The 71503-nt window shown below is 47.0% G+C and overlaps 2 protein-coding genes across 2 annotated transcripts; both read right to left on the reverse strand.

Moving 5' to 3' along the window:
• Positions 1-393: 393 nt before the first annotated feature.
• Positions 394-39579, reverse strand: TYRO3 (TYRO3 protein tyrosine kinase). The gene is made up of 19 exons (XM_072338986.1): positions 39277-39579; positions 36317-36500; positions 33682-33782; positions 29534-29704; positions 26859-26945; positions 23087-23202; positions 20417-20594; positions 19816-19958; positions 18442-18586; positions 13869-13998; positions 13582-13682; positions 12563-12658; positions 10224-10304; positions 8493-8585; positions 8248-8369; positions 7850-7959; positions 6281-6440; positions 5284-5420; positions 394-2841 (listed from the first exon to the last, which is right to left on the reverse strand). Exons 1-19 carry the CDS (start codon positions 39362-39364, stop codon positions 2463-2465), a joined length of 2622 nt encoding a protein of 873 aa, XP_072195087.1. The 5' UTR covers positions 39365-39579; the 3' UTR covers positions 394-2462.
• A 2419-nt stretch (positions 39580-41998) lies between these two features.
• Positions 41999-62185, reverse strand: LOC140253425 (transmembrane protein 151B-like). The gene is made up of 2 exons (XM_072338987.1): positions 61969-62185; positions 41999-45200 (listed from the first exon to the last, which is right to left on the reverse strand). The coding sequence occupies exons 1-2, from the start codon at positions 62056-62058 to the stop codon at positions 43770-43772; spliced, it is 1521 nt and encodes a 506-aa protein (XP_072195088.1). The 5' UTR covers positions 62059-62185; the 3' UTR covers positions 41999-43769.
• Positions 62186-71503: the final 9318 nt, after the last annotated feature.

Below are 71503 nucleotides of genomic sequence, written 5' to 3' on the forward strand. Positions count from 1 at the left end.
TACAGGCAGAGGCCGTGCACTGTGCTGCTGGCTGATGAATAATAAACATGTGATGTGCGTCTCTTCTTGGTGAGCCGGGAACCCAAGGACTCTTCTACGTTGCACTGAGAACATTTGACTCAGCAGCAGAGTTCCAACCGCCGCCTCCAAGGCTGTTCTCCCCAGGGAGTGCTGTCAGTGGGGGGAAGTAGGAAGGAAGGGGTGCAGAGGCTGCAGGCACCTAGGTGGGACGTGGCACTGCAGCACGCTCCCCGCCTCCAAGGAGGTTGCTGAAGGCTTTTGGCTGGGGCTGAGGCTCTCTGGGAGACGAGCCCACATTACCGATGCACCCACCCAGCAAGGAAGACCTGTTGAGAACATCCTCACAAACGGCTGAAGATAACAGGCTGGGACTCAGACACAGTACATGTTTTATTATTTAAAAAAATGCATAAAAACTATGACATGCTTCCCAAAGTTAGAGTCTCTATGTACATCTGCGCTTCCCAGGCACTTGCAGGGAGCATAGCCTTCTGCCCTCACTGCCAATGTGTGCACTGCACAGGCTTCTGCTAACCTTTGTTAGCTGTTATTTTCTCACCTGCATTGACAGCGATCCAGCTAAATGATGAAATAAGCCCGCACTGCCTGGGGTGTAAGGTTATGCAGTTTGTGACCAAGAAACCGTACTGGGCTTCCAGCTGTAGGGCAGCGTTGGGTAGTAGGAAACCTTAGAGAAAGGACCCGTGCCCGAGCCGCAGGCTGAACCTTCCCTTCCCTAGGAAGGCGCTCTCAGCAAGGGATGAAACTGGACCCAGGTTTTGTAGTTAGCTCCGCACCTGGCAACAGCCAAGAATGGGGCATCGAATGATAGGGCGTCCTGATACCAAGCCTGCAGTCTAACTTGGCTCATTGGTCCCAACCTCGCCAACCTGGCCAGCGACGACATTGGTGGTATTTGTGTCTGAGGAAAAGCAGTGTGGAATCCTACGTCCTGTGATACTGCTGAGTTTTCAGCACACTGAAAGTAAAACAAAAGAAGATCTAGCAAATATTTAGGATAACTAGAGTAAGATGCAGCTGCACTTCCTTGCTGGGAAACACTGCACAAAACAAATGCTGATTTTACATTAAAATATTAAATTATTAAAAACCACAAAAGCGCTTGCAGTTACAGTGAGTCAGACATGCTGATTGGAAAACAAAACCCAAAGAGCAAAACCATCTGTTTTGCCCCGTGTGGAAGGCTGCAGTGATACGGGTCTATGATCTGATGTGGCTTTTACAGTGTGCCAGAAGACCTCCTAAATAAGACAGCCAGTGGTTCTCAAGCTTCTCTGTGATAAGGACTCTCTCTTTAGAAAGAGATTTCCCTGTTGGCTCCTTCCCCCATCTCACACAGACCTTTTCCAAACTGACTTCAGACCTTCACCACAGCAGCTACAGCACTGGATTGTTTGAAAAAGTCAGAGGATGGTTAAAAAGAGAAAGATTAAAGGAATCCTATTCAAGCAAATACTGAATCCTGCTCCTGCTGAAAGTGATGCGTGTCTGCCATTCTCTACCCAAGCAGCCTCCTTCCTCTCCTGGAGGGCAGCACTTTGCATTAACTAGCACTGCTTCCCATGCTGCCGGCAAGTCCTCTCTACAGAGTTTCCTCTCAGTTCCTTTGAAGTTAGATTCTGTCCTCACCCATGCCAGCTGCTCTCCCTCCCTTTCCATTTGAAGGCCAGCTGCAAGGCTGGTCAGGCCTGACCTGGCACCAAACAGAAAAAAAACCCACAGAAAAGAGGTATGCGGGGTGGTGAGGGATGCTCCATTTTCTCTTCTTTTTTTCTCATTTCATCACTCACTGCAAGTCTGAGTACCTTAAAAGAGCCCTGGGCAGAGTGAGCAGTGAGTGTTACTGCATGAAATGTGCCAGATGTTCGGTGTTGGGTGAATGCAGATCTGCAGATCGCAGTTTGAGAACCACTGAGGTAGGCAAGATGTCTAGGCAGCACTGCTGAGTGAACACCAGGGGAACTTCCCCCGGTGTCCTGATGACGGTGTAAAAACCCACTAGTGTTTTCAGAGGTACCAGTCCCGAGGTCACGCAGCCAGGATCAAAGACAACATCTACACGAGAGCGAGCACTGACTGAACAGAAGGTGCATTCAGCTCTGCTCCAGCTGCCAGTGAGAAAGACCAGAGCAGAGGCTCTGACTGCCCACCTTGGCTTTGACCTTATTTCTGCGGGATGTGAACAGCCTGTCACTCTACCTCCTCCCTCCCCAAATCCAAAGGCATGTCAGGGCTGTGGTCCATCCAAGCTGTCCGCAACTGCAGCCCATACAGAAATGAAAGCTGCCAAAGCTGCCCAAGAGCTCCGGCCTGTGCTGTTTAAAGCCACTCCAGATCCGGCATCAGAGACTCAGGAGACTCAGCTCTGCGGCTGCACACATCCCATCCCAGGGAAGCAGAGTGTCACTGCTATGTACAGACTAACAACTTTTCTCTCCTTCCGCCTCCAGCTCATACAGAAGGCTTTTGTTCTCCCCTTCCTGCCCATCTGGATGCCTTTCACCCTCAACATCATCTCCAAGGCACAAGGGGCTCATGATGTAGCGATAGTCACTTGTGACAGCAGCAGCTGCTGCCCCAGCAATGGTCTCGTCACCGTCCGTGTTTCCAAAAGAGGTGTGCACGGCAGGGTCACTGACAGATGACTCTTTGTCCTTCCCAATGTTGACATAGAGAGGGTCTTGGCTTAAAGAGAGTGTGGACATCCTCCCCCGAATCATTTCCAGCTGGGACCGGAGCACTCCAAAGCTTGGGCGTAGCTTGGGCTCAGGATGCCAACATCTGCACATGAGATCGTAGCTGCAATACAGAAGAAGAGCACTGAGACACCACTCAGCCAGCCCTGCACAACCCAGCAGCAACTCTAGAGTGCGGCACAGGCTTCAAATGAAGGGACCCTTGCAGAAGCGAGCAGAGCCAGCTCTTCATGGGCTGTCAGAAGGCTCCATCTCAGCCCTGTAACACTGGAGCTTGGGCAGTCCTTCACCACTTCAACGGTGCCTTGGAAAAGAACTGCTACCTTAAGGCCCCCAAAATCCCTTAATGTAGGACATGGGTGAGTAGGTTCTGACCTCCATCAGAGCATTGGCTTCACTAAGCAGAGAAAACAGAGGATGGCAAGAATTCTAGCTTTGGTGTGTGATTATTAGCATAAAATTTGCACAACGAATGAGATGGGGTATGTCCCTGGAGCACTGCAAACATTTAGAGAGGCATTTACTTTTGCAGTCGCAATTAACAGACATGGAAACTTTTCTAAAGTTCATTGGTTTTGGCCCTGCATAGCTGACGGCACATGGGCAGGTTTTATGGATTTAAAATCCTTGTTTCTCCCTGTTTTCAAAAGCACTTTAATCAAAATAATTAGAGAGTACCAAAAAAAACCCCAAACCCTGAACTTCAAGGCCTGCCTAGTGCTGTCACTGGCCACAGGCCCCATCCTGCCACGCAGGCAGTGTTTATCCTGTGGTCAAACACCAGCTGAGAGTGCTGGTTGCCTGAGGGCCGATGGAAGGAGCTGTCATTGGCACCAGCGTCCACACAGAAACATGGGGTGATGCCTCCAGCATGGCTGGAGAATGGCCAGAGCCATCATTCTCCTTCCTGCACATCACCCACCAAAGCCACATCTGTGCTCCTGTTTCTTCATTGTCACCAGTTCTGTGGGACGCAGGGACAAAACAGTGCTGGCACTAGAAAACACCGCAGACAAATGACCTCAGTTAAACTTGTAAGTGGAAAAAATCTGAAGACGATCCTCGCTGGGAAATGAAGCATTTCATGATGGCCTTTACTATCAGCTTTATAAGCCTCTTGGATTTCACACTAGTTTTTATAGAAAGCTTCAGTGCCTCTGTTATCTCAATCCTGAATCGCGCCCCTTGCAAGTGGTTGAAATAACTATAAATGCTCCATATAAAATAGAAACTCCCTACTCTGCAGCAACAAATTAAATACATTCTTTTACCTGCCCTGTGAACAACAGAAATTCATGTGGAACTAAGGGAAAGAGCTACCAGCTGTACTGGATCAGCCCAACAGCCCACCAGGACCTCACTGCTGCCAGCAGCCATCAGCACGAGCCCAGGGATAGCGCACAAGCCGAGAGGTGAGCATGTAGGGAAGTGTTTGGAGCACATCCCCATGGGTCTCCATCAGGAGAGGCTCAATGGCTTCTCCAAATGAGGTTGTATACTTTTTGGTAGCTTCTTTATGCATTTTTCTTCAGTGTCTCGCAGCTCATTGCATCTCTTCTGTATTTTTGGCCTTTATAGCATCTTAAAAGTTCCACAGCTGGGAACCAAAGCTACTCACAGGTGTCAAGAGGCAGAGATACAATGAATTTAAGAAGTAGCATAACTGTGTTTTCATTTAAGCTTGGGAACGGTAAGAATGAATTGCTGAGCAGACACAGCTTCAGTAACAAGACACAGATTATTCTCTTACACACACACACAAAAAAAAGCAAAAAAAAAGCTGGGGAAAAGGAAGGCACATGAAATATATTCCATCATCATAGCAGGAAGGAAGGGGGTAGAAAGGGGACTTCTTGTTGTCCCTTTCACACAAGACGTACAGCTTTAAAAGACCACCAAAGCCAGTGTTTGTAGATAAGCCACAGGAATAAGGCAGGAGCACGGGCTGCAACACACCAGCAAACTACCTGAGTGCTTCCTTTAAGTCTGGAAATGCCTGAAACCAATATCCACAAGACTATTCTGGTTTTGTTTCCACCTGCAATTTAAGGTGGGATTCTGCTCTACAGAATGTTATATGTGTTCCTGTCTCCTATGTCTCTGTCATCCTACTATTTCTATGCAATTTTGATAACTGGACCCAGGTTTGAAAGGCTCACACAGCTTCTGCAATCTAGTTTCCTTACAATCTTGCATCAGGCTGTACCACGAAACTCATCTCTTTTCTTAGATGCTGGTCTGAAAAGACAAGGAGCAGTGAGCTTCTGGAAACACAGTTATAGTTTCCACACAGCCAGGAGCTTCTAGCATTTACACTGTTCAAACTCTTGAGCCAAGCTAGCTGCTTGCGGAGCTACCACAGGTTCCAGGGAGTTCTGCCAGCAGAGAGAATTTGAGAGCTAACCCAGAGACTTTATAGTAAATGCTTTTGTGTGATGGAAAGTGGATGGATTCAGGTTGCAGGGTCAGCCAGCTGCCCCCGTTTCCTTCCTGTAAGCCAAACTTCCCAAGGAACCATGTGTCTGCAGGGAGAGGAAGTACTCACACATCTTCCAGGCACTCCGGCGGCTGCTTCAGCCTGTTCCCACTGATGAGGTAGTTGTAGATTTCTGCATTCTCAATGCCAGCATAAGGGGTTTGCCCTCGAGTCACAATCTCCCACATGGTCACCCCGAACGCCCACTGAAAGGGAAGAGCACAGAGAACCAATGAACAGAGTTCCCTGCCTGTTGGGGTCACATCACGTGAGCAGCAGTGATGCTGGCCCAACTCTAACTAGAAAAAGAAATAAAATCAGATGCAGACGATGCCAACATGTCATCTCTTGAGCAGTACCACCCTGCAGTGGAGCAGAAGGCTCCTGGAGCTATTGCTGTCTCCCACCTACAAACTTCTCCCAGGCACCTCCTACGCAGCAAAGAAGAGTGGAGAAGGTATCAGAGCAGAAAAAAATAACAACCAAACATATAATAAATAAAAACAGGGGAAAAAAGACTCCCACCAGAAACTACCCCATGCCAAAGAAAAGGAAAGCAAAAATCTCAGATGAATGGGAGAAGTTATGGGGAGGATTGTTTAAGCACCGATACATTCATTCCATAGCTCCACCAATGCCTGCTGTGTGATGGAGTGCCATTGCTGCATACGTACACGAGTGTGTGCAACTGAGATTTAGATCACCTTCAGATTGTAATGCAGAAGAACAAAGAAAAAGAGTAAAAGTCTGTCCAAAGAGTAGAAAATGAGAAGGATAGGGAGACAAGAAAAGGAGAGGATAGGGGTAGGAAGTGAAAAATGAAGCATCGAAGGACAAGAGCAAAATGAGAAAAGGGTTCATCACTTCTGCCGTAAATCACTCATATTTTACATCTTGGGTTCTGAGAGCACTCAAGGCAGGTGTGTGACAGCCCCCAGATACAAACTACCAGGCAATCTCCCTTTCCCACCACCAGGGCCTTTCCCCATCCTCCACAATTACAGAAGGACTCCTCCACTGCTACAGAAATACAAGCGGTCCCCAAATGCATCAGAGCAAAACTCACCACATCACTGTGTGTTGTGTACAGATTATCTGCCAGACTTTCCAGAGCAAGCCACTTCACTGGCAGCTTGGAAGCACAGCCCTGACGGTAGTAGTCTCCACTGTAGATCTTCTTAGAAAGCCCAAAGTCTGCAACACTCACATTCATGTTCTCATCCAGCCTATGGGAAAGTTTTAATCACTAAGAAAAGCATTCATTGGCCACTTCAGGCAATAAAAGTGGTATGCCCAGGACTACTTGAGCAGGGAAGTCATCATGTATTACCCAGAAGGATAATGACTTAATCTACTTGACAACCGATGTGAAATAATTCAGTGGTCTCAAATCAGTTCCTTGGGACTAACAGAGAGATAATTAGGGATAAGAAAATAAACGAATGGCCATGTTCAGATGGCCTGCACTGTCATCCAAAGTGAACTCAGCTATTTTATAGAGGTTCAAAGATCAACAGTGTTTACCTGCATTGCTCACTGCTATCACTAAGGCCCATGCCCTGTATAAGCAATCAAAAAACACAAGGTACTTGCCTTGATGCATATTACAGCTGCCTAACCTATGTCTGCAAGCCATTCTCTTCAGGCCAAGTTAACGGTCTGAACTGCTGTCACACGCTTACCTAAACTTACACACTTCAGTAGGTAGTACGAGCAAAGCATATAAAGACATCATGCCTCCAGGCTGCATAAAGGAAGATGTGACTACACAAGCACTCAGCTTCCTATAAAGGAAGACTATTTTTTTTTAAATAAATATTATAAAATTGGAAAACAGTAGGAGTTTCTCAGCAGTGTCAATGCAGGCTAATTCATCATTGTTCTTTATGACTATCAGCCTCCTGTCTGTACAGCTGGACATTTAGATGCCTTTGGAAATCTGTGTCTTACTGCAGATTTCACTGGTTGTTGTCATTTTGTTCAGAGTTCTGCCTGCCAGAATGGGTTGTTCCTTTCCATTCCCAGGGAAGAAGCAGAGAGGAAAGAACAAAAAGGGACTTTTTCTTCACTTTGAAGCAGGCAAGGCAGTCTAGGGACATAAGTGTTCACCATGTAATTATTTTTAAAGGCATTCTCCACATTAGCCATTCTTCACCTGCTTCCCAGGAAATTCTCCATTTCTTATACTTCAATAATCAAGTCTTCAAAAGAGATACAAGGAATAGAGATTTCAGACTATATTTAAAGCTTCTTTCTTTCTGACCCAGATGAACCCTTTCTCTTCTGCTGGTTATGTTATAAAGTGGAACAAATAGCCCACGCTGACACACAGCGTTGCAATCAACCCTCTGATAATATATATATGTCCAAACCAATGATGGAGTAGTTTCTTCTAAATATGGTCGGTTTGAAGCTCAACTGAAGGCTAACAGTTGCCCCCCACAGTACCACCACCACCACATACATGTACACTCGCGGACAAGACTCTCCTATGCCTGCCGTCACCTAGATGCAAGGGCCAGCATCCCCCAAGAAGATCCCTCCCCACTTCTGTTGTGCAAAGGGCTTCTCATCCCTCTCTCATCCATTCTGGCCTTTCTTTTCTCTAGAAGTTGATGGTCTGTGGTTCACTTACATGCAGTTCCGAGCTGCAAGGTCTCTGTGTATGAAATTTTTTGAGCTCAAGTACTCCATCCCACTGGCAATGTCGATCATGAACTTAAGGAGTGTCTGAACAGGCAAGTTCTGAAAGAAATAACTGAGTTATTTCAACTTTCAACTTCTTACATCAATCTTGCAACATTTTCTACTAGTATACAGAACAGGGACAGGAGGTTACAGGGAAAGCAGGAGTTGGTTCTCGGTGTGCACGGGATTAAATACTTCAACATCTGATCCCAATCAGAGCTTCCTCTGGTGTCAAAATCTGATCATCTGCCAGTTCCTCTGTGAGACTGAACCCAAAATGATCTGAGCACATTCTCTGAAAATCCATGCCCTCCCTAAAGGAACTTTACAATAACAAAGACTTACAAAAGGGTTTTCCCCGATCCTTGACATCAGCAGAAAAGCATGAAGGTCTCCATGCTTCATGAAGGGCAGGATCACCATGGGAATTGGGAGACGGCCCTTGGGACGGCTCCGCAGACTGACTCCTAGTGAATGCACACACAGCAAGGGGGATTTAGCAAACAGAGCAGGCCCAGGGGGAATCATGTGCTGGTGGGCACATGAGGCTGGGGGGGATGGTGCAGGAGTGAGCGGCACTGCAGGCTTACCAATCAGCTTAGTGACGTGTGGGTGGTCAAACTCCTTCATACATGCAGCCTCCCGCAGGAACTCCTCGATGTCAGTGGAGGTGAAGATGTCCGCTGGAAGAAAAGGTCACTGTAAATTTTCCTCTTTGGTCCTCCGGTGAATGGCTCCAAAAGACATTACAGATAATGACCTTCAGAAGCTTGTTCTTTGTGGAGGTTTTGCACATCCTCCCAAACCTACATCTAGATGAGGCAGAGCCTGACACTTTCTTCTGGGACGGTAGGCAGTAAGCATGCATCACAGACATCTGGCAAATTGCTTCTTGGCATAGGAAAGACCTGCCAATTAGCAGCTCTTTTCTCAGCAACAACTTTCCTTGGAAGCCATAGAAATCATGTGTGCACTAGAGATGTAAGAATAAATTAGCTGAAAGGGCCTAGACTACAGTTTCAGGGAGAGGAGATGGCATACAGAATTAAAGAAAATGTTATGACTGAGGAGATGGCTGGAGACCCCAGCAGGGGTTGCAGAGCTCAGTTCATCTCTGATGAGGACAGCATGAGAGATCCATACTTCTCCACCTCTTAGCACAACTGAGTCTTGCTAGAGCTCAGACTTCTTAAATGACCTCAGTACTGGAGAGATTGGACCAAATTTATTAGTGACGTGTGTCAATATAAATGTGGAGAAAACAACTTGTCGCTATTACTCCAGACTTACAGAAGTATAACGATATAATCGAGAATTAGCCCAGCAGACTACTTCCCCCACTGGTGCTGCTGAATGTAGTCGGAGCCCTCCAGTTCTGCTATGAGATCAGACTCAGACTTGCAGGGGAATATTTGCGTTCTTTGCTTTAGGGAAGTCATTTAATATGATGCAGAAGACAGAAGTACACTATTTCATTTCTACAGCCAGAGGAGAAATAAAGGTCCCTCTAGAGGGTAACAGAGTTCCCAAGTCAGATGCTTGAAGGCAGACAGTTTGACTATCCAGTAAACTTCTTGCAAACTGATTAGAATGATTGCAGAGACTGGAGAAAATGTTTTAATTCACACTGCTGTGGTATCAGCATACTCAGCACAAACTGGCACTCTGTGGCAGCCAGTTTTAACTTCAAAGGTATACAAGTATGATTCTGATTTCAATCAGTCACAGTTAATTTCTGCCTTACAGGCAACAGGGCTAAAATAACATAGGTTAACACATGTATATGTATATGCACATACTTGCTTTCACTTACACCTATGAATTGCTTTTTGTGTCACACATCTCCACCCGATGAACATTAGCTGCCCTTGCTCTGTACACTCTTCCAGCGACTGATTGGAAGGAAGTTAGACTACTTTGCCACCTACTGCTGACTACATCATTAGCACAAAACAGACCTGCCTGAGCTGCCTGTGCCAGGTGATATTGTGCTGTTGTTGAATCAAGAAATTGAATGAGATCCTCTGCACACAAAACCTTCAGCTAACTGCAGCTATGACATGCTTTTGGTTGCAATCACCACGTGCTGCATGCTGTACAACCAGTTGAGGTAGTGTAGGTCCTTCCTTCAAGAGCTTCCACTGCAAAAGGACTTAATAAAGGAGAGGGAGAGAATGTTGGTAGAAGGGCTGAGTGGGAAGCTCAGAAAGGAAAAAGGAAGAATGTCAGTAGATGTCTGATGGAGAATAGGACAGACAGCATTTAATCTTTCCAAGCTCTCTTCTCTCTTAAGTACTCCAGGTAGCCCCGCTCCCACTTACCTTTCAGCATCTTCACTGCCACTTTCTGGAAAGAGCCATCATCTAGCTTCAGTAGTGCCTCTCGAACTGATCCGAACTCTCCTGTGAAATAACCAGAGCAGGCAGTGAAGGAACAGCTTTTAGTGAGGAAAGTATGATTTACAGCAGGGTCACACTGGGGGTCGCTGACAGGGAAGCTGAGTAAGCATAAGAAACACAGCTACCAGCTTCATTTTTCATTCTGCAACTCGAGTCAGCAGCTTTCAGCATACTTGGGCCTAGTAGCCCTGGTAGCACAATCAGCAGACAGAGGCCACTGTGCCAGCAGTCCAGAAAGGAAAACAAGAGGGAAAGTAAGCAATCCTCTACCAAGTGGACAATGCAACCACAGTATGGGCTGGGACCTTAGGCAGACATTTCTGGAGAAATCACATCACGAGGAATGCAGCCAAGTGCAATTCTGATCAGAGAAGGGGCTGTGAGCAGTAAGTGGATGGACTGGATGAGGAAGTTCCCGGTGCAGACCATTCTTGGAGGTGACAGCTGTCAGAGATGACAGCCCAGTAGTGGTGCCAGCACTCAATCACTTGAGACGCAATCAGGTCTTATCTCTCAAAATTCAGGGAACGACTTGCATGAATCATTGCTGGCTAGACAAAATATACAACACTTTCTTCTGTGTGTGTGACACGTCAGTTCATATAAGGAAGAGTTTACCCTTGTGTTTTCTCTAAGGGAGATGAGAGGAAATGCAAACAGTCAAATCTTCTTCAAATTATTTTATCCTGAAGTGGCTTTACACCCACAGCATAAGAGACTCTTAGCATTAGTTCTGGGTCTAGAATTGCTCTCCCAAATTTTGTAACTGATTACCCCATCCAAAATCCGTTTCTATGAAAGTCTCTGGTACTGGAGAAGAGGAAGTAAAACATGATACTCAAGACGCATACCCCAGAACATTATCTTTCCACTGGCTTTTCAGTGTCCTTCACTGCTGTGTGGCATGAGCTTATTTCACAATAATAGTATGCAGCGGATATCAGACCAAAGAAGAAGAGAAAAAGAAGGATCTGAGCAATTTTGTATTGCTTCTGCATTGTGGAGCTTTTCTCAGCTGCAGAGTCAGCAGAACCCCAGATAACACAGCCATGCCCTCTCTTAACCCACATGCTGAAAAGAGGTTGGGTGAGTGGGGCTGACAAAGTAGAACAGATCCTGCCAGCCAGCATCCTTCCACCAAGGACCCAACGGCAGCCAATTTCTACTTTGTTACTTGTTGAGGGGTCAGCCCAGAAATGTTTGAAGGATCCCAGAAACCGGCCAAAAGCTGACACTGTTGAATTACTTAGTATTGTTCAGCCCTCTGGCCTTCGGCACTAAGGTCATCTTCCTGACTTAAAGAGCCTTCAGGAACACATCTGTTCTGGAAGGGTTGGAACAGAATACAGCTCCCAGTGGGACAGGGTCAAGAGAATGCAATAACACTAGTCTCGTTAAGAAAAAGGAAGCCAAACACTTCAGCTCTCTTTTGTATGTGACTCCTGACTCATGATCCTCTCTTAGTTACTTGTGTTATTGTTACGCACTTTCACTTGAGAAGAAGGAAAGTCAGATTTGACAGTTAGGACACTAGTCTGCAGTTTGGGAAATCTAAACTCAAAAGGCTCTTTTGCAGAGTTTCTGGGCCATTTTTTTTAGCTAAAGTTAGGTGAAAAGCATCCCAACTTTATTTTGCCCGTTCCTCATGACCAGAAAAGCTGAGAGAAAAGGTAGGTAAGAAGCAAGAACTCCAAAAGGTCCTGAATATGGACAAATGCCAGCAAAATTCAGTACTTGTTCCAGATATGCCTGTTTAAGAGCTCAAACTAACATTGGAGCCAAACCACTTGACATGTTGCAAATATCTGAAATCGAATCAGTGTGTGTTTTGAGGCATTGGAGTGTCTGTAGTAGATCATCTGCCTCTGTATTGTTGCAGCATATTTGAATGTGTAAACTGCAGGAATTCTATAGCACCGCTTTTTAAATAGAACAGAGCAGGAGAAGTTTTAAGTGAATACTCCTTTGTTTAAACCTCTGAAAAACAATCACACCCCAGAGAATCAACAGCTCAGGAAAGCTGAACATACACTGCAGTTCAGGACTCTGTAGAGCCACACTGGCTTAGCCAATATCCCCTTAGTTATGCTAAACCTTTGAAATGTCTTACCCTAGAGGAAAGCGCCATTTAAATGCAATCTACAAACAGAAGGACAGAAAACAAGCTACTTATAATTGCTTCTCCCTACTCAGCAGTAACGGTAACTCCAGCAGACTTTAATGCATAGTCTGCACAGTCTTGTTCAGCTTTTGGTTCTTACCCTTGCCTAACATTCGTCCCAAGGTGAACTGCTGCTCCTGGATAAGGACATCTTTGAGTTTTGTCTTCAGCTCATCACTGATCCCTACGCTTTCCACTGGAGGGAAAAAAACCAAAAAAACAAAGAGTAAAAATCAGGGATACTTCAATGTTCTGTCACAACATCAAGAGTCACCTGACCTGATTCCAGCTCCTGTCTGATTTCCATAAAGCAGGATGAAAAAGGAAGAGTTCCTTCCCACATCTTCCAGTCTCACCACAGACAAGACCAGTAACTTTGAGCCACAAGAAAACATCTTTTTCATTACCAAAAGCACTGAAAGGGAGAGGCTGTGATAGCACTGCCCTTAATCACACCAAGAGCAACTGGAACACAGAACTATTGTGAATAACTGAGAAGACAGAATGCAAAGAGAAGGGACACCTGATGGATTCTGGCTCATATGGACTCATTTGAGTTGATGGAGCTGCACCAGCTTTCAGTAGTCTGACCAGCTGGCCTTCACACTATTTTAAGTATGCTACAGTTCTCACAGTACCTGTCTGAATGTTCAAGCCTGTAGCAAACTGTGCTTAGAGCACGCTGCTAGCATTGTTAAGCCTCACTCATCTGACTATTACATTCTAGTCCAGTCAGAACAGTGTGAAACAGGGACAGGGAAGTGGCGAATTTATACTTCGCACTAAAATATAAAATGACTGTAACTGTAATTGGCAAGGAAATGTTGTTATGTACTAAGATGGTAACAGCAACTCACAGAATTGTAGGGATTGGAAGGGACCTCTAGAGATCATCAAGTCCAACCCCCCTGCCAAAGCAGGTTCCCTACACCACAATGCACAGGTAGGCGTCCAGGCGTCCTGCCTTTCGCTTTTGTCATCACCCACAGATTGCCTAAATCTCGTTGGAAATTATCCCATAGTCTTGATCCAAAACCACCAGTTTCAGGGAAAACAGAGAGGACAGTGCATGCATGAACACAGTTTCCCAAGTAGAATCACTGAGGTAACTGGACTTACATGTTGCTTCAATGAGCTCTGGGCCCTCCCTGTTGAAAGACCTGGCAGCTCTGAAATGGACAGCTGGATCCCCTCTGCCAACCACACTGCCAAAGGCATGGCTAGAAAGCAGAAAAGACATGCAGAGCCTTGATGGCAAAGGCCATTCAATTCTGAAGGGTGTGACAGACAGTTTGCGTGACTATACTTAAGCCGCAACATATTTTTTGTAAAATAATCAGTCAGAAAACCACACTGGGGGAGAAACAAAGATGTCTCTTAAGCAGCACTAGGAGAAACTCCCTTACCCAAATCGAGTCTCCTTTCTTCTTTTTCGAAGGAGAATAAGAGCCAGGGCAACAGCTGTGACCAGAGCTGTGAGAATGCCCAGTGCCACAGGAACCCAGGACGTCCCATAAGGAGGCTGTCTCTGACCACCTAGATGATGCAGAAAGCACTAGTCAGCAAATACAAGAATGCAAATGGTAAACAGCCCACATCAGGATACATAAATATTTTGCTTTTAAATGGAAAAGCCATCTTTCTGATTTTCATCAAATCATCGTGCACTGAACTTGGCATAAACAGCTACCCAGTCCATCTAGCTGCTGAACGCAGCGATGACAGAGCAGATACATGCAGCTATCAGAGCCTATTCTTAATTTTGACCACCCAGAAAGTAAAAGGCACTGCTCCAGATTAAACTACTTTACGTGACTTCATGATCTGCAGTTTCAAGACAAAAAGACTATTTAAAAAGGGGATTTTGCATACAATTGGAGGCAGCCAGCAGAGCCTTGACCAGGCTACAGAGTACTGCCCAAATGCCAACCAGATAACATTTTGAGAGACAAAAGCTCTTCCTAGCAATCTGATAGAGACTGTTTACACTCCCCCTCCCACAAAGAGAGCCTGGCTATTGGCTCTTAACCTCTCAGTGTTGTTTGCTTCTTTTTTATTTTGTAATAACCCTCTGCCAAAGAGAAGCAAGTTTTTCAAAGCGCCCCACAAGTCAAGAAAGAAGTCAAGCAGCATTCAGGTTACAAGTCTTGTCTAATATTTGCCTTCAGATTAGATATATTTTTGACTACAAACCTCTCCTCTTCACAAGGAAATGGACACGTTGCCAATCTGAGTAAGCAACAAGGGAAGGAAGATACTGCAGCAATATGGCTATGAAGAGAAGAATATGATCTATGCTAGGCAAACAACAGATAAATTAATCCAATTCCCTGAGAGATTCCTTCTCCAAATAAAATTGCTGATGACTAAATGCTAATTTGAATAGGTTTATTAAAATCTAATGTAACCCTTGTATCTCCGATTTGTTTAAAGAACAAACAAGTTGCAGGTAAGAGATCTCTAAGCATTTTTCATCTTCATGCTCCCTTGCTCACCTTCAGTTGTCAACTATGCTTTACCAGAAGCTAAGGATGAGTCATTTCTGATGGTATAAATAATCCTATTGTGGTGCATATCATAAGAGTATAAGTAAACCTGTCCTTAAAAGAGGTGTTAGGATAATGGGCTGAGATTTGGATTAACCTCTGCACAGATGAGCAGAAAGGAGTAAGATATTCCAACAGGCGGAGTCTTGGCAGGCAAAGGGCTTCTGCAGCTTGTTTACTGATTGCACTGTCAAGCCTTACCATCCACGTTTTCAAGGAAGCATTGTTAGTCTATTAAACAGGCAGGGCTTAAGGAAACAGAGCTCTGGAGAATTCTCCACTTACAAAAAATGATCAGAGCTAGCACCTATCCATCAGCATCTTATCTTCAGTGATTCTGATTCTCTTTCCACACAGAGAGTTTTATAGGCTCCTGGTTTTACTACGCCCTTTTTTGCTCAACCTTTTGACCTGGCCTTCAAGGCTGCTAATGAGGAGGGAAGGGGATCTGAAACAGAAGTGTAAAAATCCTCAAGCCAATCAGTTGGGGCGTTCCCATCAAACAATCAGGGGAGAAACAGGGAACAACACTGATGTAAAAGATCCTTTCTGATAGCTAACAATAAGGTTTCCCTGGCCCCACAGTGAGACAAGCCTCTCTCAGTCTATTTATCTACTCTGTCTGCTCTGGCCTGGTAGAGAGCAGGGATTTAGGTCACTTCAAGGGAGGGGTTTCTCCAAAACGAGGACAGATGAAAACAAAACAAATCCAAGTGATTCTCCTTGTTTCTAAACTGCTAGGAGTCAAGAGCCCATCCCAGTTTATAGCAAACATGTCAGAAACAGAAATGAATGTTGAAATTCACTGCTTCTCCTGCTCTGCCCCAGATCTTGGTTTCCCTCTCCTCCCACTGAGCTAAGGAGGATGGCTGGAGCCCAAGAAGGAGTTGCCTCTCCCTCCCCACCTCTGCTTCTTTCCCATCTCTTGCTCTCCTCTCTCCTGACCAGCACATGCCTTAAGACTGCACAAGGCAGATGGAAAGACAGTGTTACCGGATAAGCGTAAATGAGGATTTACGGGCCTTTTGATGATGAAAGAAGCCTTTTTATTTCTGTAGGAAGCCTTCTATTGCAAAGGTGTGCAAAAACAACCCAAGAAACCTCTCCTGCCTGTAATCATGAAGATTACAGATAGAAAAAAAATACGCTATTAGGCTATTCCTTTCCTCTCTCTGCAGTGAAAAAGAGAGGTTTACACTGGGAATGCTTCTGAACATACTAAAATGCTCTTTGTTAATGGTGCACAAGATCTCTGCATAGCCAGGGTGGAGCTCTACTAGCTTGCTGTGATGACAAATATGCCTTAAAGTTTATACAAGCTTAGTCATCCCTGCTGCCGCACTGGGAGCTGGTCAGAAACCACCCCTGGCATTTCTCACTGAAAGCAACCAGTGCCAACCTGCTATTTTAGGAAGGGAAGCAACTTATATTTTCTACCAGGCCTGCAACAAAACTGCGGTATTTCTGCAGTTCTGCTGTTTAAGGCCAATCAGCTTTTCCACAGTGAACCTTTATTTCCAGACCATTACTACTGTGAACTGAAGCCGAGAAAACTGACAAAGGATTCATAACAAATATACACGCTTTCAGATAGCACTTGGCCAAAGTATGTGCTGCTCCCTGATGCCTTTTTGAAGTGGTTTGTAAATAAAAACAAGCAAACATTTTGTGTTTCTAGGATTATCCTATTCTAGCTCCCTGTAATATGCAAATCCTATACATTCCCTGGGGCTTCTTGCCAGTGCTGGACATTTTCCAAAGGGATTTTCTAGTCCTTTCAGGTGCTTTGTGGCACATTTGGGTGCCACAAAAAAGACCAACAGGAGAAACACATTGACGGAGCAGATGATCATCCTCTACTAGAGACAGCTCTGATACTCCACCCTTCCATTTCAGCTCCATGGACAAGGACTTGGGGGTTCTGGAGGATAAAAAGCTTGATGCAAGTCACATATGCCAGCAGTGCATGCTTGTAGCCCAGAAGGCCAACTGTCATCCTGGGCTGTATCAAAAGAAGGGAGACCATCAGGGAGAGGGAGGTGAGTGTTCCCTCTACTCTGCCCTTCTAAGACACCATCTGGAGTATTATGTCCAGACCCAGGGCCTCTAGTACAGAAAGGGTATAGAGGCATTGGAATGGGTTCAGAGGAGGGTCACAGAGATGATCAAAGGGGTGGAGAACCTCCCCTATGGAGAAAGGCTAAAGACATTGGCCCTGTTTAGCTTGGAGAAGACTCTGGGGAGACTTCACTGAGACCTTCCAGTGCTTGAAGGGAGCTTACAAGCAAGAGGGAGACTGACTTTTTACATGGTCTGATAGTGACAGGACAAGAGGGAAAGGCTTTAAACTGAAAGCTTGAAGATTTATATTAGATGTTAGGAGGAAAATTTTTACTGAGGTAGTGAGTCACTGGCACAGGCTGCCCAGAGAGTCTGTGGATGCCCCATCCCTGGTGGTGTCCGAGATGAGGTTGGATGGGGCCTGATCTGGTGCCTGATATAGTGCGTGGCAGTCCTGCTATAGCAGGAGTTTGGAACTGAATGATCTTTAATGTCTCTTTCAACCCAAGTCTATGCGTTCTTCTTTAAATATTTGGGGACTTTGATTCTACAGTGAGTGTGCTCACACAAACCATCAGTACAGCCCTCATCACAGGAACTGGGTTGCCAAAGGCCTTTCTGAGACACCTGCATGTTAAAGCCAGCATAAGTACACTGCTGCATACAGCCCTCCCCTTGCTGCTCTGTCCTGTTTCTCCAGCTCTGAGAGGCCCCCTCTAGGCTCCCATCATTTCTAAGCCCAGAAGAATCCATGTTAATGTGACTGACCAAAAGAGGTATGTGGCTTGGGAAGAAAGGAGTGACAAGTGGGGCAACACCAGAGATGACAGATTTCAGTCTTGTTCTGTTTCTAGCTCCTGTTGCAGGACAAAATCCATCTCCTCATACACCACCCAGAACTTATCCATACCCCAGCTTCTACTTCCTATTTACTGTGAAATGCAAGTGGCAAGCAAACCAGCACGGATGAGCCAACCTGACGTTTTCCTCTAGGGACATGCTCTGTGCACGCATGCTCTTTGCCCCCAGCGCACAGTTCCACAGAGTCCAATCTGTAAAGCACAGCTGCTGTACCATGACCTTCCCTCCTACCAGTAGCTCAGCCTCTCCATGGAGAGTGCTACGCTCCCTTCATATAAACACGTTCAGTAAAACCATCACAAAAAACTATGCAGATATGCTTCAAATCAGGCTCCATTTTCACAAGTCAGGAATGGCCCTAAAATAAATCTACAAGAACCTACATTAGAGAAGTTCTCTCACATTTACTCTGGTAAATGCAAGCCTAAATGAAAGATTTCAAAGCTCTAAACACAGCTTTTCTAACGCTGACTTCTCTCCCCCATGTGAAGGAGTGGCAGTGGACACTCACCCATGACCTCCTGGGCTTCCAGCAGGAAGAGGTCACTCCATGGTCCGCACCCAGCTGAGTTCAGCACACACACCCTGATGATCAGGTCTTTGAGAGGGTTCCACGTTGTGAGATTTGCTTTTGTATCCTGCACAATCATCTCCCCCTGAGAGCAAATGGCAACAAGCTGTGAGATGGCTGAAAAGGGAGCTAAAATGTCTAAATCAAACCATTACTGTGTACTCCCTTGGTGCTACATGGGCCAGAAGCTGTGACTCCTGCTCTAGTCTCAGATTCACCACTAACTTGAGGTGTCACCTTGAGTTTCTCTTCTCAAAAATCACTAACAGCTTTCCAGGATGTAGGGAAGATAGAAAGTTTAATGACTTCCTTCTTTAAGATCCTTCTACAAAAGTTCCCATATATATATATATTTTTCTCATTGAAAGACACAATTGCTTCATCTGTTTTAGACAAAAAGATGCACTAACATGCTGCGAGGTATCTGACAATTTTAATCCAAAGGAGGAATCTTGTCTGCTTTAACTTATTGACCAAATCCCAAATTGCTTTTGGCCAATTTCCACTTAGGAAGATGAAACCAACATATTTGCAGCAATTCTGGGGACCTTCTTACACATCATTTTCAGTAAAGCCACATGAAGTTTCCACTGCTGACATGATGTAAACTCAATGGGAATTTGCAATATTATCATTCAGAAAGTCATTGATGCTGGCCTAGTACAAAATGGGTCACGAAAGAAAGGAAATAAGTCTCTCTTGCTGTCTGTTATTACAAGCTTGTTCATCATTAATAGGTACTGCTGAAATGTATATTAAGGAGAGAGAAACCATAAGAAATGGTGTGAACTTCAAAGGCAGATACCTGGGAAAGGTCAACACTGAGAAACAAATGAAAGGCCTTCTACCTGACAGGGTCCTTTCAACTCCCCACATACTGTAAATTAATTTGCAACCTCCTTTTTGTCATTTACTACGTAACTCATCCACTTGTTAAGTACACTCCACTGCTAGGATTTGAAAACTAAGTCCCACCACAGGAGAGAGATCCTGTGCTGAGCTGCTTTTGGGACAGAATCGGATAGGGGCAGGGATCAACCAAATCCCTCTCTGTTGTCCTTGTTGCACAAGGAACATCAGGGAACTGGTCTATCTACATATGAGCATTCGCACAAAGGAATTTTGCATCAACTGGGTCAAAATATTGAGGCAGCATCATCAATTGCTGCAAATCAGAACAGATCTATTTCCACAAGAGCAATGTCAGCAATCTATCCCCTGGTCTGGATAAGAGATGAGGGACCCTCATGCTCAGAAATGTAATCTGACCGATCTCCAACACTGTGCACGACTCAGCTCCCCTGGATCTGTTACCTGAGTCATGTTATCCTGAATCCACTCCAGCCTGTATCCCAGGACATTTTCTTTCAGCACATCTGGAGCCACACCTTCCCACTCCAAAACCAAACCAGGATCTCTTTGGATCACATGGATATTTTGTGGGGTGCTGCTTGGAGCTGAAGGCAGAGGACAGAACACAATCACTGTGCAGGAAAATCAGGTTCTATTTACACTGGGAGTCACTGAAAAGACAGACCGATCTCCTTTCCCGAGATCAGGCAGAAGAGAGAGTGTGAGGGGAGAAACCAATCCTGCAAGCCACCAACCACTATGTTGGTTTCAAGTGGAGAAGATATGATCAGTCAATGTCCCTTGCTTTTCTCTGAAACCCAAGGACCTCAGGGAGCATGCAGGAGAGCTGTGACAGGATCAGTTTGTTTCTCACGCATCATAGCTGTTACCCACACTGGATTTATGTATTAACATTTTATGTTAGGAGATCCTCAGAGCAGACAAACTATCTGACAGCATAACCTCTCTTGTGCTTAGGAACAAGAAAGGAGAGCAAAACAGTTTATTCCTGTCTCTTTTTCAGCTTCAGAACCACCTTGAAAACTCACTGCTCTTTGCTTACCAAGCTCCAGAGTCTGAAAGTAAACCCTCTCTGTGAAAGGGGAGCTGCCCATCTCATTGCTGCACTGCACACGAACGCTGTAGTTGGTGGAGTGCTTCAGGCCCTGCACGCCGTAGGCAAAGGGGGGCACTGGGGAGACTTCAGTGGAGACCTCCTGGCCATCTGGGGACTCAGCAACCTGTGCCAAGCATGAAACAGAGCAGTCTATGTGAGAAACAGGTCCATAGAGGTATAAAGTATCAGCAGTGTGAAAAAGGAGTTGTACAATAAGAACCATGAGCAATGCTTTATTTGCTTAAGTGACATCACACCCTTATCTTTGGCAACACAGTGACTTTCCATCAGTTGAAAATTTGGTTCAACATACTTACAAACACGTCCTTACCTATGTTAAAAATTCTACACTTGGTTATCATTTCCTCTAAAGAAAATGGAGCGTGCCTGTTGCTTGGACTGCTTCTTGCTTCTGAGGCTTGTCTAAGTTTGGGCAGTGAGCATGGTTAGACCAACTTCCCTTTCCCTGTATCCTCACACCACCCCTAAGTCAGCTTCTTTTTCAGAAGCTCACGGTCTTTCCGTCTGGCAGCGGATTAGAGGCTTGGCAGACACCAATGGCTTGATTCAGCTGAACTGTTTCAAACCAAATTGAAAATAAACTTTTTATCATTCCTGCAACTCTCCTCTTCCCCGCCTTCTCCCTCGAGATCTCAACTCCTACGCAACAGGGATGTTAATTCCAATCTGACAGCCCTGCGTGCTTTTAATGCACAGGCAGCTTCAATGTTCCCACTTGTTTTGTACTGACAATAGCAGAAATCTCTGCGTAGCACCCAGGCTCAGCCCATCTATCTTCTTGAGTGCATACGAAGTAGCAGAGCTAGGAGTAAAGGCAAGCTGTATGACAAAAGTGAGACACTTGTGGGACTCTGCATTCCCTAAGACTATAGCAATCTTCCACCCCGCTCATTCCCACACACACTTTTGTCCCACTGATTTATCTGGCTGAGAAAAAGAACGGTTCTCGATTTTCCTTAATAAAAAAGCACATTGTTGTCATTATCAGTGTCCTCCAAAGCAGGGAATAAACAATCAGACCTTTGTGTGAAATCCCGTCATGCTGATGGTGCATCTCTGTCCATCACTCTGAAGAGCAGAGGGTCTCACACCTGCCCCCTTTATTCCCTGGAGCACGGCTCATGCTAACAGTGTGTGAACATGGTGATTTCCTGCCCCGTCTCTGGCAGAAGCAATCTGCCCTCCCTAGCAGGGGGCATGTGGGGCACACACTGCTAGGCCGCAGTGCCAAAGCACAGGGCTGAGTGCCCCTCCTCCTCCCGCATGACTCCAGCAGTGGACAATTGCTCCCTCACTGTGAGCCAGGAGCGTGCGCGTTCTCACATGGGAATGTGGGTCACTGGCTCTCACAAAACCAGAGCCCTGGGAGCAGGAGGGAAGGCAAACCGTGGCATTCCTGCCACCAAAGCCCACTAGAGGAAAGGCAGCCTTCTGCTGTCCAAGATGACTGCCAGGTTAACCTGCTCCCAGATCCAGATGCAGCAACTTCGTCCTCGGAATAGGAAAAGTTTGCGAGGCATAGAAGAGGGTGACAGACTGCAGAGCGGGCAGAACCCGAGCCACAGTGTTTGGCCTCATGTCCTTGTTCCCTCACTTCCTGCCAAAAGTGCAAGAAGAACTCAAACCCCAGAGTGATTAGAATTGCTGAAGCCAATGAGCATGCAACCCAGAGAGAATGGGCTGCTCTGACTGGAGCTCACTAGGCTTTGTGAAGGAGGAAGAAAGCCATTTTCAGCTCTGAAAGAGAACAGAAGCAGCAACAAAAAACACAGACCAGGGCCAGCTATATTCAGGCATTCCCTCTGCCAGGCAGCCAAATCAGGATGATGGTTTCTTTAACATGTGAACGGGAATAAACATCAGAGTATGAAACCACTGGTTTCCTCCCCACCTCCCAAATAAAAGCTCTGCAAGGAAATTAGCCAGGCTGCTTCCAGCATACCGTGTGCTTGTAATCCTTCCTCCTCTGCATAGTTGGCAACACCCCACAGACATTCCTCTGCAGCTCCTATTAGTGCTGTAATCAGGTGGGGAATGCAAAGGGGCTCCCCATCCACACCTACAATGAGCCCAAGGGGAGCGTGCCCAGCTGCACTGTTTGCTCCAGGAACTGCTGTTCTCCTGGACGCTTGGCAGCTGCTCGATCTAATCTTACAGTAAGTGCATATGCTGGAAGCTAACTCTGCCTGAAGTTGGACTCCTATCATTGTTTCCAGGAATTTAAAGACAGGATCCCGTTTTTCAGAGCTCTTGAGCGCTGAGCACAAGCTGGTGCTCAAGGATACCATCACCCCTGATGCTTTGGGTAGAACTGGTCTTTGACAGCAGAAAGCCAAACAAGATTTAGAGGCAGGGCTTAGAATTACTCTAAACCACTCCATGATTCTATGAAAACATGCAAACATGCTTGACTTCATCTAAAGAAACCCAACTTGTCACCTTCCACCATCACCCCCATTTCTCCTGCACCACCCTACGCTCTGCAAATTCCTCAGACAGATGGCTCTGACAAGTCTCATTCTTTATGTAGAAATTCCAGAGTATACTGTTGTCATGAGAGGGGACAACCAGAGCTGTCAACGGGACAACTCGTACCTGAAGAGTGCAAGAATGGAGGGGGGCACGGCCATCAAACCCTGGCACCCAGACCACACTGGCATTGCTGCTGGTGACCTGGCTCACCGTCACGTTGAGGGGTGGCAGAGGCATGGCTGGAAAGGAAACAAAGAGACTTTTCAGCATCTACAAATCTGAGCAGGTATTCACATGGAAATGCACAGAGCCTTGAGGCTAGAAATTATGCAATGAAACTGCAGACAGAAAGGGTACAATATCACATCTTCAGAGTGTTCCTGACTGTGGTGAATGAAACGATTACCTTAACATTGAACAAGCTATCCATATCCATTCTTTACAAGTGCAGCACACACTGGCAGCTACTTCTAGCAGTGCAGTGGGTGATGCTCTCACCTGCATTACTCGGTCCCCTTCCCTGCCCCTTCCACTGCAAAAATGTGACCCAGCACTGTCTGTGGTCCTGCACTGTGAACAAATCAGGGCTTTAAAATCCCTCTCTCAGCTCGATCTGGCCCCAAAGCAGCTCTGCCAGCACCAGCTGGAGGAGTGCATTGTACAGCCATCATCCAGTTCCCCACAGCTGGGCTGCTGCAGCACCTGGAACAGAGCCTGGGTGGAACCCTGCTCCTTCAGCTTTGGGGCTAATAAACTCTAAGGCACTCTGTTTTATAGAGGCAATTCAAGGCAAACAGAGCGCTATTACGTGGTTAATGCCACACTACAAATTAATGGCAGAGCCAGAAACAGAAATCAGGATTCCCAGACAGGCATTTAATCAGGTGTTCGTGCTTCCTACATCACAGAGCAGCACTGCAGCATCACTTCTGCACTCGCTCTGACCAAATACCTCCGTCACCACAGGGCCTCCAGGCTCTACTCCTGACACATTCCTCCCAACTCTTTTTCACTCCTGAGCCTCTGCTTTAATTTAGACGCCTCACTCCTGAAAAACGACCAGATTCACAGACACCAATCTCTCCCTGACCTTATGTTCCTCTCAAAATCATATGCTGCCACACTGAATAACATTTTTTTTTCTATTGCATCTCAACAGATTATACCCTCAGAAGTTCTCTTCCAAAAATCTAAGGTCCTCAAGGTTCAACCTAAAGACCATGTTTTCCCTTTCACAAAGCAGGAGTCTTCCCTCTGCAATCCCCACTCTTGCAGAGAGCTGTGCTGCTCACCGTGCTGCTACCAGCATCACTATGGGGCCACCACACAGGACAGCAGATCTGGAGGAGAGGATGAGGCAGGAAACAGATGGTGCCACAGATTAACCCTATAAAGCCTTCATCATCCGGTAACTTGTGACCGGGGTGGGGGGCTGCCACCCAGATGGAACAGTGCGCAAGGGTGTTCATACACACATGTGGGGGGCGGGGGCAGAGCACAGGGTTGGAATGGGCAAGTTAAGACTTCCCAGTGTCTTGGTTTTTTGGTATTCAGGTTCATAAGGAGAAAAAAGGCTGTCTTTTTGCTTGCCTGAGTATCACCAAAACACTGCTCTGAAGGAGACATGAACTATATTAGCACTGTCTGTAATGAGCTGTTAACACATCTACATTGTGAAGCCGAAGAGGGTCAGCTTGCTTGCACCTTTCCCTAATTCTACAGCATGCAGATTGGACGGATGCACTTGCCCATCACATGCTGAACAAAAAGGAGTGACTGTGGTCATACTGTGAAACGCATGATAAGACCCTAAAAGTCTTAGCTGCACACATGAGAGCAAAGGCAGCTGAAAACAGCAGCTTAAGTGTTAAGATTATGTGAGTTAACTTCCCCTGTGTTTGCAGAGTGCCTGAAACAATGGGGCTTTGTGCACTGCTGGGGACTGTGGGCTACAATAACAGCAATTTTCTGCTTGGAGTACACGAGCACATTGTGGGCACAACCAAGAATAGATAATGAACAACAACAGTAGCAAAGAGGAAGAAATGTTAGCAGTTTGTCAATGCCCTAGCAATAATATTTGCCACTGGGAACACAGAAGAAATAAATAGTTTAATAAATTGTAGAAAGACTTCAGAGTCCTCATTAGCAGAGACATCTGTGCAAGAGAGGAAGGCCCTGACCATACACGTAAAGACAACTGCTCCCAGGAGTAGCATCTTTCAAATCCACATGTTTATAGGATCAAGGACTAAATGAACATTATCTGGCCAGTTCCTTCCCCTGCTGATGCCCTTGTTAGGAAGCTCTGCTTGAATTTTGGCAGCATTTGTTCCAGATCTTCCAACTGTTACTCTTGAGAAGCACCTCACCCCTTCCCCAGGTTTATAACTTCTCTTTTAGATTGATCTTTGAGGTACTACAGTTAGAACTGTACAACTACAGCTCTGGATTTGACACTTAAAACCTCTTTCTGTCTCTTCAGAAGATGTCACCTTCTGGCACATCGTCAGCCAAACCACTGAAACTCACTTTACTCTGCTCTGAAGTGCACACGCAGCTGTATGAAGGTGTTAGCCCTTCACAAATAAATGCTGTTAGTGCATCACGTTATGGTTGACCCTGAAGCATTTAGAGAACTTTTTTTGCTTTATCCCATCATCTTATCTATGGTTAAACGTGCGTAAACATTAAAAAAAAAAAAAAAAAAAAAGAAGAGAAAAAAAAAAAAAAGAAAAAGAAAAAAAAGAGATAAAAAGAGAAATGCTTGTTTATGCCAAACGTTATCTCCAGTTATGGCATTATGCAACTTTTAAAGCTTAATAGCTCTGTGAACTAAACTCTATCCCAGGATAAAAATATCCATAGAAGATATATTCCACAATAACTAATTCCCCTGAGTAGACAAGCCTTTAAGGCAACAACTCCAAAGGTTTTTAAATTAAGTTGTAAATCTTCCTAGTGCAGCACAGTGCATTCTTGGCATAGCAGTAACCACAGTGTTTGTCCTGAAGAAAAATACACTGTAGGAATGGCAGATCTACATCTGGATTTTGAGCTATACTTCAACGCACACTCCCTGCTACAACTGTGAATCTGATACAGACATAAGTGGTTGCAGTTAGTCAGGCTGAGCAATAAGCTGTTTCTTGGAACAAATGATTTTTGTGACATTTCTCTCCTGGAACTGATAATCAAGTGATTGAACATGCATTAAAGCACGACAAAAAATTCAAATGTAGAAGCATCCCAACACAAAGAGGAAGGGAAGAGCTGACTGCTCTGCTTACTCCTGTTTAAGTCACCTGGATACAAGGAGATTTGCCATCAGCCTGGGGACTCTGAATGGCAGCTGCCCATGGATGGGCTAGGAATTGTTTTGAATTAGTTTCTAAAAGGTGAAGAACATAAAGATAAAATCCTTAAAACCAATGCGGATGAGTAGGCTTTATTGGCCACTGGTGATTGCCTTCCACGTCTTTTTTCAGCATCTAATGTGATGCCAACTGAAGCAAGCAGAAGTAATGGCCTCTTTAGCACTAAGAATATCTATCTATCTCCAGGCAGTAAAGGTTTCCCCAGAGATGGTTTAGATGATATCCAGCTACATCTCTCACAAACAATCTGACGGCTCTGACCCCCTCCTTTTCAAGCAGAAAGTGCTATTTGACATCCCATTTCCATTCCTGAATCAGATGTGCTTTATTTCCAACAGCCTGGGACAGGGCCTTGCGTAGCAAGTAGGCTCTGCCAGAAGAACACAAAGCATCCTTTCGGCTGCTGAAAGCTGCAGCCAGCATCTCACTGGCAGCTCTGAGGCAGCAGCCCCTCACATCAAGGAGCCCTTCCTCCACTCCCCACAGCGCAAACCCGCCTCCCATCCATATCCTCTCACCTTTAATCTGAACCGTGGCTGTCCGAGAAGAAGACAATCCCTTTACGTTGTGAGCTTCGCAGGAGAACACTGTGCTTTGATTAATACCTGGAAATCAGCCAAGAAAAGGAAAGAAAACATAAACAGCTATATAATCCTGCTCCAGCCTTCAGCAGAATTTCAGTGGTGTGATATCCAGCTCATGCTGCACAGGCAGTTGGAGAGCTGAGCTGGGTGCCAATCAAAAGCACGTGGATTTCAGTGTAATTAATGTACTAACCACATTTTTAATGGAGAGAGTGTGGCAGCATAGAATAGCCTCCCTCAGAGCTCCAGAAAGCAGCGCAAAAGAAGGACGAACCTGGCAAAACAGCAGATCTCACACATTGCTCTCTTGGAGGAAGGACCATGCTGAACCACGTGTCTCATCAGCACTCCAGCTCTCAGCCTGACACCTGAGTTCCTCTATAACAGCCTCCACCAGGCAGGCTTCCAGCCAGATGTGTGTGCTTCCAGCTAATGCCCACCTGCCTCTTGCCTTGCATCCAACTTTGGAAGGCAGTATGGAGGCACTTTGCAGGGGTGACTCAATAAATGTGATGGTTACGCACCCTCTCTTCTGTGAGGACTCTTCTGTGAGCATCTATCCCACAGAGCCTGAACATGTCATCATACTGATATCCAACTGCTCCAAGATGCATTAGGGTATTGTTAATTGAGCATGAGTAGGACACATTTGAAAAGCTGCCTAGAGAATCATGACCAAACAGAATTTTTTTTTCCACTCTGTTTGGTCCTCAGCTGCCTTACAGGGCTCTGTCTGAGAAAGGTTGGATGCTGGCACACTATGGACATGCAGTTCAGGAGGGAAAAGATCTCTCAGAACCACATGGCGCAGCTTGCACAATGTCTGGTTTTGCCCTGTGATACATATTCTAAGAGCCTAAGACTGACAGCATTGCAAAGAAGATGTAGTAGAGGAGAGACTACCACAAAATAAAAGACCAATACATTTGAGATCCTTCCACTCCCCCCAGTCAGCCAGAGGAAAAGGCTGCCAGCACACAGCAGAGCAGAGGAGCACTTGACATGCGAGGCACTTCCCACAGACAGGTACAAATACAGGAAAATGCAAAGAGCACCACAAACCAACACCCCCTTGCTCTCTAACACCACCACCAGCACCCCTCTCCAAACACAACAGGCCTTCTCCCAAACTGCTTGACAAATCTTTTACAGGCTTGCTTTCTGGACACTACTTAATCACTGTTTTCTCCATCATTTGACATTGTCATTAGTTAACAATGCATGACCAACCACCTTTTGACACGCCTCAGCAAAGAGAAGATCCCCCCAAGGAAAATCCCAATTAGTCCTATACAGTTAAAATTCTAAGCAATTCAGAAGTGAGTTTCCAGGTGAGAAAATTATCAGTTTTGCCTTTTTCCCTCTGATTAAATAAAAGAGATAAAATGCCAGCACCTGGCCTTTTAGCTCTACCACTGCCCTGCAATGTCAGAAGTTTAGTGAGGCAACATAAGATGATGTCATTGGAAGAAAGGACACTTTCTTTTAAACCATTTTCCCCCTTTCAATTATCAGCCTTTTCAGTTTTCATTTCAACCAGCAGATTATATCATAAGGGTGCAGCATTTATTTCCAACTTGGAACAGCATCAGTGACTACGTAGAAGAGGGAGCTGATGATAAAACCATCACAAATCACAAACCAAGTTCTGATTTACATCCAAATTAGGTTTAAAGGGAACGCTTAATTGGATTGGATAGCTTGAAGGATGGCCAGAGATTTAGAGAAACAAACTCCCCCTGGGTGTTAACTGTATTAACACTGAGGAAGAGGCCCCAGAGATGAATCTGAGTCATAAAAGCTAGTTAGCTAAAGTTTGGCTCAGGGTTGCCAACAATAATAGCAGCAAAGAGATGCATCACAAAGCTGTTGGACGAGTAACTAGAATTAAGTTACCTGTAGGAGGTTAATGACAAGAATAGCTACTGGTAGACGTACACCGCCCTATCCTGAAAGCAGGCTGAGGAGAGCCCAAAATAATACCAGCTCCTGGTGGGAAGGCAGTGTTACCAATACACACTACCACCTGCTCCAGAGCAAACCTTGATCTCTGAGGTTGTCAACCAGCCCATTTCAGCACCAATGCAAACAGCCTAAAAGTGCCAAACTACATGAGGAGTTCAGGCTTTAATGATAAGAGTATCCAGCATGGCTGCAAGACCAGAGTGAGGGGGAGGGAGGAAAGCAGTGCATGACATGGCTATATGTGGAAAGAGCAGGTGGTGTCCATTACATGTGAATGCTTCTAGGTTTGTAAGCCAAACATCACCAATGGAGTCATTTAATAAAGCCATAAACATGTTCCACGTAGGTGGAACAACAAAAGAGGCACCCATTGCATCATGCCTCCAGTAGCATCTTCATCACAGTGCCAACTCCACCTGAGCTCTGAGGAGCCTGTGCACCAGCAGAAAATACAGCCATCATCCTCCAAGATAATCTGTCTTTGCATGTTGTATTCATGATCTCTCAGCCTTCATATGCAGTCAAAGAACATTCCCACACTGCGTGGCTACTCAGTGTCACTCAGACATATATGGAAGAGAGCTCTCCTCTCCCTTTCCACACTTTTGATGCTCAGTGACCTTCTGCATTGGCAGCAGCCTTACCTGACACATTTAGGATGGAGGGGGAGATGTCTGGAAGCCCCACTCTAGAGTCTCCCATCCACCAGACAATTGTCACTGGTTCAGGGGGACCAACAGCAGCACAGGCCATATGAAATGGGGCATTAGGGGACACGGACACATCCTCAGGTTCCACAGTAAAGTAGGGCACACCTAGAAAAGCAACAGACAAGTGATAGCAACTTGAGAAGCTTCTTCCAACTCTGTTTTTTACCACTAACACCAGTGCCCAACATTGGACACCCATCTACCCCGCCCCTGTTCCTAATCTGACCCTGATCAAGCCCTTCACAAGATATGCTAGATCACCTCAGCATGTGAATGACCATTCATTCCTACTTTAAGTCAGTGAGAAAAGAGTGCTTTTTCCCCAAAATGTCTTTGAAAATCTCTCTTTCATCAAGTCTCCTTCAAAATTCCCCTATAAAGTACCTTTTAACAGTATTATTTGCTCAATTTTTCAGTTGGAGATGTTGGAGCTTTAAAAGGCTCCAAGAAGATCATATCCATAGCAATGCCTGACACCATTTTTAAGACATCTAACCCAGCTGCAGATACTTCTTGCCATACATTAAAAACAGAACCCTCCAAACACATTGAACGAGCAGCTGCAACAAACACACAAATGAGGAAACAACTCCTCTGCTGAGATGCAGGGATCACTCACAACATTCTGTACAGACAAATTGAATGGAGGGGCCGCCCAACATGCTCAACATTGAGAGAATCAGGCTGCCCTGAAATTAGTGGTGATTTGTTACAGAGCTAACATAAACACAACTAGCTCAGTATCTGTTCACCACAGCGGCAAAATTCCAGCTTGATGCAACAGGACTTGGATCAGACCCTTAGGGATCTGCAGTGAGGCTATCTCAGGACTTCTCTCGGCTGGTAATAGCTGAGTGTAATGCAGTGCATCCAGAGATATGCTTCCTCTTACAGGCAGTGCCAAGACTTTGGTAGCTTCAGTGTTTCAAACCAGTCATGCAGTTTCAGCAGCTATCAGTACTAAGTAACAAGTGACACCCACTTGTGATGACCCCTGGAGGATCTGAAGGCCTAGAGAAGTGCTGAGCCCCTTTTAAAGCCAAGCACAGCTGCTAATGACAGCATCTACACTGAAATGAGAAATGAGGTACCCCCAGACAGAGAAAGTGTTTGGGAAAACTGCTAACAGAAAGAGGAACCAATGATACCAGTCCCTCATGTGCTTAGGTCACACTGTCTGCCCTCGGCCAGAGGTGACAGTCCCGCATGGCCCCAGCTGGCACAGCAGATGCTGAGCACATTAAAAGCAGGCAATTAGTAGGTGCTGAGATGGATTTAGGAGCCTAATGCTTGCCATTCCCCCTGCTCTACAACTCAAAGCGGTGTTCTCCATCTTTTACTGACAGCCTGGTCACCATTTGTGTCCTTCACGTGGCAGTTTCTCAGTGCCTTCCTCTCCTCACTGTCACTTGTTCCTTTCAAGTGAGGCAAATGAATCATCTTAAATAGGCCTAAAAACAGGTCACCCCAGGAACAACAGTGCCTATCTGCACAAAGACCAGTGCTCAGGAGAGGTACAGCCATCACCAGTAATCATTGCTCATTTGTGCTTACACGCTTTACTTGTTTATTGCAGTCATACATAAAGAATAGAAGAGAACAAACTTTTCAGATACTACCCGTGAAACCTCCACCTGCTTTGTCCTCCTTTTCTGAGAGAGGCCAGAGGGTAAAGTACCAGTGTCCCTTCTACCCTTCATCCCTGCCTCCTGTCCCCTTGACATGGCACGCGAGGTCACCTTTCAGGAGGATCCTGTCCCGCCCAGCAGGTTTTCTCACTTTGGTAGCAACTAACCAGATCAGCCAAAACCACAATTAAAAACTCTCATAGTTCAGGGAGTGCAGCTGACTCATCTGGCTCAGGAACTTGCACTGCCCCCGTAAATACATTACCTGGACACCTCGCTGTCTGCGGCACACTGAGCCTCCCAGTTCCCAGCAGGAGGCGAATGCCAGCACCCACATCTCAAAGATGCACCACGGAGGCAGCTAGCAGCCAACAGCCAGGAAAGCATTGGCAAAATCAGAAAATGAGCCTGTGTATTCCTTATTCCAACATCCATCCTGTGGGGATAATCTTCTACAGCTCAGATTTTAGACAGAATTAAGATGAACTTGTCTGTGTGTGTCAGGCTGGGGTGCTGACTCTGTAGGCATAATGGGGGTCAGCAGCCCCAGGGACAGCCCCATGGTCAGGGGTGTAATTTCAGAGGGAAAGCTCTGTAACAAAGCTAATCCTTATTTTCAGATGGTCACACTCTGCAGCATGCCTCTTGGACTCTTCAGGCATCAAACACTATCACGTTCATAGTAAGGCCAGAATCTAGTTTCTACACCAGAAACATTCTCAGACATTTTGTTTTTGTAAATTCTGAGGATCTGAGGAGTGTTTCATACAATCAAACATTTGCATTGTATTACAGACACAGTTCAAATACCAGCTTCCGTCTGATAAAGACTAAGTGGATCTCCACCCACAGATACTACATAGCTTACTGTAAGTTAGATCCCCACCAGTCTACACTTGCACTGTACAGCACAGTGAATGGCGTCAACGCCTACCGAGGGCTGCATATGTGACCAGAAAAGATTCCTTCTCAGTCAAAGAGGAGAACAGTCACTATGAAAACAGCAAATCACTCCTAGGCAAAGCTGGTACACCCAGGGAAGAAATACATCCAGAGATAACAGTGAAGGTGGGACTGACATGCATTTGCATTCCCTAGCATTTTCTTACGTTAACAGCGGATAGTTTCAGCTTATTATTTTTAAATCCACCCTTTATCACTTCTTGTTAATTTTTTATCTTTTTCCACTGCCTCCCAATCCACATGACTACACACTCAGTTCAAGTTTAACTACTTTCTGTCATACTCGCTTTTCTCATAAAAATGACTGGATGCATTTTTAGCTCATGCTTCTGCTGCAAGCTTTGGCCTTCATTTGCAGCACTCCCCTTCTCTATCTGCAGCTGCTTTTTGTGACTTTGTTCTTTTCTGCCTGTATTATCCAGAAGGGCTCCTTTGTTTTTCAGACTGCTCAGCACACTGAGCTACCCAATCACTCCTAATGCACCCACCATGCAAATTCAGCCCCCTCTGGAGTGGGCCATGGCAACTGGAAGAGAAATAGAAACCCCATACAAAAGGAAATTTGAAGCTACAAATAGTGTTTCTCAGATGGAGCTGTGCCTGAAATTTTAGGTGGACAGACCCCTGGAACTCATGAAGACAACTGCAGGACATTTCTCCTCCTATGAGAACCACTATGAATGTTTCCACAGCTCTGAATGAGCGAGACCTTTGCTGTAAAATGACACCCAAATGGACACCACCTCCAGTGGCACCCAACCCAATCTCCCCTCTTTAAAAGAACAGATTCACCTCTGGCCCAAAATGTTACTAATTACACCCAAGAATCCTGTTCTCTATGCAAATACATTGTTCCCGTCAACTGCCTCACCAAATATTGCACCATCCTATTACTACCAGCTTCCAAGGACCTAACAAGGCTTAAGGGAAATGAACTACAGGCAATAAGAAGCCGCCAAACCACTCTGCTCGAGGCAACTTTTGGACAACCACCCACAAGCTATATTTTGTTAGATAAGACCAGGCAAACAGTGCCACATCAAGGTGTGCCTATGAAGCACTGATGTACAGTGCTTCACCCGAAACTCTCAGAACTGAGTTAAAGCTGTACCTTGCCCTCAAAGATCTGTTTAGCTGATACACAGAACCAGCTGAAGCCCTGCTTTGAGAGGAAGGCTGGAGCAGATGATCCCCATGGATCCCTTTCAGCCTATTCTGTGAACTGTTCGAAGACCAAAGCAACAGTGGACAGAGGGGCTAGAAGGAAATATGCCAAAATAAAATCAGAAGGCTAATAAACTGACAGCTCCTTTCCTCAAAGCTACTACCCTACCATTTCTTAGTCCTGCCCTGTAGCAATCTCACTGCAGTTATCAGCAATGGTTCAGAGCAAAGAAGCCTGTCACTGGAGCAACCCACTCTCATCGCTTCCACCTACAGTATATTGATGGGTCAATCTGAAAAGAAACCAGCACTACTACTCCTCCTTACCTTCCACTATGAGCCACACTTGCTGTGATTCTTCCTTCTTCCCCCCGTTCTCAACCTGGCACCAGTACTTCCCAGAATCTGTCCTCTCGACGGATTTCAGGCTGAAAAAAGTCAAAAGCCATATCGATATTTTATGTGGATAAAGCATGTTTTTGCCCCAAAGGACCCTCTAGAATTTGGCAAAGCAGATGCACAGACAGCAGCCACAGAAATGCAGCCAGCTCTGGGGAGGAAGGCAATGGCCAGCACAAAGCACATGGGAAACCAGTGGAGAGAGGCTCTCCCCTAGAGTGGATGGAAAGATCCTCAGCAGAGCAGACAGCCTCTCTCTGAAATATCCTTGCAGGAAACCTGTAATTTGTGCCCTTTGAGAACTGCAAGGGGTCGGTCCTCTACCTGACCCTGAGTCGTGACTATCTACTCTTCAAGAGCGACAGCTCAGCCCACAGTGCCTGAGCTAGTGGGAAACTCCAAATCACACGCCTCCAAGTGTATGGGAGATTGATAATCACAGCCTGAACCTCTGATTAATCAGCTGAGGCAAGTATGGGGTCAGCTGTGGGAGCACAGGTGAGAGTGATGTAGCTGTGCTCCCGGAAGGGGTGGAGCTTGACTCCATCCCCTCTGAGACCTCATTTAAGGGCTGACTCCCACTGGAGCAGTATCTCTTGGAGATCGCTCACCAGGGAGGACTGCCTCAGCTGCTTCAGTCAAGGCACCACCGTTGGTGAGTTTTCCCTTTACTCATTCACTTATATACCTTCTGTACATTTTGTTTCCATCTGTACATTTAAAACCAATACACCAACGAACCCAACTGTTCTGCCTCAGTTAGGTGCCTGGACAGCCTCCTGAGGGAATAAATAGGTCACTTCACTGTGCTCAGTGTTATTCTTATCCTAAAGCATTTCACACTGCAAAACAACTTGCGGCTCTCAGTTTGTGCTTTCCAAGAGGTTACACTGGCCTACTCCAGTACAGTCCCTCACCCTACAAACCTTTCTACACTGTCCCTTGCTCAGCACCAGCTCTCCTTCTGAAAGGATGCATCCAAACAGGGGAAAGCAGTCGTGGCAACTGAGCAGTTCATAGGAAAAATTCTGCACCTCCTTCCACCACTGGATATCTGCAGCATCTCAGCTACCTCTAACATGAAGATGGTGTAGAGAGTAAGGCAGAATTTGGTCCCAAGGCTACTAGGTCTCAGCTACCAAAGGCACCAGCGTGACTCCGAGTGCCCACCATTGTAGCAATGTCTATTGCCCCCTCAGAATGAGCAGCCATTTGCCTACTGTCATGCAGAGATCCTCAGCAGATCTAAGGCCCACTTTCCTAACACTAGCAGTCCTTGGGAATGGGGAAGGATGTCTAAGGATGGAAGACTGAAAAGGGAGAGTGTCTGCTGAAATGCACACAATGATCCCACTACAGCCTGATTTTCAGAGCTGTATCTTCCCCTGGAAGCAGCAGTCCTACCCATCCAGCCACACGTTCTGAAACACAGCGATTGCAGAGAGTCACACAGTGCGTGGGAGAAATGACCGCTTCAGTAAGAGAAAAGAAAAAGGAGAGAAACACGAAGACATCTGGATTTAGCGCCCTAACTTAGCCCTGAGGCTGCAGAAAATACTCAGTGGAGAAAAGCAAGATGTGAGAGAAAGATCAGATTGACAGAGGCAAAGTAGAACGTGAGGAAGTAAATGGTATAGATTCAAGACAAACTGTTTCTATAACACAACGTTATACAACAGCTTCACGAGGCATAGAGTTTTTTTCCTACCAAAACATTTATTACAGGCAAATCACAGAAATTTTTAGTGGCTGAAACTGGAGACTTCATGCAATGCCACGCCAAGAGACCAAAGAGGAGAAGAAGCTTCAGCTCAGAAGATTTATTCTCAGTCAGTTAACAGTTTTGAGCCCCCAGAGTGATGGCATGCTTGCTTGTACAAACCCTCTTTATGTATAGAAAAGGAGCCAGACGAGAGGTGTGGATCCTATTTAACTCACTTCCAGAACTCACCAACATCCACCTTCTGCTGCATTAAGCTCACAGAGAGCTGCTCTGCAGAAGGGAGTTCTTGAGCCTCTGAGCAGGGAAGGCCTGGTATCGTGTGGAGTAAACGTATTAGAAAAATCTCTGCAAAATAACTCAGGGAAGGTTCAGATGCCAAACACTCTTCCTCAAAGAGAGAAAGCAGACGGAGTCCTGGGAGTCTCCCTTTCAATGAGTAAGGCTCATCCCTCAGGCAGACTGACAGCTCAAGAGAGAAAAAAAGAACAGAGTACAAGAGAGAGAACCTGAAAGTCAGGCGTTAGTCTTCCAGCTGCACAGCAGAGTGAGATGAACAAACAAGGCAAGAACATCCTTTCACCTCGAAGTCATGTCTCAAGCAGTACGAGTGTTAGCAAAGCACCTGTAAGCACAGCAGTCAGGAAACCAGTAGGGTTCCGAAAGTGCATTGTCTCAGCCCTCAGTGGCTTCAGTTCTGCTCTCAGTTATACCCTTGCCATATGCTGAACTGCAGACCGAAGGACCCTGCCCACCGAGGTCACTGCAGTCACACAGCTATAGCTGACAGCAGAACACTGCAACAGTTTCCATGATATTCTTCGTTCTCCGCATCTGGTGTACCTGAGGAAGCCGATCCAGTGATCTTCATCTACTGGAATGTACACCTGGTCTACGCTTTGCACCACTGCTCCGTCCTTGATCCACAACATCTCGGGATCTTCCATTCCCTCCAGGCTGCAATTTAGTTTGACGGGTTGACCCTGGGACACCTTTAATTTGATTGGAGATCCTGTAAACTTCATACCTAAAAGAAAAATACTACTCCTCCCCACCCCCAGAAAAAGGGGGGTTGGAGTACAGCAAATTACTCCAGGTTGGCGCTCTGGAATTAAGTACCCTACTGGAGTGCTCTGCAAATAGAGCAGCAGTCTTGCCTCTGCTTGGCAATAGCCAAAGGCATTAAGATTGCTATAGTGGAGAGAGGTGGTGCTCAGCCTGCACATGGGGCTGCTCCCAGCTCTGCTTGCTCAGCACTAGGTAATGCTGCCGGGCAGAACCAGCCCAAAGGGCCAGAGTTTGGCCATGCCTGCGGTCCGGCTGCATTGAGCACGTTCTCACTGCAGTACCACACCTCCCTCTTCTCCCCTGGCTTTTATTTCAGCTACAGAGCTCCTGTGCTGCTAAGAAAGCATCTTGCTTGCTCCATTGTATGCATTTGAAAAGAGCTGGGACACAAGAACGACTCAATTATGCCATGTTATTCAGCATACACAGCTCCTCCGCGTTACAGGAAGCCTCCCTGCCACGTACAAGACCTGTGAAATCAAAGCCTGCTTTGCAGCACACCTCACTGTTGAGCAGGGATTTGCCACCCTACGTGGGCAACATGCGCCCCAGCAGCCTCCCCAGTCTCTGGGCCTGACTGAAGGACTGTGCTGTGCTCGGGTCATGGAGCTGCAATGCCAAAGCAGCCAGACCAGCGCCAGCAGAGCTGCTCTCAGCCACGCTGCCACAGAAGCAATCGGCATCTGGCCCAGAGCAATGTGTGTGGGTGGGTGGGTGGGGAGCGCTTCCCTGGAGCAGAGTGCATCTACGGAATGTGTTACCATGAGAGAGCATGGAAGCCAGCTGGAGGAGCACGTTCAAGAAAGACGGCAAATAAAAGAGGAACCAGAGGATCAAAGGAGACCGTGGGAAAGGAGGAATGTGGAAAATAAATGTGAAGCTGGTTGTGTTAGGGAGAGTGGCCATTTCCTATGCAGTGGCACAGGACCGACAGATTGGAACAGGTCTAGCCCAGCCCAATATTACATCCCGAGAGCAGCTTCCGCATCCTTCAGGAAAAAAACAACAAAAACAAACCTCAACAACACCACCCCACCACTCCCCCACTCTGGTGCAGCCACGTATCACCACACATTACAGGCACTGGCTGCCAGCTGCTTGCAGGACGCCTCACTGCCCTACAGAGCACTGCTGCTCTACAACTCTATCACACCCAAAGGTGACCGAACACAGCGGTGCACTGTGTGCCACTCCCCCCTAGCCACACACCTCCTGCAGCAGTGGGGATAGTGTACAGCCCAGCACCCCAAGCAGCCCTGAATGTGGGCAGCAGGATGTCCTCCCAGGAAGCCCAACCAGCTGCAAACAGCTGTTGCCAGCATGCCACGTTTTTGCCTACCTGCTGCTTTTATATCCAGCAAATCGACAAAAAGCACAGCTAAACTGGTAAGCTAGCTTTAGGTTAGGCTCTGCAGCTGGTTTGCAGGGCTAAGGATTTAATCACCTTGGGTGAGGATGATCTAATCTCGCATTACTTAACTCATCTGTAACACAAACTGCATATCTCCATGCGTGCCAGAAAGCAGCCTCCCTGCCACTGCTCAGAGCTGGAGCAAAACAGGAAAGCTGAAAGCTGCATAAAAGCTCTCTGTGCCACAGCAAACCAGCATGGGCAGGAGGCTGAGCACATGGACACTGACCGGCACTCTCAGCTCCGGTGCCTCAAAGGAGAAGCAAACTACCTGGCCTCCCCAGGCCGGCTCTGCTGAAGAGTTAGCCACAAATTAAACAATGAAGTGTCATTAGAGACCCTTGATGGTTTCAGCTCCCATGCTAAGTAATGCTGGAGGAAATTAATATACAGCGTGAGTGTTCAGCCCAAGCTGTAATTCTACACGTCGCCTAAGTATAATGAGCCCTCTGTCTGGACCGACTGAAATGAAGGAATGCAGGTCAGGGTCTTATAGTAAATTCACAAGTTTCTGACAAAATGCAGCCTTATCTGTGGTGCCCTTCCTGCGGGTGTCGGGAGGGAGCACAGAGGTGATCCAAGCAGATTTTAACGTCCCCCTCTTCCCCCCTTCTACTCTCCCACTCACGCCTTCCCAAATCTGACGGCACTCCGGCGGTGCAGGGAACGACCTCACCCCGCTGGGCTTCCCCAGAGCCGACCTGCACCAGCGGCACCCGCTGCAGCGCGCAAGGCTGCTTGAAATGAAATTATGCCACATTCCTCGCCAACAGACAGAACTGACAGCAAAAGGACACACCGGCCGTCAAAACACGCAGCGGATCTGCTTGTGGCGGTTCTTAAAAAAACAAACTCTTGAGACCGCTGAATTTTTAGATGGCTGGGAACAGAAGTACGGTCTGGTGAAGTTATTTCTGGAGTGAGGGGGGATGGACGCTGCCCGTGCGCGTTGCGGGAAGGTTCCCGGTCCCCGCCGTGCTCCGTCGCTCCGGCTGCCCGCTGCACCCCCCGTCCCGTCCCGCCGCCGCACCCGCCTCCCGCCCGCTGGGCACCGAGCGGCTTCAGAGGTGAAACTTCAGAAAACCAGTTCAGAAAGAAGACCAACAACAAAAACCGCCCGGGAACGCTTCGCGCTCGGCTTTCCTCCGGGGAGACCCGAGCGAGGCGAGCGCCGGGGCGATGCCTCCGCCGCCCCCCGAGGCTTCCCGAGCCCGCCGGCAAGCGCGGCCCCCGCTCCCCGCAGTCCGTTCCCGCGGGCACGCCGTGCCCCGGCCACCTGTGGCCGCGTCGGCCCCGTGTCCCCGCCGGGCTGTCAGCGCCTCACCTGCCGCCACGGCGCCGTCCCGGAGCGCCGCAGCCCACAGTCCCAGCAAGAGGAGCTTCGGCAGCGCCATGCTCCGCCTCAGCTCCATCGCTCCCGCACCACCATCCTCCCCCGGCTCCTCGGCTCCGCCGGGCCGCCCTAGGACGCTGCGGGAACGTTCCAAGTTCCGCGGCGACTCCGGCCGGGGTAGCGGCGCTCCGGGCGCGGTGCCGTGCCGCCGCCGGGCGCTGAGTGCCGGGCGCTCTCCCCCTATCGGCGCTCTGCCGCTCGGCACCTCCTCCGGGGCCGGGCCCGGCCCTCCGCCACCGCCTTCTCCGCCAGGAAATGGCGTTTTCGGGCGGTCACCGCGCACTGTGCTCCCCTTCTGACATCACGGCATGAATATGCATGAACGGCCCCCGGAGCGGAAAATCACCGCCCCGCCGCCGGCACCGGCCTCTCCGAGACCAGCCTGAGGCGGGCGAGCTGCTGGGGGCTGGGGATGCTGCAGGCGCGTCGTTTCCGCAGCACCACCGAAGGGCTCGCACAAACGGGGCACTGGGGAGAGGACGCCGCTTCCCTCCGGGCCTCCTTGTGGGAGCAGGGGGTAGCGTGTCTTGGGAGCCCCACTCGACTGGCAGAGGGGATGGGGGATCGGCCCCGCTCAGCCAAGGCTCTGGTGGGGTCCGCAGACCTCAGGGCATGGCTGTGCCATCCCACCCCTGCTCTGTCCGTCCTTCCTGAAGGGTTTGCAGCCCCAGCCTCCTTTCTGCTGGTGTGAGGGCAAGGGGAGAGCTGAGGAGATCTCCACTCTCACAAAGTGACCAGCAAAGTGTGGGGAAAGTCACTGACAAGACAAAATCTAGCACTGTCTTTTCATTGGGATTATGGTGAGAATCTCAGTTGAAAGATGTCGTAAGAAGTACAGTCATCACAGTGCAGCATCCAGCTCTGCAGCACCAACTACAGCACTTGCACGGTGGCCCTGCAACTCTGTGCCCCTGCAATGTGGAGCGTAGCTCTGCTGGGGCTGGTGGGGAAGAGGCAGAGAGATAGCCTCGTAAGATGACAGTGGGAAGGACTTGCTGTGTGACACGGGCCAGGCCCTGGGCTGGTACGGGGTGGCCAGGCTTTGCTGGAAGCAGAGAAACAATTGGAATTGTCAGTAGCAGGGGATCTGGCTTCAGAGTGTCTGAGAAGGGCTTTATTTCAACAGGAAGAGCTGCATGGAAATTGGACCAAGATCCGGCACATGTTGCCAGTTGGAGTGCAAACTGCTGTGGGAAAACTTACAGACAAGTGCAGTATTGCTGTGCAGAATCAAAGGAGCTGGTGATTCCAAATGCTTTTAGGAACTGAAGACAAATACTCTCTCCTGGCCATTGGTGTTGCTGCATTAATCTGCGTGGCTTTGTTCTGCAGGTCATGACACCAGTGACCGTGGGGCTGCGCTAAGGCAAAGGACACAGAACTGAGGCACACAGACAGCCTCAGTGCCCTCTTCCTGACTTCTGCTGTGACAACAAATCTACCACATCTGGTGCTGCAGCAGTGCGAGACAACAATGTGATTCCTGAGGGCATCAGGAGCAGCCATGCTCTGTGGGCAGGAGCCCTGGGGTGGCTGCTCAGGTGCTCTGTGCACAGGCCCTTTGCTGAAGCCAGCCGGTTCAAGGCCAGCCTCCAGCTGCTCCCAGCTTTCCGGTCACCCCCATCAGCAGCTATGGCATGTAACAGGAGGGAGCACTACACGGGTCTGTTTACACCTTAGGGAACAGTTCTCAAATAAGTGCCCCAAAGCTGGGCTAGATCATGAGCAGCAAGGAAGTAAAAACCCTCTGGGCTCCTCAACCTCTTGCAAGGACACAGCCCAAGAGCTGCTGGATATTGCAGCAGCTTTTGAGTACATTGCAAAGGTTAAACTTGGCATAAACTGTCTCCTTTCTCTGTCCAGCCCATCATAATAATGGGATTGCTAGAGCTTGTTCATGTCGGATAATGACACTGTTTGACGTGGCCACTTCTGAGGACCCAAATATAACACTCAGTCCTGAAATACACATCGGACCAAGCAGGCATGGGAACAGCGTTTAAAGTTGCAGGTAGATGCAGCAGCTGCACAACCTGCCTCCGTGCCTGAGCCTGCTGTAACTGATTTCTGCTGCTCGTTTATCTGAGCTGCATCCGAAATCTGTTCCCTTCTAATTTATGTTATTCCACCAGCTCTTCCTTTCTTTCTCATCTTCCTCCCTAACACCTCCTTCAGTCAGAAGCAGTGTTGAAATATTCCAGCCTCTCTATTTCTTGAGGCTTCAGCCTCCTCCAGCTCTCAGATCTTCCATATGTGTTGGTTTAAACTTTCTGTGTGAGCGAAGACAAGAGGAAGGAAACCTATGCAAGGTTTGCCTTTACTCCAGTAAACCAGAGACGAATCTGAGCCCAGAGGTCGGGTCTGATCCTATCCTTATCCCAGGCTTTCAGCTCTTCCAGGAGTGGCGTAATATGGGAAGCAACCAGGACCAGGTCATTGTGGAATGGGTTTAAGTTTTGATTTTGTTTTGACTTTTATCTACTTCAGGATTTTGGCCCCAGTCCAACAATAATCCTTACCCTGAGCCCAAACCTGGTTCTTCCTCATGTCTGGAATGGTTATTCTTTTTTAGAGGTGACAAACTAACACATCCTATGTGTTACATATCGTTCACAATAAATGCCAAGCTGTCAGAATGAAAATGTCACATAAATCATACATACAGTGTTTACTTTAAAAAAGATTGGCTCATACAAATTTAAACAACCCTCCTGATGGTGCCATCCTCCGCAGTGTGTTAGCCAGGTACTGCCCATGTGAAAGCAATGTCTCTGCTTCCAGAGTTGAAATAAACAGTGCATCAAAACAGTCATCAAACCAAAACAAAATGTATTTAACATAGTGCAACAGTCAACGCCATAAGAAATCACCATATGCAGAGTTACATATAATCTACACATACTAATAAGACTTTACAAATCTCATATTACACATAGATACACACAGAACTGACTCGGGAGGAAGCATTTGTTGCTAATCCCTCTGAGGGCTCGGCTTCTGACCTACCATAGGGAGGCACAACACTTGGTTTTGGTAGTTACTGTATTGAGATTGTATTGCGCTCTCCTGCAAGTTGGTGCCCACCTCAGCTACCCACCTGATGAAATGTTGCAGAGCTTGCTCAGCACATGGCAGGTTTGGCATCTGTTGAGGCCCTGGGGATCTTGAGTGTGGCCAGAAGCCCCGGGCTGGTCCCTGGCTGGTCTCTGGCTCTTGGAAGCACCAGCCACCTCTTGTGGGTGACAATGCCTGGCTGATCTCACACCTTACTGAAGGCTCTGCACCCGCTCGCAGGGAGCCTTGCAGGAAGAGCCTTCGGACCATTGGTGGGTGGGCTGTAGTGGATGAACATCTTTCCCTCCCTGACCTCTCTCCTCCTTGCCAGTCCCTGCAGCTCCGAGCAAGTGGTAGGAATGAAATAACCACAAACCAGATCTACAGTCTTAAAAACAGTGGCACTAGCAGGGCACTGATCTACATTACGGCTCTTGACGATTGCTAACACTGGTGGAGCTGAAGGAGGTTAACTACATCTGGACATGCAGCAGCATCCGCTGCAGACCAGGCAGGGCATGGTGAGCAAAAGGCATGCTTTTTGCTTTGTGTATCTCACTACTCTGCGGTGAATGTCGTCAACACTTTTCAGGGGTATTTCCTCTGGCTGTGTCAGTGGACGTTGAAATTTGTGCTGTAAATACCTTATTTTGGGGCAACAGAAGCCAGTTACGGGCTGAAAGACATCCTTGCTGACAAAACCCCCGAAAGGTGCAATGAGCAATCGGGAAGCAGAGATGAGAAAACAGACAAACAAAAAAAAAGGAAGATGAGAATAGGGAGAGAGGAGGAAGTATGAAAAAAGGAGACAATGAATGAAAGAAGGGGCAAAAAGACTGGCAGAAATAATTGTTTTTAAAGCTTTGTTTGGGGGTTGCAGCAGGTGACTCAGAGCCTGCAGAGCTGAATTCTCTTTCTGACTTGACACTGACTGGCTGCAGGCCTTTCAGCATCTCTCTTGGCTTCACTGTCTCTTGAGTTTCCTACCTTGCAGGGCAAATGCATTGCAAAACACAGGGTTTTTAAATCCTCCCATGGAAACAGCTGTCAAATATCAAATACTGACTGAAACATAAAAGAAAGAGCAGGATGGGAAGAGAGGCAGAGACTCAAGAAACAAAGAAATGGTGAGGAGTAAAAGTGAAAGGAAAGGGAAAAATAAACATGGAGACGAATAGGAGGAGGAAGAGAAGCTTTGGAAATGAGGTGGGCCACTTGTCAGGGTGACCATATCCTCGTGCAGTGTCAGGAAGAAGAACTGAAATCTGAAGCTTGTCCTGCTGACTGACACTTACAGGCCGGTGGTATCTCTGCAAGCACAGCCGTGAAGTTGTTCCAGAGCTGAGGAGCTGAGAAACCATGGAAGCCCATCACAGAGATGTTTCTAAACAGGAGGAGCGTCTGACATAGAAGGGCTGTGCATCGTGCCCTTCTGGCCTATGCACAATCAAGACAGGGAAGAAGCGGGCATCATGGTAGGTAGGGGGGTTCTCATTGACAGCCAGCTGGCTGGAGTAGGAGCAGCATTGCTCATCGTGGCAGCCCCGATCAGCAATGCTGCTGCTGCGGCTCCGCCAGAGGCCTGTCCTGTGGGAGCCATGGATGCGGCAGAGGGAGAAGCGACTGGTGTTGAGGGACAGGCGGGAGTTGCCACTGCAGCTGTGGAAAGCATGGCGTGAGAAGATGGAGGAGGTGCTGGAGGCATGGTTGCAGCGCTCGCAGCCATGGGTCACCTCGCTGTACCGACACACCGTGTAGCTGTTGTACGCTGGGGAGTCAGCCAGGTCCATTAGCATAGCCTCCGAGTAGCTGGGGATCAGCTGCCGGTTGGTGCAGATGTGCCACTCCAGCTCTGTGCTGTCCTGCGTGGCATCCCGGGGCATGCGGTAACGGTAGAGGGGCTCCTCCGTCGTGGTGGGTGCTGTGTATTCCAGGCCCAGAAGCTTTTCCACATGGTAGTGGACATATGCAGTCCGATACTCTATGAGTACCCTGAGAGGCCATGAGATCATCAGGATGGCTGCCACCCAGAAAGCATAGTGGGACACATACCATGGGAGGTGATCTGGGTCCCCATAGGCCATCATGAGCTCTTTAAAGTCCACATTTTTTAGCTGCATGCCTTCCCTTACCTCCATGTAGTCATCCAGCCCCTCTATTTCTGTGAAGAAGTGAGCCCTTTGTGTCAGATAAGAGTTCTCAGACTCAATGTTGGCAAAGCTGAAGCATTTGGTGAACCTCAGCTTTGTGGCCGTGTAGCTCTCCAGGCCCAGGAGTTCTTTGGAGATGTCCTTGTATCCACAGTGAGAGTAGTCAAACTCAGCTTCGGCCACGTGGGTGTTGACCCTTTCGTGGTAGACTTGGGTGGTGGTGTAGGCATCTCCATTGCGGTACCGGGTTACCTGCCGGGTTCTCCGTACAAAGTGGTAGCTGATGGCCTTCCACCAGATGCACGGAGTGGCTTGCTGCATGCGGTTGATACATTCGTAGACACTGTCCACATCAGCCTTGTACTGCAGCTCTCTCTTGACATGGCAGTGCCAGCACTCCACCAGGTACACCACATACAGCATGGAAAGGAAGGCCAGTGGGATGTAGACATAGCCATCTGAGCAGGGACTGTCGTGGTAGATCATGGACTTGCCCTTGAAGGAGCTGTCGAAGCTGAGCTTGGTGACTCGAGCCAGCTGACACCAGGCCACTGCTCCCAGGCAACCATACATGAGGATGGAGAGGAGGAGGCATTTCCAGTGTGACTCTCTGCACATGCAGGCACTCAGGGATTGCTTCACGGGGCGTTGCTTCAAATCACACCACCAGGGATAAAGGGAGAAAGACAAAGAGAGGAACCTGTCAGTCACACCGCTTTACATAGTACACATGGTGCCTTTTGCTTTCCAGACTGGGTTTGCTCGACTGCCTGAGGATGGGGACACCACCTTACTTCATAGAAATGGGAATATTAACTATTTTGCCAGAAACACTGTGACAGGGACAGAGGTCTTTGGACAAAACCACTTCCTTGCTTCCTCCAGCTCCCAGGAGGGAAGTCCTTCATATGGCAGTGCCCACATCCAGGTCAGATGGGCATCTCGATGAGGGTGAGATGGGTCCTCAGATTCTGTACCCTGCAAGGATCCAGCTCCCATCCCCATCTACGCACCTTACTACAGGGCCAAGAAGGTTTTGGAGCAGGGCTGTGAGCTTCCCCCTGTGCTTTGGGGTGTCCTCACACCATGCTGCTGTGGAACTGGGGAACAGTGTCCTCTGTGGGGCCACGGCCCTATGGGTTGCACCAACACAGGGCTCCAGTGCCTGGCAGAGCTGGAGCTGCTGGCTGAGTCAGAGCTGACTCAGCCCCAGCCCTGAAACCTACTGGGTGATTGACACCATTCTCTTGGAGGCGAGCCATCAGGAAAATTACCAGATTCAAGCACATTTATTTGAAAAAATTGTCAGGATTACAGCACGATGCACATAGCTTTAGGCTGGTTAGGAGACAAGCTCCTACCTAAAATACCTGAAAGATTCAGGCTCTGGGGCTAAGGGTCTGTGTGAGTGAATGCTTAAAGTATAGCATATCCTTCTCTTTGAAGTCACAAAAGTCAGGCTGGGAGTGGAGAGGGAGTTTGCATTCTTGTATTCCTGCTATGCTCACCAAGATGAAGTGGTTGTGGTCCTTACTCCTGCGATGCTGCAGTGAATCAGCTGCATTGTCATGCTATGTTGGGCTATAATAAAAGGCATGAAATCCAGCCAAGCAGCTAGTGGAAGCAGAGCTGTTCCTCTGCAAAGAGCAGTAGCAGCATGGGTTACACCCTTGGCTGGCAGCAACTGGTCTGTAGAAAGCATGTGACACGAGACCTCCTGCTCACCCAGTGAGTAACGGGGAGGGCTGAATGCATCCCTCACATCACCGCCATCCTTTACCTCTTCTTAAATCTGAGAAAAAGACACAGCAAGACATGCTGGTATCTGTGCATCATCATGCCCTCTGCTGAGCCAGATTTCATGCAAAAATAGAAGCACACAACTACTCCTCCTCCCAAGGGACCACCTCTATGCATCAAACTACTTCATAGAAGCCAGCAGATGCCAGGTTTGGGAAATGTCTTCTCTTTTTCTCTTGGGATAAAGCTCTCCTCTAGTAAAGCTTCTCCCAAACCCAGAGCAGTTAGGATTCTGTAAGTAAGCTTGAATCAGCCAGGAGTTTAAGGACCAGCATCTTATGACTCAGGAAATAATAGCATAGCACCACTAGAAAGAATTTACTGTTTTCTCAATGAGATGGAGGCATTGGCACCTAACCTTGCAGGGCTATCAGATCAGATTTAATACTGCTTTTTTTTTTTCTTCTTTTTCTGGAACAGAGAGCCACTTCTGAGTACCTATAGAGGTTTTTATGGCTCGCTGTGAGCACTGCCAAACTAGACTTCACAGGGTTAGGTTTTGATTTCTTAGCCTCTAATCTGACATTGTGTAAGTGCTGAGCAATTTTATTTATTTTAGGGAGCATTCATCTGCAGCAAGGAAGGACAGAATTTGGCTCCTGATGCTTCCTGATGCATCTAGAAGGAGCCTATAAAGATTTCTATTCTTACTCCAAGCCTTTTGTGTATATTTATAAGTCCAAATAAAAATAATTATTTTGGACTATATTTCTTATATTTCTCCTTACTAACAAAATGGGTGCAGAGGAACAAAACAGGTCATATGCATACCTTTTCTGCAAGCAGGGAAGACAAAAGACTTCAGTATAAGAAGGAATAAGGCTATTTTCCCTAACTCAAGGAGAGTGAGGAAGTGGCTTTAGGTAGTCACTACTTATGGGAGTTTTGCAGAGCGAATTCCTGAGTCTACATCCAGTCACAAAGAGTTCCATCTCCAGAAACTCTAGTCAAATGCCCACTGCTCTGTCCCAATGCCATTCCTGATCAACGTAGGTTTCTCCCTATGGACACATATAAGGATGTCTAGTAGTCAGTTGTAATGTAAGATGTGAGCTTAAATATATCAGGAACCCCAATATTTATGACTTACTGACAGCACTGTCAGCCTGGCCCTGCATGCAGCCATGCGAAGGCTGTCCTGTTTTAGTTAAGGGACTATTCGCCAAAGGCACTGCAATCTTCTCCTTTCCTTTATCGCGCTTCCCTTTGACTAATAACTTCTCTGATCTCTGAACCTCTGTGGTCCAACTTGCAACCCACAGCTTGGCTCCTACCCAAGGACTGATTCAACCAGCCCTGCTGGTTAGGGTTATCAGTGGCCATAATGGAGTCTGAGAGCTGGCAGATGTTTCTTTATGTGCTCAGCTCCATGAAATGCCACCCCCACGTTGGGGAATAGGGTGGCTCTGGTCTTACCAGTCTTGATCAGAGCTGGATTGGCTGCAGCTCCAAGGCTTGCAGGTCCACATCTCTGTGAAGACACCTCAAAAATGGCCATCAGCCCCCTGTGCTGAGAGGGATGGGTCTTTCTGAGTTACCTTCACTGTTTTCACTGTATCTTGTAAGAAACACAACTACTCTCCTGGTGTTAGTGAGGACATGTGACCATAGTGCCCACTGCCAGACCTCTCAGATTCACACACATCTATTAGTCCAGTTCAGAATGACCTTCATGTTCAGAACCCTTTGGGAAAAAGGCTGCTAACCAGATCTCATTTTTTGTAGGTCTTCAGTTACAAAGGATATCTCCTCTAGGGTCTGCCCACTGGCTTTCCCTCTTATTTCAAGTGTTGACTATGTTCCTCTGGCTTATATCTTTTTATTTCTCCTTCTCTTTGCTGAAACAATTATTTAACCTTACTATAGTATTAGAAATACTAATAGTGTTTTCATAAGAAAGACAGGAAATGCAACAAATAATTACAATAAAAGCATCAGACATTCAAAAGTCTAATAAGGAAATGTATCTTTCCATCTATCTCTGCATAACAAATTCATTAGTATGTTAAACCAGTGGCTCCCAGCCTTTATTAATTAACATACCAACTTATTGCAAACACGGTGTTTGTGGTACTACGTGGAATTTTCTCCTTTCCAAGCACAGTGTTTCAAATCAGAACAGGGTAAGCCTGTATTTTGAGACAACTACAATAAATGCTTAAGGAAACTAATAATTTCCATGATAACTTGGGCCAGTCAGTGAATGAGAGCTGTGTTCTCTGAGGAATGCTGCGGCTTCTGTGTCATTCTGATGTGGGGCAAAACCCTAACTCCCTGGAATATATTAGAAGGGAAATGTAACTGAAGAAATTGAGGACAGCAAGCTCTACAGCCAGAGGCAAGCAGTGACTGTCCCAAAGTAGGCAAAAACTCAGTCACCAGTCACCTTATTTGCAAACTAGAACTCACAGATTTGAGCCCAAAAAATAAGAAGTTGGGGCAGCCCTCCCCTGAGCTGCCCTTGATCCCACTCTGCCTTTGTATCAGGGCTTTTTGACCCGTCCTTTCCAAAACAATCCCAGGCAGAGCTTTGGGTCTGTTCCTCACTCAAAAAGGAGAGGGAGCTCCATGTTCTCCCAAGCTCTCTTTGTCGTCTAGTGGTATGAAATCTTCCGAGACGCTAAATGATAGATGCTATTTAATTAGTTGCTCTAGTTGCTGGAAAATAGTCTTGAAAGCCTCAGATGCTCACAGAGAACTGGAAATTCAACTGACACCTGCAGCAGACAGGAGTTTCCAGGCTGGCAACATTTTGGTTATTTCTCCTTCAAGGAACCTTTGTGCAGAACTTAGTTTGCAAATGAGAAAGCACACTGGCAGTGGCTGAAAGGGCAACTGCCTTCAAAGCCACCCTCAGATGGCAGATACCCAAGATCAAACACCAGTATGAAGGGGCCTGTGTGGAGCCAGCACACCAAACACACACTTGTCCCAGCTCTGCAGCAGCCAGGTCGGCTTCTGGCTACATCAGCAGTCATTAAAATCATTAAACAGTACTTTGCATTGTAATAATGTGTAGATTTGGGCTGTCAATCTTGCCTAGTATAAAGGGGTGGGGAGAAAGCAGGAGAACGTGTGGCTTTGCACTTAGCATCTGGAGCAGAGCATGGCCAGGTGCTAGAGGGGTGGGAGGGCAGGGTTTCATCCCTTGTGAGACACCAACATGAAAATACAGTCAGCTAGACGGACAACCATCCTAAGCGAGCTTACAAGCAACTGCACTGAGGCTGGCCAAGAAGGCAAGACATTAACAACTGCCTCACCGTGGCACAGTATCTCCTTAGAAGGTACATTTGAACTGTAAGAACAACATGTTTCTGGATGACTTATGTCCCTGGGCTTCTTCCTCTCAGTCGGTTCATAAGAACTAATGAGTCCTGGGGCATGGGTCGATGCAGGCATCCTTGCTCCCCCTTGTGAGCATCCGCTGGTTAGACGGGAAGGAAGGGACGCTAGAAGCCCAGACAGCTTCCATCAGCTCACGTTTTTAGGTGCCTACCTTGAACATCTAGTGCCTCACTTTTGCCAGTGGGGGCTCGCTGCTTTGCTGACCTTTGGACATCAGCATCTCTGATAGCTGGATTCACCAGCTGACCATATGGCTGCCCCTACGTGATGTCAGGGATAGTTATGATACAATAGTTCTTCAGTATTCCCAGGTAGTAATAGGAATTTCTCCTATCATCTTGTGTTATGAGCTAAACTGCATCTACATCCTAAGTCCATGCAACACTACACCCTCTCTCTCTCACTTGTATACCTCACAGGCAATGGAATGTTATGCCACAGTCCTACGTACAGCCCAGTGACTGGTACTCAGTAAAAGCTCATCTTGCATAAAGACTTCCTACTTAATGTTACAGATGAAAGTAAATCAAGAACTTAGAACCCCTTCTGCAATTTATTCAGATGATTGAATTTCACTGCCATTGTAATTTTCTCTCACTTTAGCCCCCATTGATGGCAGTGGGGATTCCCATTCTGAATGTAATGAAGGACTCTTTTCATACTGCCTTCTCTCCCTGAAGGTGCCTCTCCATTCTAATTATGACACCTCTTGCCTTTCTTTTTCCAAATTAAGTGGGTCAAGGTCTCAAGGTCCTTCACTGCACAGCTTTTTTTTTTTTTTTCTTTTTTTCTTTTTCCCCCCCAGCTCTCTTCAAAGATCTCCTTTTTCTCTATCACCTTTAGATCCTTCTTAATGCATATCCTAGAAGTGGATGCAGGATTTCAGCGCTAGGGTTATATTTAACCATAAAATCACCTCCCATTTCCACACATTTTACCATTTTTTAAAATCTTCAAGAGTTGTATTAGGAGATTTTGGCTTAGGAGTGTATATTCAAGCATTCACCCACTTTGCTCCTAGGTATTTTTTGAGTCACTATTCCAAGGACAGCTAAAGGACTGGATGTACTCTTCACCTTGAAATGTGTGACTTCAGATTTGGCTTTGGATTGAATAAAGAAACTATTAAATGAAGCAGATCTCTCTGTAGGACTGTGCTCACTGTTACAGACCAGCCTCATAATCTTTGTGCCAACTGTAAATGTTGTGCAGTGATTTTATGCTTAAATACAGTGGATAGTGTCAAATCTAGCAATTATTCCTCTATAACTCTGCCACTCTAACAGCTAATATCCCATTAACTTATAGAAGGCAATTGTCTTCATAAAGCCAAACATCAGTCATCAGCACAAGGCTGTGGATGTTGTGTGTGCTCTGAGGTGCTCCTCACACTTCCAGTGCTACTGCCAGGGGCAATTCCATGCGCAGCTCTTGACGCAATGTTCAGTCAGACCCTGCCAAAGCTTCAGTAGAGCACATCATTACCTAGCTTGTTGTTGTCATGTGCTATTAATCAGTGGTTGTATTTTACTTCGAAAGTGGGTGCGTGACAGTGTGGGCTCAAAGTGTAAATTCCTTTTCATTAGCACACACAAAGGTTGTGTGTTACACAGCACACAAATGGTTGTGGTGACTATTACAAACCTCTGGTTTTGTAGTCTTCTAATCAGGACTGCTGTAATAAATTTGAAACAAAGGCTGCCAAACTGACCCTTATAGAAGAGGAGAAATAGCCTGTGAAGTTCAAAGGAAGCTGATCAAACTGTTTTGCAGTTAGTCTTTAAAAAATTTATATATAACTTTGCCAGATGTTTACTATTTCTCTGTAGCTTCTAACGATAAAATGGCTTTTTCCTCTTCTGTCAGATTAAGTGCTTCAGTCTCCTTGAAAAGTCCAGCAAGAGCTGGATAAGCAGAAAATATGCTGGAACAGCATGAATTTATTCTAATGCTTGTTTTGTGGACAGTTTGGGGTCCAAGTTTGACTGCCTGTGTCTGGTTTGCAGTCAGATATCTGAGTTCCCTGATTTCAAAAGCATTCAAATTCTCCTTCAGGGAAATCATGCCAGAAGCATTTCCTGTCCTTTGAAACCCCATGTGTGAACATGTTTGCCCTTGGTGGCTGACCCCAAGAGCTTCAATTTTGCTGAAGCAAAATGCTATCATGTCTAAAATGAAAGAATAAGAGAAAACAGAGGGTAGCGAGGACGTGGCCCGAATGGAAATAGAGAAATGAGGGAAACGCAGGAGGGGGGGTGGGGTGTGAAGAGGTGGAAGGGAGGAGAGAATAAGCCTAGAGATACTCTGAATGCAGATGTCACCAATGCAGATATCACCCAGGCAGGGAAAGGGAGGCAGCAGGACCTGCCAGCCCAGGAAAAGAACTGAGCAAGGATTGATATAGGGAAGGAGTGACCCTGTCAGCATAGAGCGACCCACATTGCCAGCAGTCCTCTCAGCCTACCTACAGTCTGAAAGCAGCTCCTTCTGACCAGATACTCCCTTTCTGCTGGGAACTTCTCTAAAAAATTCAGATCTACATCCCTGTCCGCTCTACATTGGAATAAAGCTGTGCTAAGAGTGGGCAGAGAGTCCCGTAGTGGTGACGCTGTGCTGCAGTGGTGATACCGTGATCACGCCTCAGCAAGCAGAGATGTGCGGCAAAGCCTGGCATCACAGTGTGCTTCTGCTCTCCTCCCAGAGCTGGCTGCAGCACTGCAGGGTGACCTTATCACTGTCTTCAACAGCAAAGTAACCTCACAGCTTAGGATTGCTTAAGTGAACAACGAGTCAGTCTTGACTTTTTTTTTTTCCTTTCCTGTTTTATTTTGCAAACAGTCTTCCTGTCCATGGGAAAAAACATGGTAGAAACACTGGCACAGGGCTAGGAGAAGAGAAATAGAAGCAAAGAAGAAAGAACTAAAAATGTGGGGAGAATTAATGCCAGCCACAATTTAATTTGCCTTTGTGGATTTATGCTTTCTGATGAACACATCCCAGTGCGATAAATGAAAGGTAAAGAACAATCGATAACTACAAATCACACATTGGTGTGGTGACCTGCCTGGATGAAAGCAGATTTTCATCTGACTACGTGGCTTCTTCCATTTTGATCAGGAGAGGGCAGTAGAAAACGTTTCTGATGGACATGGCAGAAGATAACACAGAGAGGCCCACCAAGACTTTGCTGTGGTGAGTCCTCAGCTGTGCTATTGACATTAACTGAGGTGATCTCTGACACCAGGACCAGACTCTGCTGTGTTCAGAACAGCTTCACCATTTGTACAGTAAGACAGGGTGATGCAGTGAGGGCAAGGAGATCTCCATCTGCCTTCCCCTAGAAGACAAAACAGATGTGGGTGCAGATACCACCTTACAAGTCCTGAGATCCTGGTGAAAGGCTGAAAGGCTGGCCCAAAGAGGCTGGGGTGACTACAGAGAATACAACCACAGGAGAAGAGTGAGAGTACAGTTCTTCCTGCCTAAAAGGGGCAAATGAACTCCTATGTGACATGTTCATTAGTATAGAGAGGAAGGAGCCTGCAGAGCTGTGCTAACCAAGATGCTAGTGTATGATGGGTTGAAGAGCTCCTCCATTATGAGACCCAATATGGGCACCGCATGGAGCATCAGTAATAAGGCCTGGTGAGGAAAATGGGAGATATTACAACAACCATCTCATAAATCCTCTCCCGGGGAGCCTGAAATAAAATCCTTCCTCCCATGCATCTTAAACTGCAAGAAGCCCATTACCCCCAGATCATGCTGAGACAATAGAAAGTGCTCTCAGCATGGCTGCCAGCATGGAGGGGATGGGAAATACAAGGGAAAGAAGGCAATGGAGAAAAACATTTAGCATCAAAGAGAATTTCCTTTTGGTCCTTGAGGATGTGGTACAGTTGTAGCTGCATGTATGTTTTGAACACATCATTTGCTCCTTTGCCATTAAGCTCCTGCCAGAATGGAAACCTCATGCAGGCAGAGGCTGTCATGCCACTTCCAAGCAGAGATTCTCTATGACTTGGTCTAAAAGGAATAATCAGTGTGCAGGGCACAAGTCAGTAGCATCACCAATATGAAGGCATTTGCTCTGGCAGCTGCACTCCTGTGGTGTGTGAGCATTGCTGGGTTTCTGGTTGTTTAAAGCCCTGCAGAGATTTAATCTCTTCCTTCCTTCACCAAAGCTGTCAGGGGATGGTATCAAGCTGGTAAGGTGCTCAGAATGGAGGCATTCAATTCTGTCCTCAGCAGAGACTATTGCCAGACAAGACAAACCATGAAATGGCACGTCTTGCTGATCCATCTGAATGCCAGCAGATAGGACCCCCTTGAGGTACAGCACAAAGGCAGACCGTTACTTCACTCCCTTTATCCTCCTGAATCCAAGCATTTAAGATACCATTAGAAGAAGAAGAAAGCAGAGGTCAGGACAGAAGGAGCTTCCAGTACTTTAATACTTAAGAGTTCTTCAAGAAGAAATAAAAGAAATCCCAGAAAAGAAAGATGTTTGTAGGCAGACAGTATTTATGCCACACATTATGACAGGATAGGAAATATGCTTGCTAAAATTTGAGGGGAAGAATTTGAGGGATGTGAAGCATTTGTGCCCAGTCACCTCCACTGGAGAAGCACACACATGCTGTTGCAAGGGAAGCTGCGCAGGTACATTTTTGGCACAAAGGGATCCTAGCAACAGAGTGGTCACCATTTGCAAAACAGAAATCAGGGCTGTTTTACCGACAATTTTTTATAAGCTTACAAAATACTACATTACAAAATTATCCCTTTTCCCCCCAAATTGCTGATGTTGCTGCTGCTGGCTTTTGACAGTAGCTACACACAGCCAAATTCCTTGCACATCTCCCTTGGATATCGACGGTTCCCGGTAGACACGTGGTAAATATTACCGATGCAAGGTTCACAGATGGGCACAGAGATTCAGGATGGGGAAGAAAATGTTCCCTTAGGTCAGAGCTGAACTTACACTTCATCAGTTATCATGTCAAGAGATAGACACTCATTCAGTGTGGAGGGAAGGCTCAGAAGGCAGAAACTCCTGACTTCTGCCAATCAGCTGCTCAGACCAGGGTTGGAAAGATACCAGTTCGACATAGTGAGGAGGGAGGCTATAGCAGCTGTGTACCATGCAACCTGAGTGATGGACTAAAAGAAGATGGCACAAGCCCCTTGGTGACAGTCTTCCCTGTGTTTTTGCTGCGTTCAAATTGAGTTTCACCATGCACTGACCTGCAAGAGCAGGCATGCTGTAGTCCAAGGTGGATCCCTGTGACACGCTGCTACTGTCAGTGCCATCCCAGGAACCTGCTTCATGCCTGAGTGGTGAACAGCTCCAGCCAAGCAGGGCCTGCTGTGAAGCCTACAGGTGAGACAGCTGGGATGGCACCTCTACCGGTGACCCTACTTCCTCCTGCTTGGCTCAGAGAAGCTATTCGTGGACAAGCAGAACCACATCTGAGGTAATCCTGCAGCTACTCTCTTAGCAGCCTAGCTGTGAGAGAAAATGGAGTGACCTTTGAGAAGCCACACTAAGAGACAGCAGCAGGACTACATGTGCCTACTCTGTCATGCCCCACATCCATGAGAGCAAGGGGGGCAATGGCAGGCAAAGGCCCACCAGCCAAGGGAAAACAAGAGACCATCTCCTGGTGCTTCAGCCTTAAAACAGGGACAGTGGAAATGGGAGGACTCCATGTGGTTGACATCTCCTGGATGGATCTGACAGGAATCCATGTACACCATCGTGTTATCTCCTCACTGGCTGTTGGCAGCCTAGTTGTCTAATGCCTCTGTTTAGACAGACTTTGCAAATGAGAAAAGTAGTTCAAAACTCAAAACGAACACCCTGAATGGAGGATAGAAAAATCTTGTAAGCGCTCAGAAAGAATGTGATCTGGAACCGAACCAAGTTCCAGTGAACTCAAGAGAAGTCTTTCAGAGTAAACTGTGAATCAAACCTGGTCCAGAACCACAAAGTTTATTATATATATATAAATATATATATGTGTTTTTTGGTTTTTGTTTGTTGGTTGTTTTTTGTTGTTGTTGCTGTTGTTTTTTTCAATGGTGTGCTTTTACCTAAGTGGAAACCAATAAAAACAGAACAAAATGGATCTGTGATTTGACCTCTCAGTCTCCACCTTCTTGTCTCCTGTGTGTGACTTTCTATTTGGAGTCAGCTAGCTATGCTATAGCAGAAGACTTCCCAGCACCCTGGTCCTAGGCTCAGGCTGCAGCTAAGTACTTCTTGAAATAACATCCAGCACGGCTCTGTCAGACTCACAGAGTGCCTTTCCCTATCTCTCTACTTTTCTGAACACAGTTGGGACCTCAGTGATGTGAGATTTTTTAATAATGGTGCTACTGTTAAAATGATGTAGCACCCCAGCAGTGAGAAAGGAAAACTTGTGATGAGTATCACTCCTTTCTCTCTCATGCTTCTCTTTTCTCTCTCAGATGCACATTCTGCAACAACATATGACAACAAAGTATGTGAAAACTTAACTGGATGCTGAACTGGGATGTACAGTATATCAGTCTGCACAGAAAGAGCGCTATATGTCAGCTGGCACTCCCTGTACATTATGCACCTGATGTAAAGCCAAGGAAGCTGCAAACTTTGTCACCTTGTGAGGCATAATCCCTTCCATCTTCTCCCAGGCACTGACACAGAACCATGAGAAGGGTTGCCAGGTACGTCAGACACTGCTTTCCAACCTTAGCTCTGCTTAGGAAAGGCTACCAGCCTGACGCCATGCAGACGGGTTTCTCCAGCCTTCCCACTCACAATCTGTCCTGCCTGCTTCTGCAACATCGCCCCCAGCATCTCAGGGGCTGAGGATGCCCCTTCTGCTGGGGCAGAGTTAAGGTTGCAGTGGGTGTTGCCTGTGGCATATGGTAGCTCTTCCAAAGCTAGGATGCATGGGGGAAGAGCAGAAAGCATAAACTCCCATGAAGGAACTTCTTTTCCTTAATGTGATGTCTTGGGATGAGATGCAGCTCACATAGGACCCAGCATGGGCGGTTCTGCTGCCAGCAGCATTGCGGGGATTGTAGCTCATCTCACGCTGCTGCACAGATGACATGAACATTTGGGTTTTCTTTAGTTAACCACCCTGCTATGAGAACTGTGACCCCAATGATGTTTCATGATGTGCTAATTTTAACTTTGTAGTTCTGAGGCTCAGAGGATCCAGATGAATGACTATATTCTTCAGTGAACTCTTCAGTGAACTATATTTTCCATGATTAGAACTTAAAAATTAATTGACTACTTAGCAGTGCTTTTCTGAAAACTAGAACTCCAGCTATAAGTGAAAAATCAAACAGAGCCTTATCTCTAGTGCCACAACAGTGTCACTGGAACAACTCAGTGTCACTAGCAGCTCAGCAGTGCAGGGTTAGGTGTCCATAGTTTGAGATGAAAACAAATCCCACACTGTGTTCACAGGATGAAGATTCCTCTTGCTCATCCCTGCAATGGCTTCCATTTGAGTGAAAGGGAGCCTTGGAACCCACCCTTCCCTTCTGGATGGCAATTATCTTCTATGGTGTCTGAAGTGAGAAAGAGAGAACAAGGAGCATATTTGGAGTTTCAAAGCAGTGTACAGACCCCTTGCTTTCTACTGGTATCAGTGACCATCTGTCCTCCCGAGGGCACAGCATTAGAAATGATGCCTGGTTGGAACCTACCGCCTGGTTCCCTGTTCTTGTTCTCTCCTTCTCCCATTGATGCACTTAACGGCTGCTTGCCAACTGCCCTTACTACTCTCTAGTGATGGAGCTCCAAGGGAGCACCCTGTCAGAGAGGCCAAAGACCTCAGAAACCATCACAGCCGGAGCCCAGGATGCTGTTCAGAGCTTAGACACGTCTGTCTCATGGTTCCTATCTATTTCTTTAAACTGTCAGCAGCTTTTCATGCAAAGTACAGAGAAGAGAGACAACTTCTGAGCACCAAGAACAAGCACGTGAACAGAAGATAAAGTGGGGCAAAGGAAAGAACAAAAGCAGAAAAAGATGTGATGTCTCAGCACGGATTTCCTTTTGACAGGATCTGCAATGCAAATATTTCCTGGAACTGCAGGATCATGAAAAAAAGAGCTTTGCTGTTCCTCTGATGCAACTATTGTTGGAATTATTCCCTTGTCTTCAATAGAGAGACTGTTTGCATCAAGAAATGAGACCTCTTTGGTTTCTGCCTGTTGAATGAATGGCCAGGAGGGGTAGAAAAAGATTTTATCTGTTTGACTCCCACTCAGAAGGGGCAACATTGTATTCCATTTGAATAACATCACTTAGGTCAGTCACATATACTCTGCATGGCGATGGCCTTCCACCCGGCCAACCAGCAGCCAGTATTCAGGTTATTACTCATGCAGTTCTCCTGCAAGAGATTCAGAAGAGCTAAGGGGAAGGAAAAGCACTTCATATTTCATATATGGATGTATGTGTGTGTGTGTGTGTGTGTGTTTGTGCGCACGTGTGTATTCCATGTTTCATGTAAAGGGATTTAGCCAGAAGGCAGGGTCAGCACAGCTCTTGGGAGAGATTTAGTAAGCAAATAGCCTTTCTATGTGAACTGGTACTCAATGGTCCCCCCTGACCTTCTGCTTCAAAGGTGGCAGGGACCAACACTAATCTTCATCACAGGCCCTGTACCCTCCCTACTCTCCACCCCGTGTACCTGACTTTGTTTATGGTGGGCACAGAAGCTGCAGTGGAAACAGAAAGCCCCTGCAAAAGAAGGCAGACACAGAGACAGTAGGGAGCCAAGAGGTTCCTGTGGAGCTGCGGGGGAAAGGCTTTGTCAGAGCATGAGGATCTGGTGGTGAGAGAGGTGAGAAACTGTCCTCAAAGATGGGGACAGTTGAAAACTAGCTGATCTAAGTTATGAAGGGATTTTTGTCTGTTTTCAGTGCCATAAAATAAGCCTTAATAAAATAAGCGTGTTTAATATCCACATAGGGGAAAAGGGATAATAAGCTGGAGGGCTAAACACAGACTAACCCCCAAGTAGCAGGTGGCCATCCAGAGGCACACTTAAGCAGAAAGGACCCGGCTATCTTTTGACCTGACTGCAAAGCTGTAGCCTGCCAACGAGCCGTACATGCGTTTTCTGTTGCACTCCTTGGTGCTGAGTGGCCACAAACAGCACTTTTGAAACACATTTCTGCCCCAATTAGCACTGGCAGCAAGAGGCAGCTGAGACAGTTTTAAGTGGTCTCTTTCTTCTGCAGCATTTCCAAGAGTATCAGTGGGCTGATGACCACTGGTTTCAGACGCATCTACCCAGGAGGTTTTCCCTCTTTAATTTAGACAGGCCAACTGATTGCACTGTGTCATGCCCAATTAGAGTTCTTAAATATGGAAGACAAGATAAAACCAGTCACAGACAACTGCTGTTTGACTCTGCCAATACAAACAAGACAAATACGTATTTCAAAATGTCAAGTGGCTGCTGCCTTCAGCTTTCTTGAGTGATTACTTGGCTCTGGTAGCAAATAAATGACATTTGCACTCACTGGGTTTATTTTCCTCAAAAAATAAAAATAAATAAATAAATAAATAAAAGAAATGGAGCTAAGTTTTCAAAATGTAAACATTTAAGACCATTTCATAATTGGCAAAAGAAAAATGCAGAAAAGTCACCATCAAGTCTTCAGTGTAGGTGTAGGCTGTCACAATAACAAGACAAGAAAGGCAGTCAGCCCACAGCTTAAGCAGGGCAGTACGGAGTGGAGGGGAGGGAAGTAATGGAGAATGTATGAGAGAAACAGTTAACAACAATAACTGCTGGAATGTTTGGAAAAATGAGGCCCTTCTATTTCTTCCCTTCAAGAGGTAACACACAAGAATTAATGGGACGGTAAAATCTAATGCCACCACTGAAACCGTGACTGTTTCAGGTCATCCGGCTCAAAAAATTGATATCTCAATAGGAAGGAAAAGAAAGATTAAAAACAAAACAATACAAAAAACTCGCCAGCAAACCACCAAAAAAAACCAAACCCCAACAAAAGGCAGAGTAATGGCTGGCAATCTGAGAGCTTGCTCTGACCTTCAGCAACAAAAGCAGTAAACCCAAGCAGCCCTTGGAAGAACTGGAAGCAGGCTGCAGCTGGGTACCAAGCAGGCTCTCTTCTTTCTGCTCCACAGCAGCATCCTCACTTCTGCTGTTTTCAAGAATAACGGCTTGGACTTCAGACACATTCTCTGTTAGTCACTGAGGATATTATCTCACATTGATTTATCCCCAAATAAAGGCAATTTAAAGCCATTTTTAAGATTTAAGTCTATGTATTTGATCCAAGGGAAATCCATAATGACAAGAGTCAGAGAAGCCCAGGAAATGCCCGTTTAATACAGGACATTTCAGTACAACTGCAGATCCAAGCAAAAAAATACTATTCACATTGGGATAGAAGAAGCAAGAGGAAAAGACCAATGAAGTAGGACTGCAGGGTTAAGACATCACTGTTACAGGCATTAGACTCATGTGCAAATGTTTGTGCTGGAACAGATGAAAAACAGAGCGGAGGATGACTGAAGTGAGATATAATGTGCTTAGCAGAAAGATCAAGTGCTCTCATGACTAGAAATGACTTAGATATTTTTATGGTGGACTTAATATATTGAAAAGTCTTCTGTAGCTCGTGGTTGTAGACCAAATAAATCAAAAAATCCCTTTCAGCATTAACCATCTATTGATCTTCTGAGGGGCTGTAATTACACTGGGGAGCTCTACTGTCAGAACAGCAGCTGTATCATGGACCCAGCCACAGCTCTTAGCAGTGAGCTGTGTCACAGGTGTTTATAAAGCAATTGGACAGGTGAAAACCCTCATTTTCACCCACACAAGACAATTTTTTTCAGTCTAAGCTGAAAAGTCAATTTTCTATTCTAGGTACTTTAAAAACTGTTGTTTGGCTTTAACCTAAGCATCTCACAGTTTCACACAGGCTTTGCTGAGCCTACTGTATTTCAGCCACAGGACCATGAGACTGTTGGCAAGCCATGGGACCCATTAGCAAAAGCTTTAAGCAGACCAATTGCCCAAAGAAATGTTCAAGGTTTGTTTTCACTTCTCTGACTGCTTGAATGCTGTTCCCTGCATCCTTGGAAGCATCTACCTTTGTTATTATCTCTACGTAATGAAGAAAGTTCAGACACTTCCACAATTTGTGCACGGATTATGAAGTCTTAAGTGGCAAACCTGTCAGAACAGTTGGGAGCAAAGACTGCATGAGGTGCAGAGGGAAATCTCAGGCATTGTGAACACAAGATAGCTGGCTGTCCTGAATATACAGGGCTGTGAGCATATTGTCATTGGCTGTCGCACAGCCCTGCAGCTGTCTGGCTGGTGCCTTGTGGCTCAGTATTTGTTGTGTCAATGCTCAGACACATCCGTCATTCCCTGCCTATGATCTTCAAGGCCGCAGTAAGGGCTTCACAGATGTTGCAAAGAAATACATTTAGTCGCATGTACGACAGTGTTTTCTACTGCAGATTAGGCATCCGGAGAGCATAGACCCCATGGGAAAATGACGAGGGATGACCTCAGTCCTTTGGCCCAAACACCTGAATGCCACCCAGACTACAAGCCCATTTGTGCACTCATCCTGCCTATCCTGCAACTTACGCCAGCGCCTGAGAGCCGCAGTTCCCTTAACCATCTCAGAAACCTTCGTTAAGCGGTAGGCACCCTAGCACAAAGCCCAGGGCATTCTTGGAGACAAACTTCCACCCGATAGACCCCGTTGCTCCATGCCGCATCCTCCCGGCACGGAGATGCTCAGCTGGGCGGCAAGCGCACCGGGGAAGGAACGCAGCGGGGCTCCCCGCGGGGCCGGCCCCGGCCGGGGAAAGCCGGTCACCCCCAGTCCGGCGCCCCCAACACTTGGCAGACAGAGGCCACTCGGCTGCGGGGACCCCGCCCGCTCCCACCGGCAACCCCGGCACTGCAGGGCGCGGCGGGTCCGCTCCGCACCGCGCAGAGCCCCGCTCCGCACTGCCCCGCTCTCGGCTCCCTCCCGGCGACTGCTGGCGGCCGCCCCCGCGGCGCGGCTGCAGGTCCCGGCCGGGCTGCGGGGGCTGCGGCTGCCTCGCCGGCTTCCCCCGCTCTGCGGATCCCCTCCTCAGCCTCCCGCTCCCACTGCCCGGCGCGGGGCTCGCCGGCCCCTTCCCCACGCCCATCTCCTCTTTTGCCTCCCGAGCCCCTCCGGGCCGGGGGCGGCTGCCCCCGCCGCCGCTCACCTCCTCCCGCTCGGCGGCGGCCGGCCCCGGCGCGGGGCTGTTGCCCGGCCCGCTCTCAGCAGCCGCCTCGGCTTCCACCTCCGAGGACATCCTTAGCCATCACCGGCGGCGGGGGCTGCGGGCCCCCGAGCCGCCCCCCGCGCCCAGGGCCGCCCCGCCGGGTCTGCCCGGCTGCTTCCACCATCCCAGGCAGGCGGGCAGGGAGAGAGGGAGGGAGGCGGCGGAGGGGAGGAGAGAAAGGCGAGGCGGAGGGGGGGTGCCCCAGCCGCTCACGGCCCCCCCAGGTGGGCAGCGAGCGCCCGGCGGCTCCCGGAGAGACTCTGCGGGAGGCTGAGAGCCGCGGGGTGAGTCCTTCCCGCACCGGGGGCTCCCTCCCGCCCCCCTCCTGGAGCGAGCTGCCCCCGCCCCTGGGATGCTCGGTGCTGCTTCACGCCTCCGCCGCTCGCCCGCAGCCCCCCATCGCTTCTCCCAGCTTTTCCCGAAGCCCGCACCCCTCCCGGGCTGGCGGCGGCACCGAGCGGCTGGACGAGGCGGCAGGACGAGGAGGAGGAGAAGGGAAGCTGCCCCTGGGGCAGCACTCCCGCAAGGAGCGACCGGACGGCCAAACTCCCCGAGAAGCCCCGCTCCTCTCCCGGCCGCAGACACCCGCAGCGGGTGCGAGCCCTGGGGCTGTCCCGGCCCTCACACACTTGTACCCTCGGGGGATTTCTGCTGCGATCCCTGCGGCAGAAGAAATGGAGGAACCCCGCTTCTCTTGGCCCTTCCTCCCTTCCCTCTGCCTCAGCCTTCCTTGCGGGTTCATCCATCCAGTACAGATCGCCCCAAGCAGCCTCTCGCAAACCCCCCGTACTGTCAGCATTCCCTCCTCCCGCCTGTGCCCAGTGCATCCAGGCATTATCCGCTGTCCTGCATCCAGGACTGGTGTACTGCACCATCTTATCTCTGCATGTTTGTTTCATGTTTCATTACACTCTTTGCCTTGTGAGGCTCATCTCATTTGATCTGTTTCTCTCTCTGTGCCCTACAGCAGTATGTATTTTAAATGCTTCGTAAAATCTTGCAAGCAGGCAAGTGAGCAGACTTGAAGCATCAGCCTTAGCTTTAATATTCGCACCTCAACTCCTGCCACAACGTGCTTACAGCTTATCAGTCGTACTGCTCTGCATAGCCCTGCTCCAGCATAAAGGCTGCAGGTGAGGTTGGCTGGGGGGCCTGTGGAGCAATGGTTGCTCGGTGTGTGTGTGTGTGTGTGAACATACAGAGAGAAAAGCCCCAAAGCTGAGATTTTCTAGAATTGCTAAATCTGGATTTCAGGACACTGATTGCATGGGATGACTCTTGGCTGATCACAGAGGGAGCAACCCTCCTGGCCTTGGAGGTGAAGGACACCAACAAGAGACACTTGGTAACCTCCCTTTGGCTTCTGTAGCTTTTGACCACCTTGTAGCACGTGCACTGCCACCATGACCACAGCCACGTGTGACCTTTCCTCCCCTGAGCTCCCCTCCTTCTGCCAGGAGTTGCATTTGTTCTGTTGCATCCAGAACGTATGGGCAAAGTAGTCTGACTTTTGCTTCTGTCAGCCCTGGAGAGGAACTGCAGGAAGCACACAGTGCTGGACAGTACAATGCAGGTTTTCAAAACCACATGAAAATACACATTCAAATAGTGTTTTGTTTTTTTTTCATTTCCATAAGTGGCACAACAGGGAACAATCTCTCAGGGCTACATTGACCAGCAGACACCTGGGAGTGGATCACATCTGGGACGCAGGAAGGAGCATCAGAGAATGCGTAAGGCAAGACCTATAGGGGAAGAGAGAGATTACAATCCCTTTCTGCTTGGTCAGCTTGTGCGTTTGTCTGGATGCTTTCAGTGACCTCACACACACTATAAAAATGGTGGCAGTGCTGGGATGTGATGGAGCACTGCAGTTAGAAGGGAAATGTGCCAAGCCAGAGAGCTGTCCCTGGAGATATCTCTACCCAGTGTTATGTGAGCACCAAATTCTCCTGGTAGGGACTGTTAAACAGCACCCATCAAAAGCACCAGCAGGAGTGATGGGAAGAAACAAAAATGGGGCTCAGCATGCTGTGAGGTAGCAAGGAAGGGGCATCCCTGATAAGGTGACAGGGGTGAGAAGTTCTCTGAAGTCATTGACTTGGCTGTTACAGAGAGCAGGGAGATGCTGTGGAGGGAGGTGTCAGCAGCCCAGCCTAACAGACCAGGAGTAAGAGCATCAGATTGAAAAGCTGAGTCACACAAGGACAGAAAACAAAGACCTGGCAGAGCTCAGGTCTGCCTGTCAACCCATACCAAACAGTCACCTCTGTTTAATAAATACATCTAATACCCACTGGGCTTTGCATCAGCCTGAACAGCTTCAGGAAGGTTTTTAATTTATTTTCATTTCCACAGACACTGTGCTTTTGATGTTGAATAACCTGTGATTTATTTAACCTAAGCCAATCCTGTCCGGTGCTCAGGTCTGCAAGCAGTCCCAGGGACTGGCTTTTCAGCCCTTCCACCTTTAAGAGAAGAAGACATTTCCTGAGGTGATTCACCCCCAACTGAGCACGGGGTTTTGATCCAAAAGGCAAAGGTTTGTACATCTTCCTATGTGGCACACCGTCAGCATCCTGGTGGCACCAGAAAATCATGGGAAAAAGCCTAGAGATGAGGCAGACGCGGAGAAGGGATGATGAAGGTTGCTAGCCCTGAGATTGAAGATTTAGAAATGTCATCTATCACTCGGTGCTGTTACTTCCACCTCCGTGACTCCAGATTCAGTGCATCAATCTCTGTTATCAACCTTCACAACCTGAAGAAACAGGAGAAAAGAGAAAGAAAGGAAAAAAAAAAAAAGGAAGCTTGGATTCCAGAAAGTACTGCAAAAGCTGTGCAAAGCTCATTTTTTTTAATTTCAGAAATGCAGAGGATCAGTGTCACTGCTGTAAGCTGCCTGAAGAGGCTATTTTTGTTCTTTGGAAGCTTTTTCCTCTATTTTAGCATGGATTAATTATGAATATTTATGTATATAGTACAAAAATTATGATGAGCAGTTTGCAGGCTGGCTTGCAAAATATGTATACCATATTGTAAAAACCAGCTCCTTTTTCTGGGCTTTATGCCTGGTCACTCACCCTCTCTAAATGGCAAGCAGAGAACAGAGACAATGCATGTTTGTGGTGCTGCCTCCCCTATACAGAGCACCAAGGAACTGGTGCAGACAGGAACTGCAGTCCATGATGGTCCAAAAGCAGCCCCTGCCACTCTGAGCGTATCTCTGCTAAAGCATCACTCATCCTTCCTCTGAGCTTGACTAGGACACAGCACCAATTTAACACGCAGGATTTTGTTCCGCTCTTTAATGAGACACACTATCTGGGCTAAATTTGCAAAGGTCTGATACAAGGCACATATAGCAGCTTGCTGCCTGTCTTCAAGATGAGACAGCTACTGGGATCCTGAGTGCTCATGGCCATCAAAAGTTGCAGAGCACTTCAATGAAAGAGAAACACAAAGCGTTCTGTCCGGGGAAGATTCCTACTGGGGAAATTGCACCAACAACTTCCAATAACTTTTCTGCTGCTCCAAGAAACAGCATCAATTAATATATACTGTTAACAAACTGCCAGATGCTGCCCCAAAGCGAACAGGAATGGGAAGAGTATTTCCAATACAGATGGTTTCTAAGTTGACTTATGCAAATAGGCATATTGGAAGAGAAGAGCTATTGCTAAATATAAAAGAAGTCATGCTGTCCTACAACTTGTGTGAGCTGCCAAAGAACAAGACAGCCTATCCCTAAGGAGCAAGCCCACTTGTTTCAGCAGGCTTTCAATCAGCCCTTAATGTTAAAAAAAAAAAGAAAAAAGGAAAAAAAGAAGGTGCATTTCTAGTTAATAACAAGCTCTTTCCTTTTTAAAATGATGAATTTAAACATCTATTGGAATCACAAGCGGCATTTCCCTCACTGTACCTGTTTATGAGCCAATATAATTTAAAACATCTATAAGCCTTCGCAAAGCTTGTAAAGGGAGAACACCGCATTGCCTCAATATTAGTGCTTAGTGGAATAGTTGTGAATTAAATTGTGGGCATACCAAAAGAGATTCTGTCTGGACCATTCATAAAATGAGCTTTGATATTCTTTTAGTAAGTTAAAAGCTGAAGAGAGACATCAATAATTTATTAGCGCTTGGATTACATCCTCTGGCACTTGTAGTTTACTGCCTTCTTGGAGAAAAAGAGGACAGAGGCAATATTGTCTCCTGGGTTGTGAAGTTTTTGCATTCTCTAATATGGTGATGCTGGCAAAGGAAGCCTTGTTTTTAGTGTCATTCTGACTCTGACAATACCCACACCTCAGCATGATGCCCATAGCTCCAGGAAGCATGGTAGGATGAACCATCAGCTCAGTGTCATGTGAGGTCTTTCCAGATACCAGCATGCATGCAATGACATAGGAGGCATTGGTACCACGCCTGGTACACAGGTACCCCTGCTTTAAATGACAGACTCACTGTCCAGAGAGGCCTGGGTTTCAAATATGTAATGTACAAAATTGCAGTGGCTATGGGGAGCAAATACAGCTGGACAGCACTCAGAGAGATGTGAAGCCCAAGACAGGAGCCCTCGACAGAGGCCAAAGTGCTCCTCATTCCTTGTCATCTCCTGCCAAGGTCACTTCCTGGCACTGCTCACCACCTTCTCTTCATTTCTCAATCAATCTCTTTATTCCAGGCATGTTTTTTTCTCTTTCTTTTTCTTTTCTTCTTTCTTTTTTGCTTTTTTCTGTGTTCCCTTCCTCCCATTCCCTCCAGTGTCCCTGACCCACTTCCTACCTTCCCTTTCCTGGTGGCAGTGATGCCAGCTCTAAGCTTACTAATGCTATTGCTATCTTGTGCAGATTTGCCAGAATTTGCACTGACATTTGCTCTTTTTCATCAGAATGAAATGTTCTCCCTTCGCATCTATTCCTCTGGCTTGTGCCTTTCAAACTTGGCACTAGCCATCTATTTCTCTTTCCCTTATCTTGCTCTTTCTGATGTGCTGATCCCAATACCTGAACAATCAAAATGACGTAGCCTTCTTTCCCACCTTTTCAGTTTCTCAGTCCTGAGGAACCTTCCCCCACTCTGTCCCAATCACCGCCACTGAGAACTGCACCACCTCTTACTGTACTCCCCAAGTCGTTCTCAAGAAGCACTCAGCAAGAGCATTCCTCTGCTAACTGAACTGCAGCAGAATCCAACCTCTTCCCTTTAGGGACTCATTGTGAGGGAGGACATCTCCAGCCTCCACTGTCCTCACAGAGAGCACTGTCCTGCACAGAGAGCACTGTCCTCTCTGCCCAGGTTGGACACAAAGGGCCATAGGCAGCACAAAGAACCCAGAGCTGCCTCTGCCCTTCTCTACACATAGGTTTTTTGTTTTCTGCAGGTGCAGACATTTATTTTCTACTCCAGGAATACTGAACAAAGCTGGATAAAAACAGAGATGCTCTGAGAGGCGGGCAGCAGTGGAAGGCCATGCCCACTACAGCCTGAGCCTGAGTGAGGATTTTGCTCATGTTATGCCAAGCCTGAGTCGATGTACTCTGCTGTGCAGAGGGACTTTTTAATGCTACTCACAAAGTGCTTTGGAGCAAATGAGGACAAAAGTCTTTTTATAAGTATTGCAAAGGCATTTCAATTTTAATGGGCTGCTAGAGACAATTAGGAAGAATTTGAGCGCCTAGAATCTCTCCTCAGCACTGAGGGGCTTCATGAATCAAAGGGGGTAGCAACTGAAGAAACACAAAGAAAGGGAATTTGCTTGTAATTGTTCACAACACTTTGTTATCTTAAAAAGGAAAGAGAGCTCTTTAGACACAGTGGCTGACCAGAGGAGCAATCAGCAGTGGGTTCAAGTAAAACACAGTGTGTACAGATGGAGAAAGAGCAAGTGCATACCTCTGGTCCTTAGCAGGAACACCTAACTATCATATGGCTTGGCCATCTCCTTTCCAAAGTTAAACCCAGGGGCCCAAACCTATGCATTGACCTCCACGTTTCATGTCTTCTGATGCAGAACAGCCATCTGGGCAGCGACATTCCAGAGCCAAGATGATAATTTGGCGGGTTCCCAGTATTTTCCCATGGGAAAAAAGCTGGGCAGTTGCTGCTGCTGCTGTCTCTAGAAGGCAGCCTGCCAGCCTCCAGGGCTCTTGTCCAGTGCCAAGCAGATCTTTAAATGCATGGCCCTCAGTGACAAACCAAAATGAAAAGGTGCCCATATACATCTGAGCAATCAGTGCTCCAACACAGCGATATTGTGCAGCCACTGGTGTGATCTCTACTGCTTCTCCTGTAACTGTGTCACTGAAGAAAAGGGCTTTTAAGCATTGGTGCTGCTTGCTGCTAACCGAAGGAGAGCTCTGCCTGACAGCCCTCCTCTGGGAACTATCGACTCCTCTGCTCCTGACGCAGGCAACTGTCACGAAAGATCACAATAGCTATAAATGCCTTTGAAAATAAAATTAAAACAACAACAACAAAACAATGAAGAGAATTTGTTGTCAGGCAAATAACGAGCATAAGAGAGCACTGTAGAAAAATGTTTTCACAACAACCTGGTAGAGAAATGTGGGTAGCTGAAGCTTTCTGATGACTTTGCTCCCCTCACCAAGTACTACCAGTGAGGGAGGAGTCCTTTGCTGGTGTCAGGCAGACACCAAACATCACAAGTATTGAGTCTCTGGGAAAAGAAATGAATTCAAGAGGGTGATAATATCTACTGTATGCAGGGCCAGCAAAAGAATTTCTTCAGTATACAAGGTGACAGAAGAGTTCAGAAGCAACTTCGTACCACTACCACATTTAAGTGTTAGATGTCTCTGGAAGAGAATTCTCCTCTTCCCAATACCACTTCTACCTCACTGGGTATTACCTTTAGTCAAATGTCTTTTGCTAGGCTGCTTGTCTCTCCGTAGCCAGAAAGCAAGGTGAATGCAGTATGTGTTGCTCCTTGAGAAACGGAAGTACATAACCACCAGCACGCTTCTCTGGCAACTCACAGCATCTCCTGTGATTCCCAAGGAGATGGAAAAACAGCACTGCCTAAGGAGACTGCAGGGGTGAATCCTTGCACAGATGAGGTACGGCAATCTACAATGGCCCTTTACATTTTTAGAGATGAAGGCAAAACCCCAACTCTGTGGGACTGCAACTAGTTCTGCCAGATCACTTAAATCATCACGACATCATGATCATCACTATTAAAAACTCTTGGCAGATCTAGCAGCATTAGCATAGCTATTTAGAGTTAAGTACTTCAGGCTTGGTTCTCCCAGCAGTACGAGCTAGCTGCTGAACATGTATCTACACTGAATACTGAGCTCCCCAAACCAAGCACATAGCAAAGGCCATGCCTTCTGTTCCCAGGATGTGAGACTGGGATTCTGGGAGAAATGAGCAACTCTGGGCACTCCTTTTGATGCACATTCTGTTTGGTGCAGGTGGGATTTGTATAAAGATATATGCATAGCTGCCACCCTGCTTAGATGCAGAACTATAAGGTTTTCCCCAACCTTACATCAGGAAATAATCTGAAGACAAGAAAGGAAAAAATCCTGAACTGAGATTTGCCACTGAGGATAATCATCTGAGCATGTCCAGTGCTTTAAACTGTCTTAAACTGTGTGAAATACGAGGCTTAGGCAGTTTGACAGGCTTCCTTTAAAATCTATAACAGCGGACTTGATTGCATCCACTACTTTGCTCAGATTTTGGCAGACAGGTCCAGCAGCAGCTCTGAGTGACACTATCCTCAGCCCAAGGAAGTTGAAGTTCAGAGATGCTGCTTACCTCTCAGTGATATAACGGGTAGATAACATTGCCAGGCAGGGTCAGCTCAGAGACTGTTTTCATTTAAGCCTCCTGTGAATCACTGAATGTCAATGACAATGCATTTACTACTGCACAAACAGTGATTTTCACCTGTAATACTCTTCAGATGCAGTGTTTGAATGACCTGACTTGAGAAGCACACTTGCACAACTGCCCCTTTTAACTTCCACAGTGGTCTGTCCTCTGGAGTCTCAGCTGGCTCAGTTGGACTTTATATTGACATTGTAATGAGGTGAGCAAATCCAGTGTGGAAGGCATACACTATATACATCGAGCAAGAAATATCTTTATTTGCTGAAGATGTGTGTTATTTCAGGATATTTTCATTTAGTCTGATTAAAATGCCATTTCTATAGAAACAATTGATACAGCAAACAACCAAGAGGAAATCCCATGCTAACTGTCAAGAGCCAACATAATGCCTGGCAGATGCACTGCTAGAGATGAGTAAATACTCTGATGTTTTGGGCTTTTAAAATATGTGACCTCTTCCCCTCACGTGGTTAAATCAATTCACATAGAGCATGGATCTGTGCTTTTTATTGGTGAACACACGGAGGTTTGATTTAAACTATCTTTGCTTTACATAGTCCTGGGAATCCTAGCAGCCTATGATCAATGAGGTGTTTTTGTCACAGACAATGCTTTTGTGCTTCCACTCAGCAAGCAGGCCAGAAAGCTGCAGAAAAAGCCACCCAAAGCTCTATGGGAGGATCACCATCTCTCCTATCGTGCTCTCCCATCAGCAAGAGAGCTGCCATTGATTACTCACAATACAGTTCTGTTCCCCACATGCCCATTTCTTCAAGAACACATCATTTTTTTAAATGCCGCTTTAAACTCCTGCTGTGCTTTGCATGACATTGCTGTGTACACTTCCCTGTTTTGCTGGTTTGGGCTGACTCTTCCAACCAGATTCCTGTGGAGGAAGACACCTTCCTCCTTGGATACACACTGCGACCACTAATTTGAGGAACAATATATTACCATCCCGTCCAAGTTCAAGGCTCAGACCTTTGCAGAATTGAACCTATAGCACAAGTGGAAACTTGCTGCTGAACATTTCTCCCATCAGTCTCAACTCCTTACAAAGAACTTGCAAGGTCTTGAATCTTGGATTTATTGTCTTACCATCAGTCCTCCGGTCCCAAGCAAACCTGTGTACTTCCCACCACTCTGCTCTTCAGCTACTCTGTTCTTGACTTTATTCTCTGTTTTCTCCAAACAAATTGTTAGGATAATCTGCCTCCTTGGCTTCTTAGGCAACTCATCCCAATATGTACCTTCTCTGCAACACAAATAATATTGTTGCATTTACATCTTTACTCTTTCTAATCTCACTAAGGCTGCTGCCGTATTGTCTTTGTTGTTATTATCCCTTCCATTTTACACTTCATCGAAAAAGCATTTGGTTGTAGACTCTCATGCTTCTCTGCTTTGGAAGACCAAAAACATCTACCAGAGAGTCACACCCAGATATTTGCTTGTGGCAAGCACAAAGAAAGGACTGAGGAAGAATATTAGGGCTTGTGACAAAACTGATGAACTCTCAAATTAAATCTCACAAAAGAGCTTTCCTTAAGTGAGGAATGCTTGAGTTCACCTCCAGCAACTCTTACAGATGCTCTGGTGGGAATTTCCCT

This window comes from Excalfactoria chinensis, chromosome 5 (genome assembly GCF_039878825.1).
Source record: "Excalfactoria chinensis isolate bCotChi1 chromosome 5, bCotChi1.hap2, whole genome shotgun sequence".
Lineage (NCBI taxonomy): Eukaryota > Metazoa > Chordata > Aves > Galliformes > Phasianidae > Excalfactoria > Excalfactoria chinensis.

Bases quoted from the DNA above. Each gene is read 5' to 3' on its own strand.
- LOC140253425 (XM_072338987.1), bottom strand. From the start codon at position 62,058: ATGTCCTCGGAGGTGGAAGCCGAGGCGGCTGCTGAGAGCGGGCCGGGC. The intron at 45,201-61,968 runs GTGAGCGGCGGC...TGTGATTTGAAG, and splicing joins CCGCCGCCGAGCGGGAGGAG to CAACGCCCCGTGAAGCAATC.
- TYRO3 (XM_072338986.1), bottom strand. From the start codon at position 39,364: ATGGAGCTGAGGCGGAGCATGGCGCTGCCGAAGCTCCTCTTGCTGGGA. The intron at 18,587-19,815 runs GTAACAGATCCA...ATTTGCTCTCAG, and splicing joins TTCAGGATAACATGACTCAG to GGGGAGATGATTGTGCAGGA. The intron at 8,370-8,492 runs GTAAGCCTGCAG...TGCATTCACTAG, and splicing joins ACACGTCACTAAGCTGATTG to GAGTCAGTCTGCGGAGCCGT.